Genomic DNA, 72,089 nt, shown 5'->3' with positions numbered 1-72,089 from the left:
GCCATCACGACAGGTTGGGATTTTGAGTCATGACATATTCATAAAGGAGTAGAATAATTGTTCCAACCATAGAAGTCACATATACCGGAGAGGAAAAAAGTGACTCAAGAAGGATCTCAACGCTAGGCTATTTTTCATTGGATATGATACCACATAGGTAAATATTATAGTGATGCATGTATAGGCATAAATGAGCAGATGTTATCCATTTAAATCAAAAGGTTCTATACGAAATTCATCAGGTATTGTCCCTTGTTTAGAATTTAGGGAAGCAGTGGGAAGTATTAACCTCGGGTTATAACGCAATTCAAGGAACCCATTATAGAACTCAATTTCTCAAGAGGTTGTAAATATAAGGAATTGTAATTAAGAGGCTTCACGAATACTGTGCCTCATTGTAAGAGTAGATACAGAAAACGACTCATAAAGTTGTTTCGGTTCTATCCCAACTTCCATAGTAACATAAGAAGTGACATATGACAAAGTGGAATGAGGATCAATAAGAGCATACACATCATGAGATTGGACAGTCAATATACCTGTAACCACATCTGGAGAAACCTCAAACCTTTGACGTCTCCTCATAGCATAAAGCCTGTTGGGCCCTCCCGAGCTCTGAATACCACCAGTAGCTGTTCCACGCACTGCAGGCGTTATAGTGTCTCTAGTTGGGGGAGGCGTTGTGGATGTAGTAGCTACATAACTGGCTGGTTGTGCCATACCCTTGCCCATGCTCTGGCGAGACAAATAACAATCTATTTGAAAGTGGCCCGTCACACTACACTTGTAGTATACCTTTGTACCATAGTGACACACTCCCAGATGGCATCTCCCACACTTCACACAACGGGGATGAGGTCCGCTTAACTGACTCGTCTCACTGACCTGATATTTACCCTTTTTGCATAAATCATAAGCATATTCCTTATCCTTCCTCCAAGCTTCCAATGCGGGATTAACAATTCCAGCACCGGATTGCTGTGCGGGCCTTTGGAATTGCCCAAAGATACCACCTCTAATGCACTGCTGAGCATATCACAACACGACGCCAAATGTTCCTTCCCACATGACTGACATAACTGGATGGGTGTACCCAACATAGGGCATTTGTACTTCTTGTGCCCCCTCTTTCCATAGCCATAACATATTTCAAGGGTCATTCAACATGTTCCCAAGTGTCGCTTGTTCCAAATCACACAATCTGGTTCATTAGCACGAACAACCCTCTTTTGTTTCTTAGATTCTCTCACCACACAATCCGGTGGTGCGGTGACAGTGGTAGGAATAAGGAAACTTCCCTTAGCAACAAGTTCTTCCAACCCCTCCACGGCTTGACGCATTCTCCCAATGAACTCTTGTGTAATCTCCCCCGGATTCAATGGAGCAGTTATTCCCTCCTCATTGTTATGAACTCGTGGATTACTCATCTGAAAAAAATCATGAGACATAACAAGGAAATTAGCTTCATATCTTGAGCTCTATCGCACGATTTGGAGTATCAAATAAGTGTGAAATTCCTAAATGTCCAAGTAGCCTCCTCATTATAGATGTGGTTGACAACACACCGATAAGAAGGACTCTACTAGACACAGCTTTGAGACATCCTAGGACACTTTAAAACCATAGGCTCTGATACCAAGTTTGTCACGCCCCAAACTCGGGGAGCGCGACCGGCGCTCAACCGAGAGAACCCGGCCGAGCAAGCCTATTAGATTTACTTCTTCCCAAACTCATCCATGAATAAAGAGGACATGTACTCCATTAATCATTCACTTAAAAGATTTTATTAACAACTTCCTTTTTTCATTCTCATTAGCAGCTTCATTCATAATTTCCAAAATATTACGAGTTTATAGAATTAATGAAAAACATGATTTCCAAATACCAACATTTCTAGTTCAATTCCCAACTTCAACCACAACCCACAACCTGTCTACGGAGGCTCTTAATAAGATAGAAGAGTAATATGGAAATGCCAGCAACATGGCCCCGACTATATCTCAAAACACAGTACATGAGAAACAAAAGATACATGACCTCGAAATGAAGTGGGGCTCACCAAATCAGCTGAAAAGAGTGCACTGCTATCACTGATCAATGTCGCTTGCTGTAGAACCACCTGCATCCATTAAAGAAGTAGCGCCCCCGGCAAAAGGGACATTAGTACTGTCGAATAGCACTAGTATGCATATCTAGAAGTCCTCTTTCAAAATAGAATGCCCATATAAGAAAAGGAAACACATAGAAATAGCAAGTCATAATCAACAATATCCAAATGTTTAGTTAAAACATATTAATTTTCAAAATACGAACTTCATATACAATTTTGGTTGGGGATCATTAGCACCGATATACCACCGTCTTTGTTAGCATGGTGTCCTATCAGGCCCAATCGGCTAGGCCATCTCCCCACGAACAATGTGGTTTGACAATTTAAGACGTTAAAAATGATGGAACTATTGGTAATGAATTGGTATTGTGAACATGAACACCTTTTTGTCTAATTAATGAAAATATGTATTATCTTCATTCGTGGATGAGTTTGGGTAGAAGAAAATCTAACAGGCTTGCTCGGTTGGGTTCACTCGGTTGAGCGTCGGTCGCGCTCCACGGTTTTGGGGCGTGACACCCTATGGAAACGATAATTTTACTATACTATCTTTGGCTAGCGAATATCAATTTCGTGTTGTGTTTTGCGCTCGTCATGTTCTAATTCAGTGATTATTTTATGTGGCTAGTGAGGTATTTTTTACTGATTTTTGAGTAATATTAATCATGTCAATCATTAAACCAGATAAGTTATTCAGTCAATTTTATTGAAAAACTCAACGAGATTGTTAACTGTGTGATGTATGGCTAAAATACTAAACTTTATACCAGTCTTTACCCTATATTTTGTATATAATATTAATTACTCATGTAACATTTGAACTTAATTGAGTTTATTTTATGTGTAGGAACACTTGAATATGAAGTAGAGAAAAATTTGCATGAAATGGTAACTTGAAACTACAAAATAGAGCACATAAAGAAGACACTGCAGGGCATTGAAAAGTCGACGTCTAGAACAATGCAAGACCATAAAAAGCTCACGGCCTTAGACAACGCAAGGCACTGTCCAGCACGCCAAGATTGGGGCCCCTAATGGCGCAAGGCAGAGTGAAATTGGCGCCTCTAATGGCCCCTGTCACTGAAATATTGGCGCCCCAGACAGTGCCCCGAGCACTAACGAGTATTTCCGAGCAGTTTTGGGTCCCAGACAATTTTGAACTTGGTTATTTTGGCCTGGGCTCTACCCTAGCATATAAATACCTCATAAACTTAGTTTTAGGGGGAGACACTATTTTAGGGTTAGATAGTACTTTTGGAGGCAGGAACACGCTATGAGAGAAGGTGGACAATTCAACAATGAGTATTCTTTCTTCTTCTTCGAATATGTTGGTTCTCCAAGTATACGCAAGTATACGTGGCCGTCAAGTAATAAAGTGACTCGAAAGTCAGATGTCGAACCCACAGAGACTTAGATTAACCGTTAACTAAGCAAACTAAATTCAACTTACTGTCCAAGATGATCAAAAGTTTAACTTTTCTATTACAACTACTATTGCGAAATTCAAACACGTAACCAAAGGAGATATAGATTCCAGGGTTGTGGTTGGTTTATCAATCCTATTGAGTTTGTAATTACACTTGTTAATCCAAATTATCTATGATTGCTAGTTGACCGGATCATTTATATAAATAGCATGTTCCTACAATACTATCCGCCTATCCATAATATATCAACCTTATATTCCTATGGTCTTGAATCTATCATGAACGAATATAATACGGTATTCAACTAAGCAAGACTGTTAGGTATATTCCTATCCTAATCGCGAAATCTTTCCCCGAGCCATGAGTTCAGAAACAAGCTCTCTCCAATTCTACTCTAATCTAAATACGGCTTTCCCAAGCATAGCATAGATAGTAAATAGAACTCAACTGCTGGCCAAACAATTAAGAAATTATGCACAGAATTAGAGAAACAACCAAAGATGATAACTCGAATTAACAGTAATATAATTAATAAACTTCAATATTCATGACAACCACAAGCCTAGAATGTGAAGTTTAGCTCAACATAGATATGGTAGCAAAACAACAAATCATCAAAAAAAAAGTAAAGAATACTAAGTTTGATGGAAGAAATATGGAATCTGATGAATTCCGGCCTCCATGGCGGCTCTGTGCTCTCCCTTCGTCTAAAGTCTGTCCAAAATCCCCTCCAAAAATTGTGTTTACGAACTATTTATATGTGTAGGGAAAAGGCCCAGATGAAATAACCAAGTCCAAAATAAAAAAGGAGACAAAATAAGCTTGAAACCCAGAACACGCGTCGCCTCGCGACAGACCGTGCCTAGCGAGCTCAAACGCCCGGTGAATCTCTTTGTAAGCCTCGCGGCTTTGCAGCTTCGTTTCTCATTTTGATTTGCTGCCTAACTTTTCAATTTCACTTCTTCTCTTTCTTCTTTCTCAATTGTCCTTTCCTTGTTATCTATAAGTACTTTATCATTAGATAATCATAAGCTCATTGTTTTAGTGCATGAATTACACTTTAAATGTTTACTTTGCTCCAATTTTATCTCCAATGTACCTACACATAAAATAAACTCAATTAATGTAACGACCTGACTTGTCATTTTAAGAATTTACGTTCCGTTCGGTGGATTAAGGTCTCGAGAAGCTTTGAAATGTGTATTATGACTTGCGAGGGTGGTCAAGTTTGGTTTTCGAATGATTCAAGATTTAATTGAAAGAACAATTCTTGTTTTGGAAGCTTAAGTTGAAATAATTGACCGGATGGTGAATTATGTGTAAACGACCTCGAAATGGAGTTTTGATGATTCCAATAGCTCAGTATGGTAATTTTGGACTTAGGAGCGTGTTAGGAAAATTTTTTGGAAGTCCGTAGTGAAATTTTGCTTGAAATGGCGAAAGTTAAAATTTTGGGAAGTTTGACCGGAGAGTTGACTTTTTTTGATATCGGAGTCGGAATCCAGTTCTAAAAATTTTCATAGATCCGTTATATCATTGATGACTTGTGTGCAAAATTTTAGGTCCATCGAAATTGATTTAATAGGTTTTAGCATCGAATGTAGAAGTTGGAAATTCTTAAGTTCCTTAAGCTTGATTTGGGGTATGATTCATGGTTTTAGCGTTATTTTATATGATTTGAGGTTTCTACTAAGTTTGTATAATATTTTAGGACTTGTTGGTGTATTGGGTTGAGGTCCTGAGGGCCTCGGGTGAGTTTCGGAGTGGTTTCGGATCATTTTTAACTGCTGGTTTTTTTGACAGCAATGTGTGAAATATCTGATGCGCAGAGCGGACTTTGGAAGCTTATATCTCAATATCTATAAGGAATCTGGAAATTATCAAAATATAAAAGTTGTAGATCTTTGATTCTAATTTTCATAATGATAAACCATTAATTATTCAGTTATTTGTACAAAAAGTTATGATTGATTAACTGAAGCTGGTACTGCAGATTTTTGCTACAACAGTGTGCATCGCCAGAAATTTCTGTTGCACATGGCTGACTTTGGGAGCTTATATCTCGCAATCTATAAGAAGTTGGGCGATGAGAAAAACATAAAAGTTGTAGCCCTTTGTATTTAGTTTGCAGAAATATAAACCATTTGGCAGTTGGGGTTGAGTACAAGAAGTTATGGTTGATACACTACATGCTGTCAGGGAAGAGTTTTGGAAGAGTTTGATATTTTCTACATAAGCATGTAATGATCCAAAGGTCCTTTTTTAGTTCTAGAGATCAAAATTCAATTTCTAGACTTCCTAGATTTTGATAATGAATTATAGGAGTGATCTGAAAAGTTTGGTCTAATTTCATCAAGTCGTGATTGGGTTTTTAGCGCGAAACATGAATTAATTGTTCAACGAGCGAAATTGGTATCGCATTGAGCAAATGAGCCCTGAATTGAGTTTTGATTGAACGCCTAGGTTCGTATTATTATTTGTGACTCATAGGAACAAGAATTATCGAATTTCGGTTCGTATGATGGAGTTAGAGCCTTTTTAGTGAAAAAAATAACTGATGATGCAAGCAAGTTCTGGTGTGGACTTTTAATAACGGAAAATAGACTTTTAGTGATGGATGGGCAGAAACTTAAGGATAAAAAATGGTCATTTCCTTCATTTCATTTTTGGAGTTTTGGAGCACGGTTCTTGGGCGATTTTGAGGATTTCTTCACGACTTCGACTTGGGTAAGTGTCATATATCCAAAAGTGATTATATTTCATAAATCCATGGTTATATTCATCATTTATTTCGGATTTAAATGGAAGAAATCAAGATTTTTGCAAAACCTTTCAAGAACGAAAATTTTAGATTTGGAGGTCGAGTTGTTATCGGAATTTGATAAAATTAGTATGGGGTGGACTCGTAATTGAATGGGTTATCGGATTTTATAAGTTTCATTGGATTCCGATACGTGGACCCCACATGAAATTTTTGAGTTAAATTTTGGATTTTGTTGGAAAATTAGTATTGTCATATAGAATTAATTCCTATAATTAGTATTGACTGAATTGAATTAATTTGGATAGATTTGAGCTGTCCGGAGGTCAATTCAAGCAAGAAGGTAATTTTGGAATATCGTCCTAACTTCAAAAAGGTAAGTATCTTGCCTAATCTTGTGTGGGGGAATTTTTCCTAGGCATTGAGTCTTATGTGGAAATTGTGTGATTGGAAAACCATGTACGCGAGGTGACGAGTACGTACTTGGTTTATATGTGCAAACTATATTGGCTAAAAATTTATAGACACCCTTATTTATTAAATTGGAAAATTTTGGAAATTTAGTAAATCCTTGATTTGTCATGCCTCATTCTTTGTTTGTTGAGTTTGTATTTATATGATAATTTAGTGTGATTGCGACTTGGAATTTTATGAGAATTTCGTGTGTTTGTTGATTTGATATTTCTTGAAAATAATTATATTATTGATTTTTCCGTATGCAAATAATTTATTTAATAAGTTTTAAATTGAGGTACTAATATATTTTTCAAAAATTTGGACTAAAGATGGTGTTGTGTCATGCTGAGTTAATTTTCCTTCCTTGTTGTTGTTTTGAGATTTTATATATATTGTGTGGAGCCTTGGGCTATTTTTGAGAAATTTATTGATTTTACTATATCATTGGAATTGGTTGTGGTTGTTGGGCAAATTGTGATAGGAATTGATTGTGTTGTGTTGTTGTGATAATATTCCGTGTAAATTATTGTGTGATTTGAGTTATTATTATGAGGATATAAGGGTGGCATTTTACTGTTGATATTATGTGGGTATAAGGGCGGCATTTCACTGTGGTTATGTATGTTGGGATATTGTCTGGGCGGAGTGATAAGGGTTGCTATTATACGAAGCGATAAGGGTGGCTATTGATATTCTCAGGGCAGAGGGATAAGGGAGGCTATTATAGGAGTGATAAGGGTGGCTATTGTCAGGGATGATATGTGATGATGTGGAGTTATTGTGTTGGTAATTTTTATGTGATGATGTGGGGTTATTGCGTTGGTAATTTTCATGTGATGTTGTGATTTTACTTGTGCTTATTTTTATATCTTGTACAACTTGTCTTGTTGTTTCGGTAAACTTGATAATAGTCTGATCTATGTTGAAATTGGGAGCCTGTGGCTATTGCCAGGCGGATTATGATATATGGGATCGGGTTGCACACCGCAACTGGGAAAATATGATGATATATTGGCATGTGAGTTGTTCGTGCGATTGTGATAGAGATATTGGCACAAGGTGTCATGGAAATATGAAAGTGGGTTGAGACCCGTATTTTATGATTATGAAATGAGGTGTCACAGGGTGACTTTTATTTGATAGAATTATATTCGAAAGATATTTATTTGAAAGAATTATATTCGAAAGATATTTATTTGAATGAATTATATTCGAAAGATATTTATTTGGAAGAATTATATTTGAAAGATATTTATTCGAAAGAATTATATTGAAAAGATATTTTTTTGAAGGAAGTATATTCGAAATATATTTATTGGAAAGGATTATATTCTAAAGATTTTTATTTGAAAAACTTATAGGTGAAAGATGTATATTTTGAAGGACTTGATTATTGGTTGTACTTGTGTTCATTACCTATTTGAGAAATATTTATGGAGTTTTTGCTGCGTTGTTATTTACATCACTAGTTGATTATTGTTGCTATTACTACTATTTATTTTTCTATTATTTTGTATACTATATTGCACAGGTTATTAGACTAGTGAGTGTCTTGACTATACCTCATCACTACTCTACCGAGGTTAGTTTTGATACGTACTGGGTACCGACTGTGATGTACTCATACTACACTTTTGCACATTTTTGTGCAAAGCCAGGTATTTGAGATATCGGACTCGGACAAAGTTAGAGTGGGATCACAAGGATTCAAGGTAGAGCTGCTTGGTCGCCACAATCCCTTGGAGTCTTTCTATTTTATTGTATTATTAATCATTATTCAAACAGTATTGAGTATTCGATCCCTGAGATAATTTCATGTATTCAGTTAGAGTTCGTGACTCAGTATTACCGGTCTTGGGAGGTTTTCATAATTGTTTCCGCTGTTGGTTTTTGGCACCTGTATTCAATTAAAAAAATAGCTTGAATTGTAATTATAATCGGCTTACCTAGTCTTAGAGACTAAGTTCCATCACGACGCCTGTGGTAGGACTTTGGGTCGTGACAATTAAGCATAAATATAGTATAGTTTAGCATTAAAGCACCTAAATGTAAGGTAAGTAATGCACTAAAAATATATAATTATAGCCAAACATCACTACCCCACATTTAAATGTTGCTCGTCCTTGAATCAACCAACAATTCACACTATCCTTGAGCACTTTATATTTACACAATCGAGGCACACTACACCAATGACCATGGTTGATAGCAACAATTAAGCTAGAGCATATGCAATCACATACATACTTCCCCTTTTCTTATGCCATACTTCACTAATATTCACAACAAAGACAACATGCTCCTAACAATACTAGCCTCAAAAACCAACTCAATGTCATAATGCACTCATGGCTTGAACACCCAACATCATAGAGAGAAGTCTAATAACGTTACCTATCCCTCATGAAACCATGTGCCCTCATAACAAGAACAAGAGAGTAAGTTGAATCCATACATTCAAATCAAATGCTCAAATATATTTTAAGGACTCATATATATCAAAGAAAATCTCTCACTCTCACAAAAGAAGTCGCATGCATGCAACTGGCACCATAGGCTTGCCCTTAATATAAATCTTTACTAATGTAGGCTCACTCAGTCTAAAATCAATTAGGACTTTTTTATGGTTGTAATGTGGGCTAAGAGACGGGAAGGATATATTTAGGAATAGTGGCTAACCCTCCTAAGAACTTTAACACATCACATAATCAACTGTAAGCGCAAATTCTTCAATCGGAATTTTAATTCAACAACTAAAATCATCCCTAACAATGTTCCCTAGTATCTCAGAAATAAAAGGCTCAATCCGTTCACAGTTCCAGAAAAATAGGCATTTCTTTTCAAGTATCTCAGTGAAAATCCAAATCTTTTACCAAAAAAGCCAAATTACGAATAAGTTTGAAAACTGTGATTTCTTCCCAAAAACTCCTTTCGACAAATAGTAAGATGTTTCATTTCCAGATAGCACGAGGAAGGTACTTCTCTATGCCTACATGTCAAGATACAGGTAAAATCATAAATGTCCCCAAAACTAGGTAGCAGAAGGAAATGCACCTCTATGCATGTATCTCAAGTACGCATGTCAAATGCAATGCATCTTGATGATGAACTCATGTACTCACGCTCTCAGAGTACTCAATCTCACTGTCTCGCATTCTTTCTCACTATGCTCAGCACACTCAATCACTCAGCGATGTACAATACCTGCTGCAGCTTGCAGCCCGATCCCTGTTTATAGTCGACTGTGCTCACTGGAGGTGTGTAGACTCCGGTGGGGCTCCTTTCAGCCCAAGCGCTATAATCCGCACGGATAACTCACGTGCTGCACGGACAACTCATGTGCCATAATATCAATAGCTGGAATCGCACGGACAGCTCACGTGCTGGACGGACAACTCTCGTGCTATAATATCAACATCTGGAATCACACGGACAACTCACGTGCTGCAAGGACAACTCACGTGCTATGGTGACAACATCCTCACAAACAGGCTCCCGACCTCACTCAGTCATCAATCTCTGCAATCTCACTCATGGGCTCACAATGTCATGAAACTAGCCCGACAACAATGATATGATGTATCGATAAATAACTGAGATTGAGATATGATATGAATGCATGAATATGGCTGAGTACGAAATATCAATGAAATCAGTGAGATGACAGTAAGCAACGACCACTATGGGTCCAAACAATATCGGCAAAATGCCTAAACATGATATCTAGCATGATTGACAGCTTAACTACTCTATCACATGATAAAAACACGGATATCAACAACGTAGGACCACTATATAGTGCCATGGAAACAACAGAGTACCAATTCACATGGTGCACGCCCACACGCCCGTCACCTAGCACGTGCATCACCTCAATACCAATCACATAACACATATTTCGGGGTTTCATACCCTCAGTACTAAGATTAGAAGAGTTACTTACCTTAAACAAGCCAAATTCCAACACCGAGCAAGCCAAGCGATTCTCCAAAATGCCACCCCGTGCACGTTCTGACCTCCGAATGGCTCAAAACTAACCAAAAACAACCCAAATACATCAACAATGCTAAAGGAACCAATCCCGATCGAAAAGATCAAATCTTGAATCAAAAGCCTAAAATCGGCCAAAAGCCCAACCCGGGCTCGCACCTCGGAACCCGACAAAATTTATAAAATTCAACAACCCATTCAATTACAAATCCAACCATACTAGTTTCACTCAAATCCAACCCCAATTATATGTTCAAAACTCAAAATTCATATTATGAAACTTTAGGCCAAAACCCCCAATTTCTCTTTAAAATTCATCAACCAAAAGCTAAAATCGAAGATAGATTCATGGAATATAACCAAAACCGAGTAGAGAACACTTACCCCAATTCATATGGTAAAAATTCCTTCAAGAATCGCCTCAATTCGAGCTCCATAGCTCCAAAAATGTAAAAATGGCCGAAACCCTCGAAATAGAGTACTTTATAATTTGCCTAGGCCTCCTCTTTCGCGAACGTGGGAAATCCATCGCGTTCGCGATGAATAAAACTCACACTGCCACAAAAGACTCTACGCGTTCGCGATACAACCCACACGAAAGCGATGAACACTGCTGCCAAAGCTACGCGAACGTGACTGACCTTATGCGATCGCATAGAAGAACGCTCAAATTCCCAGCTACCAACCTCAACACTTTCACAAACGCGATCCTCCATACGCGAACGCGAAGAGGACTTACCCCTACTCTACGCGAACACGGGACATACTTCGCGATCGCGAAGAACAATTTATTATTGCCATTAAAATACACTACGTGTTTGCGACCCTAGCCACGCGAACGCGATGAAGAACTGAGACAGCAGAACACAACAGTACCAAAATGAAGAAAAATGATATGAAATCAATCTGAAACACGCCCGATCCCCTCGGGACCACGTTCAAACATGCCAACAAGTCCTATAACATAACACGAACCTACTCGAGGCCTCAAAACACACATAACAATATCAGAACGACGAATCACACCTCAATTTGAATTCAATGAACTTTGAAACTTTAAACTTTCACAACTGATGCCGAAACCTATCAAATCACGTCCGATTGACCTCAAATTTTGTACACAAGTCACATTCGACATTACGGACCTGATCCAACTTTTAGAATCGAAATCCGACCCCGATATAAAAAAGTCCACTCCCGGCCAACCTTTCCAAAATTTTAACTTTCGCCATTTCGAGCCAAATTCAACCACGGACCTCCAAATCACAATCCAGACGCGCTCCTAAGTCCAAAATCATCAACGGAGCTAATGGAACCATCAAAATTCTAATCCGAGGTCAAATGCTAAAAAGACAAACTTGGTCAACTCTTTCAAATTTAAAGCTTCTAGCTGAGAAACATTCTTTCAAATCATTTCCGAATAACCTGAATACCAAAACCGACGATTCATATAAGTCATAATACATTATACGGAGCTACTCATGCCCTCAAAAAACCGATCGAAGTGTAAATGCTCAAAACGACCGGTTGGGTCGTTACAGATTTCCATGTCATCATCCAAACACAATGTTGAAAAATGTATGGAATGAGGACCAATACGCCCTAACTCTAGAATTGCATTACTCTTTACATCCTCATATGTACACACGCTAGAGTCTTCAAATATAATATTATCTACTTTCTCACAGGACTCTAGTGTGCTTTCCTCAACATGGACATCATTAATAAAAGTATGGTCGAATGATTGACTCTCCGCTTTTAGCTCCTCAATTTGGCGTATAAGCTCCTTTTCAGTTTCACACAACTCAGAACTATTTTGTTGGGCGTTAGACGCATCAACCTTTGCAATCAATTGAGCTCCCATGTCGTGAATAGCAGTACCAAAGTTTTCAATCTCTTATCCCAGTTCAGCTTTCCTTTCTATTAAGTCTCTTATCCTATCTGTAATTTTCTCACGTTGAACTTCATATATTTCTAATCGCTCAGCTTGTTCCATTAGCCATGTTTGGCTCAAAATCTCCTCTACTTTAAAAATTTTCTCTTGTTGGAACTCACTCTCTTCTCGAATTTGAAGCTCTTCCTGACTATCAACTAAGGCTGCAACTTGTTGATCATCGAATGTTTCAACCCATTTTTCTATTTTGGCCTTCATTCTCTTATTTATTGCCTTGAGATTTTCCATCTCTTTTCGACGTTCATGAGTTTGCTCCCTTAAAAATTGAGTTTGCTCCATTATTTGCCTCATCATATCCATTATATGAGCATCATATTCCACATTCTCCACTTTGTTCCTATCAAACTCATAAAAATTATCAGAAATATCATAATTAGAGCTCGAAGAAGGATAAAAAGAATTAGGATAGCTATCCCAATGGCCACCTTAACCACCATACATATTACAAATATTCCACTCAAAGGATAGAGATTGTACGCTCAACTCGCTCCCGGGGATATTCTGACAATTTTTCCACCAATGGGGTCCTCCACAATATGGACAAGGATCATCAAAATAAGAATAACCATCATTTAAACAATTTACATTCCAAGATGCCATGTGAAAGTAAGTAAAAGAAAATAAAATACTAACTAAATAAGAAAATTATAAACTTGAACAAAAATCAATTAAAAGCTTAACTTAGATAAACAATCAATAACTAAGTCCCTAAGTACACACAAGTATACGTGGCCGTCAAGTAATAAAGTGACTCGAAAGTCGGATGTCGAACCCACAGAGACTTAGATTAACCGTTAACTAAGCGAACTAAAATTAACTTACTGTCAAGGATGATCAAAAGTTTAACTTTTCTATTACAACTACTATTGCAAAATTCAAACACGTAACCAAGGGAGATATAGATTCCAGGGTTATGGTCGGTTTATCAATCCTATTGAGTTCATAATTACACTTGTTAATCCAAATTATCTATGATTGCTAGTTGACCAGATCGTTTATATAAATAGCATGTTCCCACAATACTATCCATCTATCCATAATATATCAATCATATATTCCTATGGTCTTGAATCTATCATGAACGAATATAATACGGTATTCAACTAAGCAAGACTATTAGGTATATTCCTATCCTAACCGCGAAATCTTTCCTCGAGCCACGGTTTCAGAAACAAGCTCTCTCCAATTCTACTCTAATCTAAACACGGCTTTCCCAAGCATAGCATAGATAGTAAATAGAACTCAACTGTCGGCCAAACAATTAAGCAATTATGCACAGAATTAGAGAAACAACCAAAGATGATAACTCGAATTAACAGTAATATAATTAATAAACTTCAATATTCGTGATAACCACAACCCTAGAACGTGAAGTTTAGCTCCACATAGACATGGTAGCAAAACAACAAATCATCAAGAAAAAGTAAAGAATACTAAGTTTGATGGAAGAAAGATGGAATCTGATGAATTTCGGCCTCCACGGCGGGTCCGTGCTCTCCCTTTGTCTAAAGTCTGTCCAAAATCCCCTCCAAAAATTGTGTTTACGGACTATTTATATGTGTAGGAAAAAGGCCCAGATGAAATAACCAAGTCCAAAACAAAAAAGGAAACAAAATAGACTTGAAACTCGGAACACACGTCGCCTCGCGACAAACTGCGCCTAGCGAACTCAAACGCCCGGTGAATCTCGATGTAAGCCTCGCGGCTTTGTTGATTCGTTTCTCATTATGATTTGCTGCCTAACTTTTCAATTTCACTTCTTATCTTTCTTATTGCTTTTCCATGTCATCTATTATTACTTTATCATTACATAATCATAAGCCCATTGTTTTAGTGCATGAATTACACTTTAAATATTTACTTTGCTCCAATTTCATCTCTAATGTATCTACACATAAAATAAACCCAGTTAAGCACAAATATAATATAGTTTAGCATATAAAGTACCTAAATGTAAGGTAAGTAATGCACTAAAAATATATAATTATAGCCAAACATCAATAGATATCTTTTTTGGTTATGACTTTTAGGGTGTGTTTGGTATAGCGAAAAATATTTTTCGTGGAAAATATTTTCCAATAAAATGTTTTCTTGAAAAATAAGTAATAATCTTACTCATTTTCCGGTATTTGATACGCAAATTAAGGAAATTAACTTTTCAAGAGTATTCATAAATAATTTAGATATAATAAACATGAAGCCATAAACTTTCGAACCAACAATCTTTCGAACCCACAAATTTCATAAACTTCCGAACCACTAAACTTTCGAACCATAAACTCTATAATTTCTAAACCCAAAAACTTCCAAACACATAAACCTCCGAACTCATAACTTTGGAACTCGTAAAATTTTGAACCTGTAAACTGAAAAATGAAAAAATCAGAACTGAAAATAAAAAATAAAAAAAAAATTTGTCGGGGGATGGGGGAGGGGGGAGGTTTAAAAGGTTGGGGTAGATGAACTTCCAAACATATAAACCTCTGAACTCATAACTTTGGTACTTGTAAAATTTCGAATCTGTCGCTGGGGGGTGCTATAGGAAAAACATATTACGAAAAATTGAAAATACAAAAAACAAAATTGAGGGGGTTAGCAGGGTGGGTGGTGACGGAAAAGAAAAAAATTAAAATCTGAAAAAAGCCTATTTGGAGAGAGGGGTGGGAGAGATGGGGTAGGGGAGCGAAGGGGGAGGGGGTTGGGGGTTAGATGTGAGGGTAGGTGGAGTTTTTAGAAAATGCTTTCCTAAATTTTTCTTGGGAAGTCATTTTTCTCCAATTTCAGGAAAATGTGGTATCTAGAAAAATATTTTCCAAACTATTTTGTGCAACCAAACAGTGAAAAATGGAAAAACATTTTCCGTAAAATATTTTTCGTCATACTAAACACACCCTTAGTATTGTAGTTTTACATACTATTATGAGTAGCTAATTTCTTATCTAGAGTTTTGATGGAGCCTTTTGGATGATGAATACTTATTATATTTTAATATAATTTAGCCTTTGGATTTCTCTACTTGTTTAACTACATGCTTATTGCAGTTGATTGAATGACCATCTATTGAGTGTGCCAATTTATTATGTATTGCTTGGAAAAAGGTACATATTTAGGTGGTTTTTGAACAATATCATTCCTAACGTATATGGTGGGTTTAAAGGTGAATTTAGAAATAACAAAGCCTTGACGTGATCATAGTGAGCGGTAAGATAGTGCCAGCTAGCGTAGTTCGGGAGAATATGTCTAGTAAATTATTGTAGTTTCTCGGGAGAGAATTACTACACCTGAAGTGCCCACGATTAGTAGAGAATACTTAGGCAAAATTATAGGAGACGTAGCTGGAAGGATTCCGAAAATTGGAGAAATCATAACTCTAGGCCTTCTTAATCTTGTTTCCAACTTCATCCTTGTTGGTTGATAATTTTACTGCTTTCTAGTATTTGTTAGTCGATTAGTTAGAATAAAAATCTCAATCTTATAATTTAGAAAAATTTTCAAACTTGTCTTCTAAGTGATAGCGAACAACTGTAGCTAAACCTTTGTTTTCTGTTGGATTCGACTCCAGACTCTTAGACTTGATTATATTTGCAGCGACCGCTTATCCTTTTTAGAATTAGAGTTGGGTATAATCACTATCCCAGAACCCTGGAATATTTTCTCCCATTAAATTCGTCTCTAAGCTTGCCAACTTGTTTTCTTTAACTTTTTAGATTACTACTCTAGATTAGTTTAGTTAAATAATCACACTTTAAAAAATTTCTTGAATAGATTAATTCCTTTAGTTTAATTTACTTGATAGTTAATCACAAAGTTCTCTCTATTTATTAATTTATTACTTATCGACCACGTATACTTGCATGTGCGTCTTGGAGCAACACCCAGTATCAAAAATTCAACTATATGAGAAATAAAATAATTTTTCATTTTCGTGCAGTACTACTATCCCGTATCTCACAAACCAAACAAATCCTAAGGATTACACATGATTGTTATGTGGCGAACAATAATGTATTAGTTGTCATGGTGAGTAATATAATACATGGATTGTTATGTAGTACTTTAAAGGAACTTTTACCCGTTGCTAATACAAGTATTTAAATCCATATTTTATCCTTATAAAATAATAAAAAATTCCAACATAAGTTATATATATGTTAGTAACATACAACATTTGATTTTTAGCGTCAAAATTGTATACGGTCGAAATAGATTTCGGCCTTCGTACGTCTGATCGAGTTTGAAAGATAATCGATCGAAGTGAGACGTCGAGATGGGTTCCGAAGATGGTACAAACAAGCTTCGAAGCCGAGGGGTCGATCAATGTCGAGTTCGATATCATTATCAAGCTCGAATCCAAATCGAACTATGATGCAAAGTAAAGCTATCAAGCTTATGATCCAGAGACCGACCAACATTGACCCCGAATCAATTCAAGGGTCCGAGTCAGAATCGAGCTCAAGCCAATGTCACGACCCAAAATCCAACTAGTCTTGATGGCACCTAACCCGGCCCGCTAGGTAAGCCAACTTTTAATTATCCAATTCCAATAACAATTATTAAAGTAATTTAAGTGAATAAACATCTTAATCTTATACATCCCTAAGAACTGGTAGTACAAATTATGAGCTTCTAAGAATAGAGTATACAAAACAAAAATAAAATAAATAAATAGTCTGTTTGAATAATACATAAACAGAGCTTTTATAAATCTAAGGCTACCCTGAACAAGAGGCAGCTACAACAGGAACGCAGGTACATCTTCAAGTCTCGCAACCATCGAGCACAGCAACAACAACAGCCAACATCTGCACTCAATGTGCAGAAGTGTAGTATCAGTACAACCGACCCCATGTACTGAGTAAGTAACAAACCTAGCCGTAGGTTAAAAGTAGTGACGAGCTTCTACCAAGGTCGGGTCCACAACCAATAGTCCATAAAAACATAAAGCAAATAATACCAGATGTAACTCAGAGTTAACATGCTCAGCCAAATCATGATTTCAAAAATAATAGTTCTTCCTTTCAAATACATCAGTGAAAACCCAAATCGTTTGCCGAAGTTGCCAAAAATATGAATAGTTTGAAAATAATAATTTCTCCCAAAATCTTTTCAATAATAACTAAGATGTTTCATTTTCCTACCGGATAACCCGTGTAAAAACAAATGCATCACTATGCCCATCTGTCAAAAATGTGTAAAAAAATAAATCATGAATGATGTGATGCGGTACATCATGAGCAAAAATACATCTCTATGCCTGTATGTCAAGTGTGCATGCCAATGCGATGCAACTCAATAATAAAATCATAAACAGCCCCTCGGGCAGAACATTACTCATATACAACCCCTCGGGCAAACCTCACAGTCACTCGTTCCACTCGGGCATACCTCACAATCACTCTTGCCATTCGGGCATACCTCACAATCACTCATGCCTCCCACTCGGCACTCAGCACTCGGCACTTGGCTCCTTCAGCCCAAGCGCTATAATCTGCACGGACAACTCACGTGCTGCACGGACAACTCACGTGCTATAATAATAAAGTATGCTGCAGGCGGGCAGTCCCGATCCACACTCATCCTCACAATCAGGCCCTCTACCGATATCAAACATGCTGCGGCGTGTAGCCCGATCCCATAAATATGCAACATGCTGCGACGTGCAGCCCGATCCTATAAATATGCAACATGCTGCGGAGCCCGATCCCATAAATATCCTCACAAATCAGGCCCTCGACCTCACACAGTCATCAATCTCTCCAGTCTCTCGGGCTCACCATGTCATGAAAAATAGCCCAAAAATGATGATATGATGTATCAATAAATAACAACAGAGACTGAGGTATGATATGCAATGAAATGAATATGACTGAGTATGAATTTTTAATTTAACATAATAATTCACAGCAATATGACCTATGTGGGTCCCAATAATACTGGCACATAGCCTCAACATGATTTTTAATATGCTTTTCAGCTCAATTTCTTTAACTCATAAAACCGCATGGAAAATGCAAAGATTATTTAACTATAAAATTCTAAAGAAATAATTATGTCACAATTTCTATAGTGCACGCCCACACGCCCGTCACCTAGCATGTGCGTCACCTCCCAACAATTCACAAAATACATATATTCAGGGTTCATACCCTCAACTCCAAGATTAGAAGAGTTACTTACCTCGAACAAGCCGAATCCAAAGTCGAGCAAGCTAAACAATGCTCCAAAAATCCCATTATGCGCGTATCAACTCCCGAACGGCTCGAATCTACCACAATTAATTTGATTCAGTCCACACAATTTATAGGAATTAATTCCATATCAAAATGCTAATATTTTCCACAAAATTCGAAATTACACCCCAAAAATCACCCTTGGGGGCCAGGTCTCGAAATCCGGCGAAACTCACAAAATACGATAACTCATCCAATTACATGTTTAACCATACTAATTTCACTCAAATGCGACTCCAAATCGGTATTCAAACTTGAAAAATTTATTTTGTGACATTATAGAAATTTCATTCTATTTTACTTGAAGATTCAATAATCTTACACCAAAAATGAAGATTAATTCATGGAATATAATCACAAGGGAGTTAAGAACACTTACCCAAGTTGTGTGAAAAATTTCTTGTCCAAAATCGCCCAACCCGAGCTCCAAAATCCGAAAAATGGGTGAAAATGTCGAACCCTCGAATTTAAGGTTCTGCCCCAGCGATTTCCGCATCTGCGGACAAGATTTGCGTACCTGCGCATCCGCTTGTGCGAGATAAACGTCGCATTTGCGAACTCCACTCGCCTGCCCAGTTTCCGCTCCGTCGCACCTGCGACCAATGCCTCATAGCCCTCTGCCCGCATCTGCGCTCCTTCTTGCGCAGGTGCGATTCCGCACCTGCGAAGTACATTCCGCACTTGTGCATCTCGCTTCAGCGCACCCCTACTCGCACTTGCGAGCTCGCACCTACTACTACTTTTCCGCAGGTGCGATTACACCAGAAGGCTTCAGTTCCAGCAGTCTTCCAAATTCAAAAATCAATTCGTTAACCATCCAAAACTCACCCGAGGCCCTCGGGTCCCCGTCCGAACATACCAACAATTTCCATAACATAACACGGACCTACTCAAGGCCTCAAATCATACCTTACAACCTCAAAAATACGAACTAAACACGGATTCAAGCCTAATAAATTTTTAAATTTCCAAATTCTACAAACGACCCCGAAACCTATTAAATCATGTTCGATTGACCTCAAATTTTGAACACAAGTCACATTTCATATTACAGACCTATTAAAATTTCCCGAATCGGAATCCGACCCTGATATCAAATAGTCAAACCCCCGGTCAAACTTCCCAAAAATTTAACTTCCGGTAATTCAGGCCAAATTCCACTACGGACCTCCAAATAATTTTCCGGACACGCTCCAAAGTCCAAAATCACCATACAGATCTATTGGAATCATCAAAATTCGAATCCGAGGTCGTTTACACATAAGTCCGCATCCGGCCACTATTTTAACTTAAGCTTTAACCCTTGGAACTATGTGTTCCAATTCATTCCAAAACCTCACCGGACCCAAACCATTTACCCCGACAAGTCACACAACAACTGTAAAGTACAATTTGAGTAGTAAATGGGGAAACGAGATTGTAATACTCAAAATGACCGGCCGGGTCATTATAGCCAAGATCGAGAGCTCGAGTCAAGATCGAGCTCGCAGACAAAAGCCGTTGCAATCCCACTAGAGGAGAGAATCTTGCTAGGGATTGTAGAAAAGCTGATTTACCATGGATCTCCCACTGAGTATTTTTAATTATATTTAAAGTAAGATCCCTCTACTATAAAGGCGAGGGTCATCTTTTCTGTAAGGGCCGTGTTTGGAGCTCACATTGTAGTTCAAGCGCCATATCCTCTTATATTCAAGAGTTACTCTTTTAAGCCTCATAAACTGATTCATCTTGCTTAGTCCTAAATATTGCCTTCTTTACAACTTTGTTTATTTTGCACTCTTTGCGGTTCATATTTGATATTTCCTTTTATCCTTACCATTTGTATTAAGTTATATCACATATCCTTAGAACTACGAATAAATTCAACTCTATCCATTTTGCGGGTAAACAATTTGGCACCCACCGTGGGGCTAAGGATAACAATGGTTATTTGATACGAATTTGAAAAAACACGCCATTGTGTTTTGCGCTTGTTTTCGAAAATATTTTGAATTTCGGATTAGCTACGACTAACCATCAATCAAATGGATTCACCAATCGACAACGGGGCCGGTCTTCAAGATGAAAACAACAACTTGACACCAAGTACTGAAAGACCACTGGTAAATGCCGTTGGAGCTCGAATCGGAGCGCCAATAGATATCAATTCGCATGTAGCCATTAAGGCGAACCTATATGTTGAACCCGAGAATAGCATCCATGGTGGCACTTGGTCTGCAGCTCGAGATACCCATAACGTCGAGGAAAACGGCGTTAGCTTGCGTATGATTTTCGAAATGTTGCAAGCCCAACAAGCAGCAATAGCTCAGTTGTAGAGCCAAACCCAGCTACAAAGCAGGCCGGAGCCCAATCCACCTCGAGAAATCACCCATAGAACGGAGCCAGCCATAGTGAAGTCAAATGAGCAAGAATCGGGGACTACTCCCGAAATTGCTAAATTGCTCGAGGAACTCACAAAGCGAGTCGAAGCCAACAATAAAAAAGTAGAAACATATAACTCTAGGGTTGATCAGATCCTGGGAACTCCACCAATAATAAAAGGGTTGGATTCAAAAACATTTGTGCAAAAACCTTTTCCCTCAAGTGCAGCCCCGAAACCAATCCCCAAAAAAAAAAATTCGTATGCCCAAAATTCCCAAATATAACAGAACGACCGATCCCAACGAGCACATCACTTCTTACACATGTTCCATCAAGGGCAATGATTTAGAAGACGATGAAATCGAATCTGTGTTGTTAAAATAATTCTGAGAGACCCTCTCGAAGGGGGCAATGATTTGGTATCACAACCTACCACCAAATTCCATCGACTCTTCGCCATGTTAGCAGATTCTTTTGTGAAAGCACATACCGGCGCCATAAAAGTTGCAACAAGGAAATTGGACCTCTTCAATATAAGACAAAAGGATAACGAGATGTTGAGGGAGTTCGTATCTCGTTTTCAAATGGAACGAATGGACTTGCCACCAGTCACAAGCGATTGGGCTGTTCAGGCTTTCACTCAAGGTTTGAACGAACGAAGTTTGATGGCTTCACAGCGATTAAAGCATAACCTGATCGAATACCTAGCCATCACGTGGGCCAACATGCACAATTGGTACCAATCAAAAATTAGGGTCGAAGATGATTAATTGGGGTCTGAACCCGCTGTTCGAAGGGATACTAATCGAGAACGAGGCCCGATTGGGGATCGATACCAACCGTACAATGGAAGCCACATAGTCAGTGAATCGAGACATAACCTCAGGCAAAATAACAAAAAAAGTGATCGAGGTCAAAGGTCCCGGGGGCTGATGAACTGAAGTAGGTTCGATAGGCCTGCCGGATCTAAGAAAGCACCTCAGTTATCGGAATATAACTTCAGCATTGATACATCCGCCATCGTTTCGGCTATCGGACGCATCAAAGACACTAAATGGCCTCGACCCATGCAGAACGATCCTGCCCAGAGGAATCCCAATCAAATGTGCGAATATCATGGCACCCATGGCCACAAAATGGAAGACTGCATGCAACTAAGTGAGGAAGTAGCCTGGTTATTCAACAAAGGGTACCTTTGAGAATTTTTGAGCGATAGGGTGAAGAACCATTATAAAAAAATAGGGATTTCGACAAGCAAAACGAACAAGAAGAACCACAGCACATCATTCACATGATCATCGGCGGCGCCGATACCCCTCAGGGACCAGTGCTTAAACACACTAAGACATCGATTGTGAGAGAAAAGCGATCTCAAACTCAAGATTACACACCCATAGGAACTTTGTCCTTCAATGATGAAGATGCAGAAGGAGTTATACAACCTCGTAACGATGCACTGGTAATATCCGTACTCATGACTAAAGCTAAAGTTAAGAGTGTGTTGATTGATCCAGGTAGCTCAGCCAACATCATCAGATTGAAGGTCGTAGAATAGCTCGGCCTGCAGGACCAGATCGTACCCGCAACCCTAGTTCTAAACGGATTCAATATGGTATGTGAAACCACCAAAGGCGAGATAATTCTACCAATAAATGTGGCCAGAACCATCCAGGAAACGAAGTTCCACGTGATCGAAGGCGACATGAGATACAATGCCCTTTTCGGAGGGCCATGAATCCACAACATGAGAGCAGTACCTTCGACCCTACACCAGGTCCTCAAATTCCCAACATCGCGAGGAGTCAAAACAGTGTACGGAGAACAACCAGCCGCAAGAGAAATGTTCGCCATCGAGGAAGCGAAACCAATATCCTCGCCTTCGCCAGTAAAGGGATCGGGCTCAGAAGGGGAATGAGATACCAAATAACAATCACATACATCGGCTTTGACCCAACCAGATAACCAGAAGATCGAAGAAGATGATGATCAGAGGATCCCTCGATCCTTCGTGATTCCTGATGACTCCGACGCCACCAAATCAACGATTGAGGAACTAGAGAAAGTCACACTAATATAGCACTAGCCCGAACGGAAGGTATACCTAGGAATGCGGTTGAGCCCCGAACTCAGGAAGAAACTTATTCAATTTTTTAATCGATAACATTGATTACTTTTCCTGGTCCCATTTAGATATAACAGGGATCCCACCGGACATAACGACGCATCAGCTAAGCTTGGACCCTAGGTTCAGATCGGTGAAGCAAAAGAGAAGACCCCAGTCCGAGGTAAAGCACGCATTCATAAAGGACGAGGTAATCAAACCTCTTAAGATAGGGTCCATTCGGGAGGTAAAATATCCCGAATGGTTAGCCAATATAGTTGTAGTGCCTAAAAAAGGGAACAAACATAGAATGTGTGTGGACTATAAGGATTTGAACAAAGCATGCCCCAAAGATTCTTTTCCACTGCCCAACATCTATCGCATGATCGATGCCACGACCGGCCACGAGATCCTCACTTTTTTCGATGCCTATTCGGGGTATTATCAAATCCAGATGAACCCGGAGGACCAGGAAAAGACTTCATTTGTCACTAAATATGGAACATATTGTTATAATGTGATGCCCTTCGGGCTAAAAAAATGCAGGGGCTACTTACCAACGCCTAGTAAATAAAATGTTCGAAGAACAAATAGGTAAATCAATGGAAGTTTATATTGATGACATTCTAGTTAAGTCCCCGCGCGTAGAGGACCATTTGACCCATTTGTAGGAAACATTCGAGATTTTGAGGAAATATAACATGAAGCTCAACCCCGAAAATGTGCTTTCGGGGTCGGTTCGGGCAAGTTCCTTGGCTTCATGGTGTCAAATCGGGGAATCGAGATTAACCCCGATAAAATCAAGGCCATCGAAGAAATCACCATCGTGAACAGTGTGAAAGCTGTACAAAGGCTAACGAGGTGGATTGCAGCCTTAGGCCGATTCATTTCGAGATCATCAGATTGAAGTCACAAATTTTTCTCTCTACTCAAAAAGAAGAACGATTTCGCTTGGACCCCGGAATGCCAACAGGCATTAGAGGAACTAAAACGATATCTATCGATCCCACCACTACTTCACACTCCAAAAACAGACGAAAAACTTTGCTTGTACTTGGCAGTATCAGAAATCGTAGTAAGCGGTGTCCTAGTTTGGGAAGAGCAACGTACACAATTTCCCATTTATTATATAAGTCGGACCTTAGGAGAAGCATAAACTAGATACCCGAACCTAGAAAAATTGGCACTTGCACTGATAAGCGCCTCTAGAAAGTTAAAACCGTACTTTCAATGTCACCCCATATGCGTATTAACCATTTAACCGCTTCATAATATTTTGCACAAGCCCGAACTATCAGGCTAATTGGCCAAATGGGCCGTCAAACTCAGTGGGTACGATATCAAATATCAGCCCCGTACGGCTATCAAGTCTCAAATTTTAGCAGACTTCATAGCCGATTTCATGCCAACCCTCGTACCCGAAGTCGAAAAAGAACTCATGTTGAAATCGGGTACGTCATCGGGGGTATGAACCCTTTTTACGGACGGGGCTTCGAACATGAAGGGGTCCGGGCTAGGCATAGTTTTAAAGCCACCTACGGGTAATACTATTAGGCAATCAATTAAAACTACCAGGTTGACTAACAACGAGGCCATGATTGCCGGTCTCGAGCTAGCTAAAAACTTGAGAGCAGAAGTCATTGAAGCCAAATGTGACTCTTTGCTGGTGGTAAGTCAAGTAAACAAAACCTTCAAAGTTCAAGAAGATAGAATGCAAAGGTATTTGGACAAACTACATGTCACTTTGTAGCATTTCAAACAATGGACTTTACAACATGTTCCACGAGAGCAAAACAGTGAGGTTGATACACTTGCGAATTTGGGATCATCGGTCGAGGAAGGTGACTTGAGCTCGGGGACTGTCGTTCAACTCTCGAGATCCATGATCGATGAAGGTCACGCCGAGATAAATTCTACGAGCTTAACCTGGGATTAGAGAAATAAGTATATTAAATATTTAAAGAACGGAAAGCTCCCATCGGACCCTAAAGATTCAAGGGCCCTATGAACTAAAGCTGCTCGATTCACGTTGGCTTCAGATGGAACGCTATACCGAAGGACATTCGATGGACCATTGGCAGTATGCTTGGGTCCAGGAGATACCGATTACATCCTACGTGAGGTGTACGAGGGCACTTGTGGGAATCACTCCGGTGCCGATCCATTAGTCTGAAAAATAATCAGGGCAAGGTATTATTGGATCGATATGGGCAAAGATGCGAAGGAATTTGTTCGAAAATGTGACAAATGTCAAAGGTTTGCACCAATGATCCATCAACCCGGAGAGCAACTTCACTCAGTCCTATCCCCATGGCCATTCATGAAATGGGGAATGGATATCGTCGGCCCTCTGTCATCGACCCCAAGTAAAGCTAAATTCATTTTATTTATGACTGGCTATTTCTCTAAATGGGTTGAAGCACAGGCATTCGAGAAAGTAAGAGATAGCGAAGTTATAGACTTTATCTGGGATCATATCGTATGTCGATTCGGGATACCCGCCGAAATAGTATGTGATAATGGGAAACAATTTGTTGGCAGCAAAGTGACGAAATTCTTCGAAGATCACAAAATAAGAAGGATATTATCAATACCGTATCACCCCAGTGTGAATGGACATGCCGAATCAACGAACAAAACTATCATTCAAAACCTAAAGAAGAGGCTGAACGACGCTAAAGGAAAGTGGAGAGAAATCCTACCCGAAGTCCTTTGGGCATATCGAACAACGTCAAAATCTAGTACGGGGGCAACCCCGTTCTCCTTAGTATATGGGTTCGAAGCCTTGATACCAGTCGAAGTCGGTGAACCCAGTGCCAGATTTTGATACACAATAGAAGAATCAAATAATGAGGCTATGAACACTAGCCTCGAATTATCGGACGAAAAATGAGAAGCTGCTCTTGTCCAATTGGCCGCCCAAAAGCAACGAATCGAAAGATACTATAATTGAAGAACCAAACTCCGCCATTTTAAGCCCGGGGACTTAGTGCTAAGAAAAGTCACCCTCAATACCCGAAATCCAAATGAAGGAAAACTAGGATCAAACTGGGAAGGACCATATCAGGTTCTCGAGAACGTCGGAAAGGGATCATACAAGCTCGGCATTATAAACGGCAAACAACTATCAAGCAATTGGAATGTGTCACATCTAAAACGATACTACTGTTAAGGTATGACCCTCCCATATTCATTTACATTTCAAAACTAACCCCTGCAGAAGTCCGATCAGGAGCTAAGATGGATCCTTCAATACGAAACCTTAGATCTGAAAGCACGCATTGCACTCTTTTTCCCTTAGACCGATTTTATCCCAAATGGGTTTTTCGGCAAGGTTTTTAATGAGGCAACCAATGATCGTGCTGCACTTACAACAATATCCGAGGCCTCTTTACAATCGACCTCGAATACTGGGGGGGGGGGGCATTAGCCCTCAAATATATCAAGTTCTGATGCAAGAAAGTTATTTCGCAACAATGGGGTCCCAATAAGAACAGTTGTAAGAGCCAAATGGTCAAAACGAACCATGCTCATGTAGTTGGCCCGAACCCAGATGCGAAACATGAACACATGTATAATGACTTGCAAAGAAAGTTCTCCTCTTTACCGACATCTTATATCCAAGAAAAATTCCTCTATTTGGAGATTTATTACGCAAACAGAATTAAGATAAACTCGACCACTAAGCCTACGGGCTACTTTTATTTCGAGTTCGAGCTAGCACTCACTCGACTGTTATGCCTACGGGCTACATTACTTCGAGTTTAAATCATCCACTCGACGACTAAGCCTACGGGCTACTTTTATTTCAAGTTTGAGAAAGCACTCACTCGACCATTACGCCTACGGGCTACTTTTATTTCGAGTTCGAGCAAATACTCACTCGACCATTACGCCTACGGGCTACATTACTTCGAGTTCGAATCATTCACTCAACTACTAAGACTACAAGCTACTTTTATTTCGAGTTCGAGCAAACACTCACTCGACTATTATGCCTACGTGCTACATTACTTCGAGTTCGAATCATTCACTTTACTACTAAGCCTACGGGCGACTTTTATTTTGAGTTCGAGCAAACACTCACTCGACCATTACGCCTACGGGCTACATTCCTTCGAGTTCGAATCATTCACTCGACTACTAAGCCTACATGCTACTTTTATTTCGAGTTCGAACAAACAATCATTCGACCATTACGCCTACGGGCTACATTACTTCGAGTTTAAATCATTCACTCGACGACTAAGCCTACGGGCTACTTTTATTTCGAGCAAGCACTCACTCGACCATTACGCCTACGGGCTACATTACTTCGAGTTTGAATCATTCACTTGACGACTAAGCCTACGGGCTACTTTTATTTTGAGTTAAATCAAGCACTCACTCGACCATTACGCCTACGGGCTATATTTCTTCGAGCTCGAATCATTGACTCAACTAAGCCTAAGGGCTACATCACTTCAAGTTTGAATAAGCGCTCGCTCGGTTATAGAGGCTACGGAGTCCAAATTTGATTAAGTTCTTTAATTCCTTGTGAAAACATTCATAAGGCATGAATAAAGTCTTCATAAGACCGGAAACAAAACAGAAGCAAGTCGGCAAAAAAAGGGGATATTTCTATATACAAAATTGTTTACATGATTGATTACAACGTAAAAATTAAGGACTAAGCTTCCTAGTCATCCCCAAGAGCGGTCTCTTCTCTATCGGGCTCCCCCCCATTCTAGGATCCTCTCTTACTCCCATCGCCATCATCATTGTCATCATCATCGTCATCAGAAACCAAGGCTTCAGCATCGACTTCGAGTTCTTTGGCCCTTTTTATCTTTTCAATGAGGTTGAAACCATGAGCATGGAACTCCTCGAGGGTTTCCCTCCGAGATCGGCACTTAGCAAGTTCAGCGACCCAATGTGCTCAAGTATTGGCGGTCTCGGCTGTCTCTCTTGGTTGGACCTGGGCAGCTTCAGCATCAGCCCGATAGACGGCCACGAGTGCATCCACATCGGCCTTTGCCTTTTCGGCATCAGATTCGGCCTTGGCAAGTACAAAGTCCAACCGAGCCTCGAGCTCCTCTATTTTTCTTGCTTGAACCTGGCCTTTTTCCTTCATTCTCTGAAGTTGGGTTTCGGCCGATGATAACAGGGCTCGAGCAGTTTCTTTCTCTGCAGCAAAGCGGTCCATACCTTCTTTCCACTGCAAAGACTTCGCTTTTATCACCCCAACCTCCTCACGAAGCTTCCCGATCATCACAATTCTTTGCTGCAACTATGAGACCGAAACATTAGCCATCGTTCCGGTATCAAGCCCATAGGCTTTAAAAAGTATCATTACCTGCTCAGACAGATCAGTCTGATCTCGGTAAGCCTTGGCCAACTCAGCTCGGAGGTCTTTTATTTCCTCTTCCCTTTGCCCTAAGAGAAGTTTTAGGGAGTTCCTCTCATCAGTAACCCATTGAAGGTCAGCCTCGTATCGACGCAGCTCGTTTTGGGACCAAGAACATGCTTCTCGATGAACTGCCGCTTCCTACAAAGAAACAAGAAACGAAGTTAGAAATGAAAAGTAAACATAAAGGTAGTACCGACAAAATAATTTTAAGGCTTACCTGATTCAAAGCCTGCTGCACCCCGTGAAAAAGATCCAATTCATCACTAGTACCGGTAACGTCCTCGATACCGGTAAATCGGGCCACGAAAGGGATCCTCTCCATCATGAGTCTTGTCTAGATCGAGGGCCCCCAAAGCTTAGGCTTCCCAAATCACCCCTGCGGAAAAAGCGTAAAAGGTGGGCGAATCTTCGATTGCTGCTGCCTCAAATGAATCACTTGGAGAATTCTTTTCGGTTCGAAGGGATTCAAGAGGGGCCCCTTCAGACATATCCCCTATCCGTTGGCTCCGATGGGATGCGTCTTTGATCTCCGATAATTCAGGGATTTCGCCCGAATATTTCTCCGTTATATCCTCAGTTCAAGGCGGAGCCTCATGAAGCATCATCGATCCAGCTGCCGATGGGGCATCGGTGGTTCTCTTCGTTCGGGCCGCCAGCGCGGACCCATCATTTTCTTCATCTTCATCCCTTAGACGCAGAACTGATTCCACGGTCAAAGGAATGGCATTCTTGTTCGGCTTACGAGCCACCCTCTTCTTCAGTTTTTGATCTTCGGGAACAGAGGCTCTTTTCCTTTTATTTTCCTTCACCGACTTTGGGACAGAGGCCAAAGTTTCTTCTTCGTTGGACAAGGGCCTCAAAACCGCATCTTTGCCCAAACCTGCATATGGAAAATTTTATTAAAATATTGGGAAATCATCTCATTCGAATTATCAAAGAGTACGAGAAAGGGGCTTACCATGATGTTTGGCCTCCCACCGACCCTTTGACAAATCACGCCATGAGTGCTCGGCATATGTGGAGGTCGAAATAAGAGCTCGTACCCAGTTCTTGAGATCGGGAACTGCTCCGGGCATCCAGGGAACCACTGCATCACAAAAAAGAAGAGTATCGATGAGAAAAGAAATGAAAGAACAAAATAGAAGGAAGTAACAGCAGGATCACACTTACGTTTCATATTCCACTCCTCGAGAAAGGGCATCTTTTCAGTCGGAATCAAGTCCGAAGTCCTCACTCGAACGATCCTGCCCATCTAGCCCTAATCCTTGTCCTCGTCAATGCTCGAGAACAGAGCCTTGGTAGCCCGACGCTGAAGTTTTATTAATCCTCCTTGAAAAAGTCGAGGACGGTACAATCGGATAAGATGGTCGGGGGTGAACGGCATCCCCTCGATTTTGTTCACAAAGTATCAGATCAAGATAACGATCCACCAAAAAGAAGGATGGACCTGGCCTAGGGTTATTTGGTATTGATGACAGAAGTCAATAATAATGGAATCGAAGGGACCTAACGTGAAAGGGTAAGTATACACATTCAAAAACCCTTTCATGTAAGTGGTGATATCTTCGTCAGAAGTAGAAATTATTATTTCTTTTTTATCCCAATTGCAATCTTTCTTTAGCTGTTTGAGGTACTTCTCGGTTATCGAACACATGTACCTCGATACTGGCTCACAACGGACAGGGACTGATGAGCCTTTATCGACCTTAAAATCAGAAGTAAGAACACATGTCCCGGGAACACACTCCTCAGATCGTGGTTCTGCCGGTGTCTCATCGGCGGCACACTGTGAAGATGAAGCCTTCTCTTTCTGAGGAATGGTTTGTGATGTTTTCGCCATTTTCGAATTCAAAGGTGAGGAATAGAAGAAAGTGACAAAGATTTGGTAAAATTGAAGAGGGGATTTTTGCAAAGAGAAATTACAGATCTGCGGGTAAGTCAGAGAATACGAAAAGGGACTTGGGAAATTTGGAAGATTGAAGATGTAAAAGTGGTAAATGATAAAAGGAAGGGTTATTTATAGGTTTAAGCGATGGCGGTTCAGTATCAGCGGTGGCCGACCACCGTCTGACATGCATTAAATGCCTTGAAAGACTAAATCGACGGGATAGCTATCACGTGCGTCATGATCAAGCCCGATGGAAATGTCAGCTTATAATCCGATCGAGCCGTTGAAAAATCATATCGTTTCTCACCACATTCTTCCTGAGAAACGAGGGAACTATCTGTATACGGTCGAAATAAATTTCGGCCTTCGTACGTCTGATCGAGTTCGAAAGATAATCGATCGAAGTGAGACGTCGAGATGGGTTCCGAAGATGGTACAAACAAGTTTCGAACCCGAAGGGCCGATCAATGTCGAGTCTGATATCATTATCAAGCTCGAATCCAAATCGAACTATGATGCAAAGTAAAGCTATCAAGCTTATGATCCAGAGATCGACCAACATTGACCCCAAATCAATTTAAGGGTCCGAGTCAGAATCGAGCTTAAGCCAAGATCGAGAGCTCGAGTCAGAATTGAGCTCAAGCCAAGATTGAGAGATCGAGTCAGAATCGAGCTCAAGCCAAGATTGAGAACTCGAGTCAAGATCGAGCTCACAGACAAAAGTTGTTGCAATCCCACTATAGGAGAGAATCTTGGCAGAAATTGTGGAAAAGCTGATTTATCATGGATCTCCCATTGAGTATTTTTAATTATATTTAAAGTAAGATCCCTCTACTATAAAGGCGAGGGTCATCATTTCTGTAAGGGCGGTTTTTGGAGCTCACATTGTAGTTCAAGCACCATATCCTCTTATATTCAAGAGTTACTCTTTTAAGCCTCATAAACTGATTCATCTTGCTTAGTCCTAAAAATCGCATTCTTTACAACTTTGTTTATTTTGCCCTCTTTGCGGTCCATATTTGATATTTTCTTTTATCCTTACGATTTATATTAAGCTATATCACATATCCTTAGAACTACGAATAAATTCAACTCTATTTGTTTTTCGGGTAAACAAAAATCTGCATAGGTTTTGCTGGGTTTAATACCGAAAATTTAGCAAACATTAGTTTACTAAGATTATATTAGTAATACACAGAATAATAATGAATTATACAGACGAATATAAGTAATCCAATACAAAGGTATTGGCCAAACGATGCATTAAGCATACTAAGATTATACTAGTAGGTAATACATAGTTCTCGATCTAAAACCAAACAACCGTATAAGTAATAATAGTACAAATTTTTATACCAAAATTAAATTTTCTTATCCTCTATCAAACCAAACGATACCCCATAACCCATATATGCAAACCAAAACATTTTTAAAAAGTTGTAGATGTATACACATTTCCAAACTGTAGCGTTAAATTATGGAATGAAAGACATATTGTTGCGACCAAACACACTCACGCAAGTATACGTGGTCGTCAAGTAATATAGTAGTGAGTAGAGTATCGTTCCCACGAATACTTATGATTAACTTTTGACTAACTCAAACTCAAATAACTTATCGATTCAAGCGATTTCTCACAAAATAGATAATTTTCTAATTTACCACCTAAAAACTATCAAGTAATGAAATACTAGAGATCAACCACAACACTTAAATGATTTCGAATAACAATCCATAGGAGATAATATTCCAGGGTCACGGGTTATCTAACAATCATGTTGCATTCTTAGCTTAAAATAACTAATTGATTTATCTAGATTGTTGATTGACAGGGTTGATATTACTCATAAGAATCTGTCGAGTTCTTACTCGCCTATTCAAGCTAACTTAATGCCTATTGTCTATGGAATTAATATTAACAAGAATGCATTTACACTTCCTGTATTTTAATCGAGCAAGACAATTAGGTATATTTCTATCCTAATTGCGAATTCGTTCCCCGATGCCCGGGATCAAGAACTTGCTTTATTTAATTCTATATGCAATCTAGAATTCCCACTTTCGAGTTCAACTCTAGATTCGTAGATAGTAATTCACTGTTAGCTACTCAGCAAATTAATTAAAAACAAAATTAAATAAACAACCCAATATGATAAAATCAACTTTGTCAAATTAAACTTCAAACGTCAACATTCATGTATACCCATGATCCTAGAATAATAGGGTTCTTAGCCACTCATGTTCATGCAATCATCAAATAATTTACAAGAGTGCATAATAATCAATAAAAGAAGGAAATATAAGAACTCTAGATGAATTCCGTGGTTCCCCAGCTTTGTCGTGGCTTTTTCCCCCTTCCCAATATGTTAGATGCCCTAAAAAAGGCATTTTTGGCTTATATATTGCGTACAAAAGTCGTGGGCCAAAGTTTTCCTATTCCTAATCCGACTCAGCTTCAGGGATTGATGCTTGGGTGGATGCGTCGCATCCACCTCGTCCTCCACTTCTCAGCTTCGCATGCTAGGGTGGATGCTTTGCTGCATCCACCCTTTGTTCCTCCATCTCAGCTTTGCCTAGGTGCAGATGCTAAGGCGGATGCTATGGGCCGACTTCATTGCTAAGGGTGCACGAAATCTGATTTTTTTCTAGATTGGATGCGACGCATCCAACCCCTCTTCCTCTACCTAGAGCACCTTTTCTTCATATTTTTGCACTCCAAACACACTAAATCATCACACACAACTCAATTAGTCATAAAACCAATAATTAAACCATGTTGGGTATTTTAAAGATCAAATAGCATCAAAAAGCGGTTAAAACATGGGTAAAGTAACATCAACACATATCAAAATATGCCCAATATCACCACCCCACACTTAAACCTTTGTTCGTCCTCGAACAAACCATCACTATAGTAGACGAAATAAAATTAAGCTCTTATTATTCAAAGCACATTTCACATATGACCATAGTTATTTGTAACAATTAGGCTCTAGAATATACATCACATACACTTCCCTTTACTTATGCCATTCTTTAAAAATATTCAAACATAGACAACATGCTCACAATAATCCTAACCTCAAAAACCGACTCAATGTCACAATGCACTCATGGCTTGAACACCCAACATCATAGAGAAGTCTAATAACGTTACCTATCCCTCGTGAAACCATGTGCCCTCACAACAAGAACAAGAGAGCGAGTTCAATCCACACATTCGAATCTCATGATCAAATATATTTTAATGACTCACATATATCAAAGAAAATCGCTCACTCTCACAAAGAAGTCACATGCATGCAATTGGTACCATAGGCTTGCCCTTAATGTAAATCTCTACTAATGTAAGCTCGCTCGATCTAAAATCAATTAGGACTTTTTCATGGTTGTAATGTGGGCTAAGGGATGGGTAGGATATATTTAAGGAATAGCGACTCACCCTCCTAAGCACTTTAATACATCACAAAATTACTTTAAGCGTATTTTCTTCAATACCACTTCAATTTCACAAACAATATCACCCCCAAAAACAGTCCCTTCTTCTTTAAGCACTACTTTAGTTCATACCCACTAGCAAGAACAAGACAACAATTTATTCATTTCTATTTTTCCTTTTTTTTTGTTTTCAATTTCCGCTAGTGGTGTAGTATTTTACAAAACAAGTGCACCTATCTTCCTTTCATTGGTTTCACTCAAAAGTCACCCACACTTAGTCCCTTCTTACTTCTTTTAGCGCTCATCTAACAATTAAAGTGCTTTAAGAGGTAAAAGGATCAAAACAATGTCAATTAAGAATAAAAAGGGTATAGGCTTGTAATGTGGGTACCAAATAACAGGTCTACAGGCTCAAAAGGGTTAACTAGGGATATATTTTATTTGTGATAAGCAATTAAGCTCAAAAAGATCAAAGAAAGCCTAAAATCAATTCTCAAACCGAGCATCACCTAAAATTTCGCTTCAACTCATATACCGGGCAAGTTCTAGACACAAGTACAATGACATGGACTACACAAAAAATCTCACCACACATGGCACATGACTCACTAAGGCACGGTCCCATTCCGACTCTCAAATAATGCAAGTATTCACGGAGCCACGAGATATTAAGCATTAAGCGCAAAGTGAACACAAGTCAAGAAAACGAGAAATAATCATCACAAAACATGCTATCCAATATATAAAGGCATCAAGATTAATATCAAAATATAGGGGAGATACTACACATGCCAAAGCATAAATATGCTACTATGAAACAAGTCAAGGGCGCTTAGGTTCATCATTCTTCCTCCTTTTATTTCCTAAATTCCTAATCTACTCGGAAAGAAAAAAGCTACCCGGTTCAAACTACATCCCATGGAAAAGAACCGAGGCATAAAGAAAAAATACAGGGGATTATTACTACCTAAAGAAAGCTAAAAGACATATTTTTGGATTTTTTTTAGACTTTAATCCCTCAAGAAAAATGTCTAGGAGATCAATCGTCGGGAAAAGTCCAATTTTTCTACTTTTTTCGTTTTTTCTTTCCCACAAAAGCTACTACACTTAAGAATGAGTACTACAACTAAGCTAAAATAGCACAAAAACTCATCCAAACGATCTCCTCACCCCACACTTAAAATTTTGCAATGTCCTCAATGCACACTATAAATAATAAGAGGGTAAACGAGACTCCCTGGTAGGCCAAAGGCCGAAGCAATAGCGGCTCACGAGGTACTCAGACTTCCCCCAGGCATCGTCCTTTGTGTGGGCACCCCACACTTAGTCCTCACCATCTAGCTCGCTTTTGCACTCTTCTAATGGCTTTGCTTCCTATGCTCATAATCCTACAAAACAAAAATAAATACTACAAAATAATAAAAATAAAATAAAATAAAAAGTAAACAAAAATAAAAGAAAGCAGTAACGCTGGGTTGCCTCCCAACAAGCGCCTGATTTAACGTAGCGGCACGACGTGAACCACTTTTTGCCTCCACCTCGAACTTATGAATTGAGCCCCTAACATGGCATCCAGTCTGCGGCTATGCTCCAGTGGTGGGGATACAAAAATAAATAGGCCAAGTAACAAATATTTCACTCTATACTTCTCGTCCTTTATATGAGAAATATAATTTTTTCTCTCTGGCACGACAAATCCAAGAATGTAAGCATCATGTTCCTCTTCCATTGACTCCTCCAAAGACTCAGATGACTCGATTTTCATGTCATCATCCAAATACAATGTCGAAAAATATTTAGAATGAGGACCAACACGCCCTAACTTTGGAATTGTATTACTATTTATATCCTCATATGTGCACACACTAGAGTCTTCAAATATTACATTATCTACTACCTCGCATGGCTCTAGTGTACTTTTCTCAACATGGGCATCATCAACAGAGTCCTCAATTTGGCGTATAAGCTCCTTTTTAGCTTCTAACAACTCATTACTATTTTGTTGGGCGTTAGACGCAATAACCTTTGCATTTAATTGATCTTGCAAGTCGTGAATAGTAGTGCTAAATTTATCGATCTCTTGTCCCAGTTTAGATCTTCCCTCTATAAAGTGTCTCATCCCATCAATAAGTTCCTCACGTTGAGCCTCATATATTTCTAACTTTTCAGCCTGTTCTACCAACCAAGTTTGGCTCAAAATCTCCTCTTTTTCAAAATTTTTCTCTTGCTGGTTCTCGCTTTCTTCATTCAATTCTTCCATATTGGCCTTCATTCTTGTGATTGCTGCCCTCATTCTTTTCATATCTTTTTTGAGTTCATCCTGTTGCTCTGCTACTTGCCTCAGAATATCCCTAATATATGCATCAGGTTCCATATCCTGCACTTTATTGCCCCTATCACACTCAGAAACATCATTAGAAAGATCATAATAAGGGCTCAGAGAAGGATGAACAAGATTAGGACAACCATCCCAATGGCCATCTTGACCACCACACATATTACAAATATGCCACTCAAAGGATTGAGATTGTGCGCACAAATCGGTCCCGGGAATATTCTGATAATTTTTCCACCAGTGGGGTCCTCCACAATATGGACAAGGATCATCAAAATAAGAATAACCATCATTCGAATAATTTTCATTCCAAGATGCCATGTTAAAGTAAATAACAAATACTAACTAAACTAAAACAAAAAAAATGAATAGATAAAAAAAAATGTCTAATCTAGAAAAATAGCTAATTTCTAAGTCCCTGGCAACGGCGCTAAAAACTTGTTGCGACCAAACACACTCACGCAAGTATACGTGGTCCTCAAGTAATATAGTAGTGAGTAGAGTATCGTTCCCACAAAGCCTTATAATTAACTTTTGACTAACTCAAACTCAAATAACTTATTGATTCAAGCGATTTCTCACAAAATAGATAATTTTCTAATTTACCAACTAAAATCTATCAAGTAATGAAATACTAGAGATCAACCACAACACTTAAATGATTTCGAATAACAATCAATAGGAGATAATATTCCAGGGTCATGGGTTATCTAACAATCATGTTGCATTCTTAGCTTAAAATAACTAATTGATTTATCTGGATTGTTGATTGACAGGGTTGATATTACTCATAAGAATCTGTCAAGTTCTTACTCGCCTATTCAAGCTAACTTAATGCCTATATGTCTATGGAATTAATATTAACAAGAATGCATTTACACTTCATGTATTTCAACCGAGCAAGACAATTAGGTATATTTCTATCCTAATTGCGAATCCGTTCTCCGATGCACGGGTTCAAGAACTTGATTTATTTAATTCTATATGCAATCTAGAATTCCCACTTTCGAGTTCAACTCTAGATTCGTAGATAGTAATTCACTATTAGCTACTCAGCAAATTAATTAAAAATAGAATTAAATAAATAACCCAATATGATAAAATCAACTTTGTCAAATTAAACTTCAAACGTCAACATTCATGTATACCCATGACCCTAGAATAATAGGGTTCTTAGCCACTCATGTTCATGCAATCATCAAATAATTCACAAGAGTGCATAATAATCAATAAAAGAAGGAAAAATAAGAACTCTAGATGAATTCCGTGGTTCCCCAGCTTTGTCGTGGCTTTTTCCCCCTTCCCAATATGTTAGATGCCCTAAAAGAGTTTTTGGCTTATATATTGCGTACAAAAGTCGTGGGCCAAAGTTCTCATATTCCTAATCCGACTCAGCTTCAGGGATTGATGCTGGGGTGGATGCGTCGCATCCACCTCGTCCTCCACTTCTCAGCTTCGCATGCTAGGAGCATCCACCCTTTGTTCCTCCATCTCAGCTTTGCCCAGGTGCGGATGCTAAGGCGGATGCTATGGGCCGACTTCACTGCTAAGGTTGCACGAAATCTGATTTTTTTCTAGATTGGATGCGACGCATCCAACCCCTCTTCCTCTACCTAGAGCACCTTTTCTTCATATTTTTGCACTCCAAACACACTAAATCATCACACACAACTCAATTAGTCATAAAACCAATAATTAAACCATGTTGGGTATTTTAAAGATCAAATAGCATCAAAAAGCGGTTAAAACATGGGTAAAGTAACATCAACACATATCAAAATATGCCCAATATCACCACCCCACACTTAAACCTTTGTTCGTCCTCGAACAAACCATCACTATAGTAGACGAAATAAAATTAAGCTCTTATTATTCAAAGCACATTTCACATATGACCATAGTTATTTGTAACAATTAGGCTCTAGAATATACATCACATACACTTCCCTTTACTTATGCCATTCTTTAAAAATATTCAAACATAGACAACATGCTCACAATAATCCTAACCTCAAAAACCGACTCAATGTCACAATGCACTCATGGCTTGAACACCCAACATCATAGAGAAGTCTAATAACGTTACCTATCCCTCGTGAAACCATGTGCCCTCACAACAAGAACAAGAGAGCGAGTTCAATCCACACATTCGAATCTCATGATCAAATATATTTTAATGACTCACATATATCAAAGAAAATCGCTCACTCTCACAAAGAAGTCACATGCATGCAATTGGTACCATAGGCTTGCCCTTAATGTAAATCTCTACTAATGTAAGCTCGCTTGATCTAAAATCAATTAGGACTTTTTCATGGTTGTAATGTGGGCTAAGGGATGGGTAGAATATATTTAAGGAATAGCGACTCACCCTCCTAAGCACTTTAATACATCACAAAATTACTTTAAGCGTATTTTCTTCAATACCACTTCAATTTCACAAACAATATCACCCCCAAAAACAGTCCCTTCTTCTTTAAGCACTACTTTAGTTCATACCCACTAGCAAGAACAAGACAACAATTTATTCATTTCTATTTTTCCTTTTTTTTTGTTTTCAATTTCCGCTAGTGGTGTAGTATTTTACAAAACAAGTGCACCTATCTTCCTTTCATTGGTTTCACTCAAAAGTCACCCACACTTAGTCCCTTCTTACTTCTTTTAGCGCTCATCTAACAATTAAAGTGCTTTAAGAGGTAAAAGGATCAAAACAATGTCAATTAAGAATAAAAAGGGTGTAGGCTTGTAATGTGGGTACCAAATAACAGGTCTACAGGCTCAAAAGGGTTAACTAGGGATATATTTTATTTGTGATAAGCAATTAAGCTCAAAAAGATCAAAGAAAGCCTAAAATCAATTCTCAAACCGAGCATCACCTAAAATTTCGCTTCAACTCATATACCGGGCAAGTTCTAGACACAAGTACAATGACATGGACTACACAAAAAATCTCACCACACATGGCACATGACTCACTAAGGCACGGTCCCATTCCGACTCTCAAATAATGCAAGTATTCACGGAGCCACGAGATATTAAGCATTTAAGCGCAAAGTGAACACAAGTCAAGAAAACGAGAAATAATCGTCACAAAACATGCTATCCAATATATAAAGGCATCAAGATTAATATCAAAATATAGGGGAGATACTACACATGCCAAAGCATAAATATGCTACTATGAAACAAGTCAAGGGCGCTTAGGTTCATCATTCTTCCTCCTTTTATTTCCTAAATTCCTAATCTACTCGGAAAGAAAAAAACTACCCGGTTCAAACTACATCCCATGGAAAAGAACCGAGGCATAAAGAAAAAACACAGGGGATTATTACTACCTAAAGAAAGCTAAAAGACATATTTTTGGATTTTTTTTAGACTTTAATCCCTCAAGAAAAATGTCTAGGAGATCAGTCGTCGGGAAAAGTCCAATTTTTTTACTTTTTTCGTTTTTTCTTTCCCACAAAAGCTACTACACTTAAGAATGAGTACTACAACTAAGCTAAAATAGCACAAAAACTCATCCAAACGATCTCCTCACCCCACACTTAAAATTTTGCAATGTCCTCAATGCACACTATAAATAATAAGAGGGTAAACGAGACTCCCTGGTAGGCCAAAGGCCGAAGCAATAGCGGCTCACGAGGTACTCAGACTTCCCCAGGCATCGTCCTTTGTGTGGGCACCCCACACTTAGTCCTCACCATCTAGCTCGCTTTTGCACTCTTCTAATGGCTTTGCTTCCTATGCTCATAATCCTACAAAACAAAAATAAATACTACAAAATAATAAAAATAAAATAAAATAAAAAGTAAACAAAAATAAAAGAAAGCAGTAACGCTGGGTTGCCTCCCAACAAGCGCCTGATTTAACGTAGCGGCACGACGTGAACCACTTTTTGCCTCCACCTCGAACTTATGAATTGAGCCCCTAACATGGCATCCAGTCTGCGGCTATGCTCCAGTGGTGGGGATACAAAAATAAATAGGCCAAGTAACAAATATTTCACTCTATACTTCTCGTCCTTTATATGAGAAATATAATTTTTTCTCTCTGGCACGACAAATCCAAGAATGTAAGCATCATGTTCCTCTTCCATTGACTCCTCCAAAGACTCAGATGACTCGATTTTCATGTCATCATCCAAATACAATGTCGAAAAATATTTAGAATGAGGACCAACACGCCCTAACTTTGGAATTGTATTACTATTTATATCCTCATATGTGCACACACTAGAGTCTTCAAATATTACATTATCTACTACCTCGCATGGCTCTAGTGTACTTTTCTCAACATGGGCATCATCAACAGAGTCCTCAATTTGGCGTATAAGCTCCTTTTTAGCTTCTAACAACTCATTACTATTTTGTTGGGCGTTAGACGCAATAACCTTTGCATTTAATTGATCTTGCAAGTCGTGAATAGTAGTGCTAAATTTATCGATCTCTTGTCCCAGTTTAGATCTTCCCTCTATAAAGTGTCTCATCCCATCAATAAGTTCCTCACGTTGAGCCTCATATATTTCTAACTTTTCAGCCTGTTCTACCAACCAAGTTTGGCTCAAAATCTCCTCTTTTTCAAAATTTTTCTCTTGTTGGTTCTCGCTTTCTTCATTCAATTCTTCCATATTGGCCTTCATTCTTGTGATTGCTGCCCTCATTCTTTTCATATCTTTTTTGAGTTCATCCTGTTGCTCTGCTACTTGCCTCAGAATATCCCTAATATATGCATCAGGTTCCATATCCTGCACTTTATTGCCCCTATCACACTCAGAAACATCATTAGAAAGATCATAATAAGGGCTCAGAGAAGGATGAACAAGATTAGGACAACCATCCCAATGGCCATCTTGACCACCACACATATTACAAATATGCCACTCAAAGGATTGAGATTGTGCGCACAAATCGGTCCCGGGAATATTCTGATAATTTTTCCACCAGTGGGGTCCTCCACAATATGGACAAGGATCATCAAAATAAGAATAACCATCATTCGAATAATTTTCATTCCAAGATGCCATGTTAAAGTAAATAACAAATACTAACTAAACTAAAACAAAAAAAATGAATAGATAAAAAAAAATGTCTAATCTAGAAAAATAGCTAATTTCTAAGTCCCCGGCAACGGCGCTAAAAACTTGTTGCGACCAAACACACTCACGCAAGTATACGTGGTCCTCAAGTAATATAGTAGTGAGTAGAGTATCGTTCCCACGAAGCCTTATAATTAACTTTTGACTAACTCAAACTCAAATAACTTATCGATTCAAGCGATTTCTCACAAAATAGATAATTTTCTAATTTACCAACTAAAAACTATCAAGTAATGAAATACTAGAGATCAACCACAACACTTAAATGATTTCGAATAACAATCAATAGGAGATAATATTCCAGGGTCACGGGTTATCTAACAATCATGTTGCATTCTTAGCTTAAAATAACTAATTGATTTATTTGGATTGTTGATTGACAGGGTTGATATTACTCATAAGAATCTGTCAAATTCTTACTCGCCTATTCAAGCTAACTTAATGCCTATATGTCTATGGAATTAATATTAACAAGAATACATTTACACTTCATGTATTTCAACCGAGCAAGACAATTAGGTATATTTCTATCCTAATTGCGAATCCGTTCTCCGATGTCCGGGTTCAAGAACTTGCTTTATTTAATTCTATATGCAATTTAGAATTCTCACTTTTGAGTTCAACTCTAGATTCGTAGATAGTAATTCACTGTTAGCTACTTAGCAAATTAATTAAAAACAAAATTAAATAAACAACCCAATATGATAAAATCAACTTTGTCAAATTAAACTTCAAACGTCAACATTCATGTATACCCATGACCCTAGAATAGTAGGGTTCTTAGCCACTCATGTTCATGCAATCATCAAATAATTCACAAGAGTGCATAATAATCAATAAAAGAAGGAAAAATAAGAACTCTAGATGAATTCCGTAGTTCCCCAGCTTTGTCGTGGCTTTTTACCCCTTCCCAATATGTTAGATGCCCTAAAAGAGGCATTTTTGGCTTATATATTGCGTACAAAAGTCCTGGGCCAAAGTTCTCCTATTCCTAATCCGACTCAGCTTCAGGGATTGATGCTGGGGTGGATGCGTCGCATCCACCTCGTCCTCCACTTCTCAGCTTCGCATGCTAGGGTGGATGCTTCGTATCCACCCTTTATTCCTCCATCTCAGCTTTGCCCAGGTGCGGATGCTAAGGCGGATGCTATAGGCCGACTTCACTGCTAAGGGTGCACGAAATTTGATTTTTTTCTAGATTGGATGCGACGCATTCAACCCCTCTTCCTCTACCTAGAGCACCTTTTCTTCATATTTTTGCACTCCAAACACCCTAAATCATCACACACAACTCAATTACTTATAAAACCAATAATTAAACCATGTTGGGTATTTTAAAGATCAAATAGCATCAAAAAGTGATTAAAATATGGGTAAAGTAACATCAACACATATCGAAATATGCCCAACATCACATATATTGGCAGGTTTATTTTGGCATCAGTAATTTAGTGAAGTATACAATGAAAATGTGTACAAACATGATATGTAATGCACTGGGATCCATGAGTACATCATGTATTTTTAAATATATAGGGAATGGAGTTGATATAGTTGGACGAGGTCAAACTCCAACATCAATTTGATCGCTGTTGCCGTCGGCGTCGTTCTTCTCATTTAAGCCTTGTATACTTTCAACAGCTTCCTTCAGATCCCACCTTGTATCCAAATCTTCTTGACAACAAGCCACTCCGATGTTGAAGAGCTTTCGGATCTGTTCTTGGCTATCCTCTGTACTGTCCATCTCTTTATCAAAAGCTAACTCATTATCTTTAATAATGGAGTCGACCCAAGTAGCCAATTCGGTACCATAGCCAGTGCTGAGAGCGAGGTAGTTTGTGGGGAACTTGCCTGTCAGGGTTTCTAGTATTAGAATCCCAAGGCTCCAAACATCAGTCTTCCTTGTGACGCGGCCTTGTTGTGCGTACTCCGGCGCTTTGTAAGCCACTAGAAGATGTTGTACTTGCGCAAGATTCACCAGAGGCACTAATGTGTAATCCATCAACACGGGATTAAAACATTTGTCCAAAAGCACATTCGATGACTTGAGGTGACCATGCGGAAGTGCTAGGCTTGGCAGCTCATTGTGAAGGTAGGCCAAGGCCTTTGCAACTCCTTTTATGATTTTCAAGCGGCTTGACCACTCCAGCCTAGATTGATTGCCTATACAGATCATACAGCTAGATTAGTGAAGCAGCAAGCTAGTACGTACGTAGGTGTAACTAATTAGGGGATATTTACTCATTCATGCATGTACAACATATATATATATATATATAGAGATAAAGAGAGAAATTGAATGTAGTAATTAACTCCATACCATGAAGGTGACTGGCCAAGCTACCATTGGAGGCATAGTCATACACAAGCAGCTTCTCTTCTTTTCTGTAATAATAGGCCACAAGGGGGAGTAGGTTGGGGTGGCTTAGTCTACCTAACCTCCTCATGTGCTCATGGAAATCTTCTTTCGCGACATGGTTCATTTGCTTAAACCTCTTCACCACCACGGCCTGGCCATCCATAAGTAGAGCCTTATAAGAGGACCCCAGGTTCCCACTCCCAAGCACCTCCGCTGATGCTCTTAGCAAATCCTGTAGATCAAATCGTGGCCTGTCATCTCTAACGAATGACAACTTACCTACTACCGCTGCTGCTGCTGGTGCCTCTGATGCCTTGTTGTTGTTAATAGTACTATTTGAATAGTTATTATCGTGTCTTGGGTAAGTTGGCGGGTTGCCGCTCATTATCACATCAGGAGCTGACGATGATGATGTAAAGGCACTTTGATCCCCATCAATATTCGAGTAATCAACAGCCCGGCCTACTTGTGGATTTCTTTGGCTGCTGCTATGGCTACGGCGGCAAATAATAAGAATTAGCACAATCATGAGACATAAGACCACCAAACAAACTGCAACGATCAACATCACTCTACTCAGAAGAGAGGGCGACTTCCTAATTATATCACCAGATTGGCCGCTGACCGTAGAGTCGAGACTGTTGGGAGTATTTGCTTCTGGACTTGGGGAGTTGCAAGCTGCAGATTCCAATGGCTTCCCACACAGACCTTTGTTCCCTGTTAATTACGATCTCTCTGTGTCAAATTACTTATTACAACAACAACGGGAAAAAAAATATGGATCGGACTAATGGAAATGATAAAATTACACGTTCAATTATATATTTATATTAGGGGAAAAAAGACCAAAGATAGGATATCGCGCTATTATATCTTTTCATGCATATGCCTAATTCCAAATTAAGATTGTTGCGCATAGGCAAAACCAATCGTTAGACTAATACTTATTTGAATATATTTTCAGATGGTTAGGAAGAATATTACCAAAGCAATACTTCCTTCTTCTATATATAGTCCATCTTTTTCCCAATCAAAATATTCATCTTGTATATAGTTATTGTGGTATATCTTGGATCTTGCTTCCCAGTAGTATACAAGTTAGAATAAATTATAAGAGCCACCACAAGAAAGACAACATCAATCAAAGAATCTTCTAGATACTTATTATTAACTAAGAGACCTTAAGTATGCACACCAAATTAATCCATCGGCACAACCTCTTTATGGTCCTCTCTTTTCTTTTTCTTTTTAAATATATCTTTCTATGTTGATTGGAATGCCGAGGGGAATGTATCTGCCAGATGAAGAAGTTGCCCCTTTTGGCACTCGCTCTCTCCGTCCATGGTTGTTCATAAAAACATTGACGTGGTAACAATATTTCCCACCTACGTGTAGAACATGCAATAATTAATGACGCGCAGTCATGGGGAGCATGTTCGTATACCTGAGAATGTTGTTGGATCCATTAAAGAAAGAGAGGGAGGGATTGGTCCCTCGAGTTGGTTGTTGGATACGTTGAGGAGTTTGAGAACGTCCTGGGGAAAATCAGGTATAGAGCCACTGAATCTATTATTTTCTAGCCTCAACTCGAAGAGCCTGGGGCAGGAGGTAGCCAGGGAGGTGGGAATGTTGCCTGTGAATTGGTTGTCGGCTAAATACAATTTCTTGAGATAAGTCATACCCTTGAAAGCATCATCCGGGATCTGACCGGAAAAGCTATTATTGGACAAGTACAACGACTTGAGCGCACCGAGTTTATTCCAATCAGGCATTGCTCCCTTGAAGCTGTTGTTCATAAAGCTCAGGGTCCGTAGGAAATGCAACGGAAGCAGGGAATCTATATCAATCACCCCGGACAAGTCCAAGTCCTCAAGTCTCAAACCCCATACGTCCCCTTCAAAGCAAATCACTCCTGACCAATTCTCAATGTTCCCATTACACGGACTTACGGATGGAACCCAAGACCCAAGTACTTCCTGTCCTTTAGCTGAAGATATAGATAGCGAACTTTTGAAGTTGAGGAGAGCCTCGGAAGAGCTCTTTGCATCTGGAAGATGATCTGTTTTATCTGTGGGGTCGTCGTCCACATCTACTGCAGGTTGAGCCGATACAAATGTGAACGACGCAAGAAGAAGGAAAATGATCATGTGACGAAACCATGATCTTGATCTTGATCTTGATGATGAAGAACATGCAAACGAGGTAATGGGTGCTTCTGCTTCTCGCTGCGGATCTCCGTAAACAAGTACTGGTGGCCGGCCGGCATCTTGCACCTCCGTCATCATCCTTCCTTTGGCTACCCACAACAAACCACAATTTGAGGCATAAGCACTGCACACCTCTCTAACCATAGATTTTTACGGCATTTCTTTTGGTTTTTATTACATTACTTTTTTCAACGTCTTCCGTACGTCCCTTTTTTTTTCTTTTTTTTTTTTTTGAAAATTCTCTTTGTGTTCTCTCCTCAATGTTGGGTAAGGAAGAGAGAGCTAGTGCCAAGCAATGAAAATTGCCACGTAAAAGCCCGAACTAATATGAGGGCATTTATTCACTCTATACTTATATATATAGGTGTTTATTCAAGATTATATTCCAAAACAATGAAGTTGGCCTCGAAATTTGATCTGGAAAGATCCTACAAAGATATTTTTTGCACCAATAATTTAATTTATTAAATTCTGAAAGGAGTATTAGTCACGAATTCAGGTGATAATAATTTACAAAAAGAAAGAAGTATTTTTTTTTAATTAGTTCTGTCCATAATAAATAAGATAATAATAAGGCTTAATAGGAGAAAAGACAAACGTCCGTACTTGTACAGAATTTTATTCTCATCCCCCGGCTCCGCGGGTTCTTATACTGATGTTTCAACTTGATCAAAATATTTTTAAAGCCTCTAAACATTGATCAAACTTATATGGCGCAGAGATTTATATTAATGCAAGACTCCACAGAAGTAATAGTTCTATCATCTGTAAATGCAGGTTATTGATGCAAATGCTAGGAAATTCGGTCATATAGCATAACTATCGAGAATAGAATAAAGTAGCGGATCTCCACGCAAAGGGTCATAAACTAACTTGTGCAACTCAAATTTATAATTTTATTTAACTTTAAATTTGCGTAATCACCAACCAAATAAAAAGTTACTACTTTTACGGGGAGGAGAAAGTATCTATATATAAATATAAAGGAGGGGAAAAGAAAAGTGACGTGGCATCATTCTTAGCCCCGAAATGCCATTTATCTTTTTTGTAGTTTTTTTTGCCATTTTCTTCTTTCTTCACGGTTAAAACCTTGATTCTCCAACTTTAAAATCCAAGAAGAGATGCAATGGTTGCTATAGTGGCGGATCCCAAAAGGTTGTAGCGCTTCATATCTTAACTTGGGAAATGAATCGCATTTATAAACATTCAATTCAAAATGTCTCTGTAAACATTTTCATACTTGAATCACAAACACTGGTTCACATAACAATTTCTCGATCTCCTCTTCGACAATCTTCGCCGACATCTCTGTCCAAACAAGTATTCAGTCAAACCAGATACCTTTTCGCAGGTGCGAATTTCCGGTCAAACATAAATTCTGACAGTGAAAAGAAGTCTCCATGTATTCGTTTTCTTTTTGAGTTTTCTCTTTTGCTATAGAAATTTTTCATCACTTAATTTTGCTCGTGGATTTGGTGATTTATTTTAGCATATATGAGTTGGGAAAGCATACAAAGGTAAACCGGGTGAAATTTATTTCTCGTACCTGAATTTTTAAATTCAATATGCTTTGGATAAAATGAGTTGGCAGAGGAAATGTATTGTTTATGCCAATAACAATGTAATCCATTGTGCACTTGAGAATAAAAACGACGTTTGAATATTGAGAAATATGCAGAATTGTTAATGTAGTTTTTCTTAATTTTTTGCTTTGTCATTTCTAAGTATTTTCAAGCTTGAGAGTAGAACTGATTTTAGAACATTGAGAATTGTATAAAATTATAATACTATATATATATATATAAAGCTGAGAATTGGAAAGATGATGTGGCACCTTCCAATGCCCAGCAATTCTATTTATCTTTTTTGTCATTTTTTTGGGATTTACCTTATTTTACTAATAATAATGTAATATAAACTCACACATTAATGGAATAAACAGTGGTAACGTAACTCCCATGAAATATGCCTGTTACCGTTACAACACTTTGTATTCTGTATTTATATGGCGTTGCAGCCTTTCATGTTTCGTAGTATTTATTGAGGATAAAAAAACGCCTATAGTCTTGACTCTTACATATATATATATATATATACCACAAATATATTCTCTACCGGTCACTAGCTAGACTCTTACATATATACCACAAATATAGATGTGCAACAATGCAAAACGTAAAAGAAGCTTGTTTTAGTAAATGTTAAAACGGCAATGGCTTTTCCTGCCAGATTTCTTCCCTTTTTAATCATCACATTGCTTCTCCACTTCTCCTTTTCATTAGGAAGATGTAGAGTTTAAGCTTTGGGTGGGGTTTGGTTTAACGAAACCTTTGCTCCTCTTTTTGTGGGAATTACTGAATGTTCACCACCCAAACATTTGTCTTTTCATAACACACAAGTATTCCTCTTTGTTGTTCTACCTATATTGATTACCTCTTTCCACTCGCCCGTTTTTTGCCATTTCACTTGCCATTGTCTTAACTTAAAAAATTACATCTCAATTTCTTCTCCTGATTTTTCTGAAAGGATAACAATATTTCTTCTTAGGCTTTTAGCTTTTGATGGCTACTGTTGCCATCGTTATTGTCATATAATAGCTTTTGTGTGTTTGTGGGGAAGGATAGTAGGGAAAGCAAGGATAGCAGTTTCATCTATTACTTATGGGAGATCAATATAATGTGCCTGTCATTCTAAAACTGTAATCGATGTCCTCTAGGCTCTAGGGATCGGTAAATGTCATTAAATAATATATTAAGTAAGTCATTTTCTTAGTAGCCTGCACTCATCTTGAACTTTCTTAGTCCAGACCTTAGGTGGCTGTAGTTGTATGGTAAATGTTTTTGACTTGTATGATTCATCAGCTTCTAAATTTTCTATGTTTTCTTTGTCAAGTTCAGATATGTTAACTTTATTTTATAGTCTCATATTTAAACTGAAGTGGTTTTTATAGACCCGTCAAATAATTTTGTATAGCATGTTAGAAGAAGAATCATGAAGATACTTCTGTTTTTCAACCAATCTGATTAAAATCTGTGTGAACTATTTTAATATTTGATATTTTTAAAAAGGAAATTGATTAGCTTTTACGTCTCTGTATATGGCTAATTGAAAGCACCATAAGTGCTTATTAAATTACGGTTTTGAGAATGACATTAGAATCAGTGGTGCTACTGTTGCTAGATGTATGAAGTTTGGTAAAATAACTTCAAATTCAATGACTTGCTCAAGAATAACGAGCAATTTTGCGTGGATACACTGTCTTATAAAGATTTTTTGCTGTACACATTAAAATCCAAAAATGAGGTATAATTATTTGAGAAAGGATAATCAACCTTGAGAAAAGGTTTATTTTAAGGCACCATAAAGTCTTTTGTATTATTCAAACGAATTAAATACTTTCATATGCGTGCATAGATTTATATATTTTTGTGCTTTATTGAAGTTTACTTTTAGCAATTTAGATGATCTGAGCGATTAACATATAATGTAGTATGAATTTATACCGCGCGAAGCGCGGAAAATTTTACTAGTATTAATATATATAGAGAGAAAAATAGACACTAAATCCGGACTTTTCTGGACCGATTTAGGCTAACTAATGGTTGCCCAAATCGACCAAAATATTAGTTAAACACTTAGACTAGCCTAGACTCTGCCTAAATTGACACAATATAACGTTGTGCGGGTTGTTGAGTTCATAATTTTTGTATGTATGACGTTATTCTCAACACTTTTATATACTATATGTGTGCTATTACATAAGCTATTCGGCGTATCAAAGTTTTTCAGTAGCATAACAGACATATTTTTCTTCAAAATCAAACTATATACAATGGAATATCAATTTTAACTTAGTCTATTGTATAAACAGTGGCACTAACATACGTAAGAAATAATAAACTTGACAACAAACATGTATGGTAGAATACCATTTGGAATTAAAGTATTTAAGTATTCTTTTTGGTAGTAATTATTAGTATCATTTTCTGTCGAATCAGAAACACAATAACATTTTATTTTTACTATAAAATTTTACAATCAAACTTTTATTTAGTTGATCAACATATTCATTTCTGCTAGCTAAGATATCTTTTTAATTCTATCATACAATTTGCACAAATTGCGTTTTAATCTAATGATAGAAATATTTCTCTTATTAGATGTTCTACTATTGCCATTGAGATTGATAACCAAGTGTTCACGAAGAACCAAATCATCTTTTAATGGATGCTCTTCTTCGTTTCTGACACGAAGCAAGAAGACACTGAATACTGAATCTGTTCTTACTTTATATTTCTTGTCAGTTGAATCTTTTTCATTTGAGGCTAGAAGTATAATTTTCGCAAGCTAGCTTTTACAGTCTCTGCTTGTCACGACCCAAAATCCGTTAAGGGTCGTGATGGCGCCGGACACCATTGTCAGGCAAGCCAACACTAAATAATTGATTAAATTCTCATTTTAGTATTTTGAAATCGTAAATCTTACTTCAATTTATCTAGTAAAAGATAAATTTACAGAATAAATAACAGTGTTTTTTCAATTCCAATACTGAACATCCTATAATCATCCCAGAACCCGATGTCACAAGTGCATGAGCATTTTCTAAGAGTTTAAAATAAAACACAATAACTGTCCGGAATACTAATTTGGACAAGAAAGAAAATACAATACTCTGAAGGAGACTCTGCTGGCTGCGGGTCGTACATAAGATACCGCTCACCTAAGTCCCCGTAATAACCGCTCTTCTGCACCCACAAGGTCACTAGTCATATATGTACCTGCACAAAATATGCAGCAAGTATAGTATGAGTACGTAAATCAACGTGTACCCAGTAAGTGTCCCGCCTAACCTCGAAGAAGTAGTGACGAGAGGTCGACTCCGATACTTACTGTGGCCATCAATAATATAAAGTACAGTAAAGAAGTGAATGAATATGAGACAGAGTAAATGTATGAAACAAACAAGTATAAAATACGTGGTACAATTTCCCTCTTTACAATTTACTCAAGCTCTCAACTAGCGAGTTCCCTCCGTAACCGGAGCGCATATATATATATATATATCTCTCAACTAGCGAGTTCCCTCTGTAACCGGAGCATATATATATAGATGTAGTGGATCTCATCAAAGAGGTGGTTTTCATAATTCAATTCAGGGAAGAACCCTCAGATACACTGGCTTTTTGCCAAATGTTACGCACGATTCCACATATATATATATATATATATATAGGAAATGCTAGGCGTACGACCCGATCCAGCATAAAAGTAAAATGTGCACTGCCGAGGGTCAAACGACGCAAACCATAGATGCATCTATTAACCTACCGAGGCGAACGGGCCGCTCCCATGAGAGTGTGGTACATAATTCTTGCCGAGGTGAACGACCCGATCCCATAAGAGTGGTAGAAGGAAATACCCCGCTCGCGAATCATACGTGTGACGCGGTCAAATATAAATTTAACATTAAAAATCATATCTTTTTCTTGATTCTTTTCAAAATAAGAGAAATTCAACTTGTAGCTTTTTAAGAAAATTACCCCGCTCGCGAAACATACATGCGACACGGTTACACATAGATTTCTTAAGTTATTAAGGTGTTCCTCAATTCTTTTCAAAAATACGAAGTTCAAATAAAAACCTTTAAGTTCCAAACTTTTCCTCAATTTCAACTCCTTTCGAAACATTTAATAAGCTAACTCAATCTTGCTTTCTTTCAAGACAAACAATAAACATAAATTCAACAACAATAGAAACAAGGCATGGTGTAAGCCTAAAACTACTCGTACATAGACATAATTAGTAGCTATGTACGGACTCTCATCACCTCATGCATACGTAGCCCCCACAAATAGAAGCACATAATAATTTAGTTCACCTATGGGGTTAATTCCCTCTTACAAGGTTAGAAAGGAGACTTACCTCGCTCCGTAGTTCCATAACCGGCTTCCGAGCCCTTCAAACAACATGAATCGATGCACAACGCTCCAAAACTAGCCAATAATTATGCAAACCCATTAATATATACTCTAATACTCATTATAATCCTATTTACAATAATTCCAAATTCCGTTCGAAAAGTCGATAAAATTATTCTCGGGCCCACGTGCCCGGATTCCTAAATTTTTCGAAGATAAAGTTTACCCATAGCCTCACGAACTTAAATATATAATTTATTCTCAATTCCATGCCCAATTTCATGGTCAAAATCCAAAATACCCAATTCTAGGTCTTCTACCAAATATCTCACAATTTATACTAATTTCTATGTTCCAATCCATGCATAATTCATGTATTTAACTCTCAATGGGAAGAAACCACTTACCTAGAATTGCTTGATGAAAATTTTCCCTTGAAACTCTCCAAAATCGTCCAAACCAAATGAAAATGGGAGAAAATGGGCCAAGTCCCATTTATAAAAACCCTTCTGCCCAGCGACATTTTCGCACCTGCGGAACAGTAGCCGCACCTGCGGCTTTGCAGGTGCAGCCAAAACCTCGCACCTGAGCATTCCTCTCTGCCTAGCGTGACTCCGCACCTGCGCCTTCCCTTCCGCATCTGCACCTTCGCAGGTGCGGACATACCCTCGCACCTGCGCTCCTAGACTCTTCTCTCACTCTCGCACTTGCGACGCACCTTCGCATCTGTGACCTCGCAGGTGCGGACAAACCTTCGCACATGCTATCACTGCCCAGCTTCGCCTAAACTGCACATGTGACCACTGGCTCGTACCTACGACCTCACACCTGCGACCCTTATTGCGCAGGTGCGATCACACCAGATATCAGCTGCCTCATCTTTTCTTCCAAGTCCAAACTCGATCCGTTAACCATCCGAAATCCACCCAAGGCCCTCGGGACCTCAACCAATTATACCAACACGTCCCGAAACACATTACGAACTTAGTCGAGCCCTCAAATCACATCACACAATGTCGAATTCATGAATCGCACCCCATTCCAAGCTTAATAAAAATTTAGAATTTCAACTTCAACATTCGATGCCGAAACCTATCAAATCATGTCCGATTTACCTCACATTTTGCACACAAGTCATAATTGACATTACGGATACTCCAACTTCCGGAATCAGATTCCTACCCCGATATCAAAAAGTCCACTTCCGGTCAAACTTCTCAAAAAACTTTAAATTTCTAGCTTTAGCCAAATGACTCCAAAATGACATACGGGCCTCCGAATCCACTTCCGGACGCGCTCCCAATACCAGAATCACCATACAGAGCTATTCCCAGACTCGGAATCCCAAACGGATATTGATAACATTGAAATGCACTTTAACCCAAATTTATGAAATTCTTCCAAAATGCCAACTTCCACGGTAGGCGCTGAAACGCTCCCTGGTCATCCAAAACCCGATCCGGACATACGAACCTGTTGGAACCTTCAAATCCCAATTCCGAGATCGTTTACCCAAAAATCCAACCTTAGTCAATTCTTCCAACTTAAAGCTTCCGAAATGAGAATTTTCTTTTCAAATCAACTCTGAACTTTCAAAATTTCAATTCCGACCACGCGTACTATTCATAATACCTGAAGTGAAGTTTCTCATGGCCTTAAACTGTTGAACGACGCGCTAGAGCTCAAAACGACCGGTCGGGTCGTTATACTGCTTTTGTCGATTTTGAATTTACTGGTAGTACTTGACATAAATCATATCCCAAATCATTAATTTTCTACCAAACGGTTCATTAAATATCCAATATATCTCTAGAACTCTGGGCAATTATTTCGATCGTTTGATGCTTATCCATAAGTGCTTCATCCCATATTATCAATTTTGCTTTCCTTATAAATTTAGCACCATTGCTCTTCTTTGATATATATGTGATGGTTATTTAAGTTGTTTGAAGAGGTATATCAAATCTAAAGTGGGTGGCCTCACAATAAAATTATTGTTGGTATACCAATTGCTATTATTGCTAACAATGTCATGCCTCTTGATATGATATTTGCAAGTAATACATGACATAGAAATATTATTTTGACTCCGCCGGAGGCATCTACAAAGAATAGTTCCGTTATAGCAGTGTCGACTCTTTATAATATAGTCTTGAAAGGTTGTTCTTGTTTAAGATTTAGCTTTGATTGTGCTTCCTCAGACACTTGTATATCATTTTGATTCTTAATAATATACTAACCTTTTTAACTTTGTGTTCAAACGCTTTTTTATGGAATACATTTATGTACCCTAAGATTTCTTTTAACTTGAATAAGAATTTTACTCATATGATTAATTTAAAAATTAATTGAATTGGATTCTCTTGCTAAATAATTAATTAAAAGATTTAATTATTTGGTTTTAAAATAAAATATTATTTATTTTATGTTGATTCAGATATTAATATTAGTTCATCTCTTATTTTGAATATTTAATCTTAATTATAAGTTTATCCACCATAAATTTTATTTTCAAAGAGTAAAATATTGATATGACATTTCACTTTTAGATCTTTATGTTTGTAGAATCATTAGTGGTATTGACTCTTACCAACCATTATTTTTCTCTTTCTCACACAATTATATTCTTAAATATTTTCTTAGTTGTTGTTTAGTAATTGGGTATTTTTTAATATTACACGAAAAATGATTAAAAAAATATTATTTGAGTAAAAAAAATAGTTCAAATATAATATAAAAATATATTATCATGGGGTATTTTCTTTTCTCAATTTCAACTCTTTATGCAATCCATTTAATATTACTTTTAGTTTTTCTTGGTATTGAACATTATGGAGTGGTAATGTATTGCCAATACAAAGGATTTTTATAAAATTGATTTTATTAAACCTTCCTACATATTTTAAATAAGAATTTAATCTACAAAATTTTATTAATTTTAAAATCTTAAATATTAAAAATTAGCATAAAATGTATTGTAATCCAAAAAATAGGTTATTGCAGTTATGTCCTCTTCCTATGAGTTATTTCGTTTAATATTTTAGGTCTATTTTGGTATATTAATATTATATTTATGGTTTTATAATAATACATGCTCTCCTTTTTCTAAATAAATTTGGACAATATAATACATTCTCAAATTAAATTAGTAATAAGATATTATAATACGTTTTCAAATTATATTAGTAATAGAAACTTTTAAGAAGTATATCCTGAAAGTAATAGGATTATATGACTAAAGATATTTACTTGTTCAATTTTGTATGAATTAGACAACCCAAAAATAATTATAGTAATATGATTCCTAAAGGTAATCATGTAGGATTCCTAACGTGTAGTATTATGTTCTAAAACTAATAAAATTATAAGGATAATATCTAAAATTCCAGTTATGTCCTTTTATTATGAATTATTATGCTTAATATTATAAGATTATTTTTGTAAACCGATATTATATTCATGATTTTATAATAATATAAATTAGTAACCTATTTGGCGAAGCTTTTTTGGGTAAAAGGTGTTTTTTTTTGCCAAAAGTATTTTTTTTAAAAGTTAAGGTGTTTAGCCAAGCTTTTAGAAGGAAAATATATGCTTTTGAGTAGAAGTAGAAGCAGTTTTTGAGAAGCAGAAAAAATAGTTTCTCCAGAAAAATACTTTCTCGAAAAGCACTTTTGTAAAAAAATACACTTAAAAATATTTTTTAAAAGCTTGACCAAATATTAATTACTGCTCAAAAGTAATTTTCAAATTAATTAGTCAAACACAAACTACTTCACACCAAAAGTACTTTTCAAAATAAGCTGATTTTAAAAGCTTATCCAAACATGCTAGCTATAAATTTAGCACAGCTAGCCGCATGTAACCAATCTATATCTATATTATTTTAAAAGTGGAAAGTTCATGGGACGACCCGGTCGGTCGTCTTGAGAGTTATAGCCCCGATCCCATATTAACTGTTTTTCCCGTATCCTTTTCTGCTATTGAGACTTGCCTGGAGGTTTCGTTTTGGTTTTTGGAGTGTTTTGGGACACTTAGTCCCTAAACGGAAGCTTAAGTCTTTGGATTTGGTTGCAGTCGGAACTATGGGAAGACGACTCTGGAATGGAGTTCTGTCGGTTCCGTTAGCTCCATTAGGTGATTTTGGACTTAAGGACGTGTCTAGATTGTGCTTAGGAGGTCTGTAACTCATTTAGGCTTAAAATGGCGAAAGTCAAAGTTTTGGAGATTTTGACCGGTTGTGGAATTTTTTATATCAGGGTCGGATTCCAATTCCGGAAGTTGGAGTAGGTCCGTAGGATTGAATATGACCTGTGTGCAAAATGTGCGGTCAATCGGACATGGTTTGATTGGTTTCGGCATCGGTTGTCAAATTTAGAAGTTTTAAGTTCTTTAAGTTTGAATCGGAGGATGATAAGTGATTTTAGCGTTGTTTGATGTGGTTTGAGGGCTCGACTAAGTCTGTATGGTGTTTTAGGACTGGTAGGTATGTTTGGTTTAGGTTCCGGGGGCCTCGGGTGTGTGTCGAATGCTTAACGGATTGAGTTTGGGACTTATGCAATTGCTGAACCTGCTGCACCTGGTGAAATCGCACCTGCACACTTTGGGCCGCAGGTGTGGCACCGCAGAAGCGGCCATGGAGCTGCATAAGTGGTTTTGGCTCTATCAAGCCGGGGCCACAGGTGCGGCGATAGATCCACAGAAGCGGACATGCAGAAGCGGAAGAGGAGCACAGGTGCGGGCCCGCAGATGCGGCCTTTGTTCGCAAATGCGGACCCAGTTCCCCTTAAGTGATTTTTGCACCTGCGATGGTATTTCTGCAGGTGCGGTACGGTAGATGCGGTTGAAGTCTCGCAGAAGCGATATCTCTAGCAAAAAAAGGGCTAAGTACGAGGGTTTGATTTCATTCTTCATTTTTGGACTTGAGAGCTCGAGATTTGGCAATTATTTGAGGGATTTTCAGAGGAAACTTTGGGGTAATGATTCCTAACTCATTTCTGGTTGTATCCCGTTAATCTACAGTTGTCTTCTCCATTTAGTTTCAGATTTGGGGTTGAAAATTTAGGGAAAAGTTGAGAAAGGTTCTTAGGCCGAATTTTGGGATTTTGATCGAGATTTTGGTATCGGATTTGAGTAATTTTGGTATGAGTGAATTGGTGTTCATATTTTGTGACTTTTCTTTTTGGGCAATTTTCTAATTTCTCACTTTAGCTTTGATTTCATTAATTAGATTGATTTCCTAAAGTTGTATTTGTGGTATGCAATTGATTTTGGCTAGATTTGGGCCATTCAGAGCCGGATATCCGTAGAAAAGGCATTGTTACCGATTGATTGAGCTTGGTTCGAGGTAAGTGCCTTGTCTAACCTTGTGTGGGGGAAATACCCTTAGGATTTGGTACTGATTTTACTATGTGAGCACCGTGTATGCGAGGTGACATGTGTGTACACGGGCTATTTGTTGAAAAACCTGATTTTTACGGAGAAATTACCTGTTTCCACCTTAATTTAATATACTAGCATGCGTAGTTACCATGTTAGCTTAGAATAACATGTCTACGTGTCTTATTTGCTTAATTGAACTCTTTGCAGCATGCCTATTGAATTCCCGCTTCATCCCGACTTGTACTTAGTCTAGACTGTAGATTCTCTTGTTGTACTTATCGTTTGTAATTGATTGCGCTGTGTATTTACTTTGGGACTACGGGACGGTATCGCGGGAGATCCCCCTATATATTTACTTTTGGGACTTCGGGACGGTATTCCGGGAGATCCCCCTGCATATTTACTTTTGGGACTACGGGACGGTATCGCGGGAGATCCCCCTATATATTTACTTTTGGGACTTCGGGACGGTATTCCGGGAGATCCCCCTGCATATTTACTTTTGGGACTACGAGACGGTATCTTGGGAGATCCCCTATCGCTTAATTCCGTGCACTGTTATGTTATTTCACTATGCTTTCCTTTGTTGAACTTTAGTCTTTTATTATCCTGTTTATTCTCCTATTTTTATTTATTATATACCAGTAGAGCCTTGACCTGACCTCGTTACTACTCGGCTGATTTTAGGCTTGGCACTTACTTTGTACCGTTGTGGTGTACTCACGCCCTTTCCTGCACATGTATTTTGTGTGCAGATCCAGGTTCCTTTTACCAGCCTCGTCCTTAGTTGCAGTCGCTGCTATTTTTCGGAGAACTTCAAGGTACATCTGCCCGCGCCCGCAGATCCTCGGAGTCCCCCTCTATTCCCCTATGTGAATGTTTATCTTATTTCTATAGACACAGATCTATAGAACAGTTAGAACTTCGTAGAAGCTTGTGACTTACGGTGTTCCGGGTCTTGGGAGTGTCATGTATATTTCGAGAGTTGATTATTGTATATACCGAGCAACATCTCAATTGCTTATTAAAATATCTGTTACTGTTAGTTATTAATTTTCATGTTTTTCCTTTCATTTCCGCAAGTGTTAGGCTTACCTAGTCGTAGAGATTAGGTGCCGTCACGACGATTCACGGAGGGAGAATTTAGGTCGTGACAAGTTGGTATCCGAGCTCTAGGTTCATATGTGTCGTGAGTCACAAGCCGGTTAATTAGAGTCTCGTGGATCGGTATGGAGACGTCTGTACTTATCTTCGGGAGGCTATGGAACTGTTAGGAAAAATTATACTTCTTTGATTCCTTGTCATGCGAAATTTGTTGGCATAACAAATTCTAAACTTCTGTAATACATTCTTTCTCACAAATGGTGAGGACCCGTACCGGAGGATCTGATGACCAGGCACCTGCGCCCCCTGCTAGAGCCGCCAGATACTGGGGTCGGGGTAGAGGACGACTACGCGGTGCAGCCAGAGCACCCGCGCGAGCTGCGACAGAGGAGCCCCCAGTAGCTCCAGCTAGAGGGTAGGCACCGGAGGTTCCTATTGTTGCACTAGCCCTCCAAGAGACTCTAACTAAGTTCATGAGCATGTTCAGCACCTTAGCTCAGGCTAGATTGATTCCATTAGCTCCCGCCACATCTCAGGTCGGGGGAGGGGCACAGACTCCCGCAACCCGTACTCTTGAGCAGAGGGTCCAGGTTGATCAGGACCCAGAGTTCATTCCTATGCCGCCGGTAGCTCCGGTTCAGCACGAGACTAGGAAATCCGCTTTTGAGGTGGAACAGCTCAGACTTGAGAGGTACAAGAAGTACCACCGACCTACCTTTCATGGAGTTTGAACAGCTGTTCCAGGGTGCTATGACTGTGTCAGAGTATGCAGTCCGCTTCAGTGATTTGGCCCGACATGCACCGGCCTTGGTTTCCACAGTTCGAGAGAGGGTTCGACGGTTTATTGAGGGACTCCACCCCAGTATCCGGATTAGTATGGCCAGGGAGTTGGAGATGGATATCCCTTATCAGCAGGTTGTGAGTATTGCCAGGAGATTGGAGGGCATGCTTGCTCGGGACCGAGAGGAAAGAGAGGCCAAGACATCTCGAAAGACTGGTTCTTATTCTAGAGCTCGTATCCCAGCAGCTCGCCATGGTAGGGGTTATGTGAGTTGCCCCGTTCATTCCGCTCTTCCAGTGGCCAGTGGTGTTCCAGCCCCTTCTATGCCCCAGGAGCCTTATTATGCACTGCCAATATCTAGTGTGCCTCCTGCTCGGGGTGCTTTTAGCGGCCAGTCTAGCAGATCTGGCCCGAGTCAGTCACAACAGCCACGCCCTCCAAGGGGTTATTTTGAGTGTGGCAACACCCGCCATATGGTGAGGGATTGCCCTAGACTTAGGAGGGTTTCACCTCTACAGACTTCTCAGCCACCACATGCTCCACCGGGTCCTCAGGCCAAGATTCCAGCACCAGCTACCACCCCACCTGCTTAGTGATCTCAAGGTGGAGTTCAGGGAGGTCGAGGTCACCCTAGAGGGGGAGGCCAGGCCAGGTATTGTGCTCTTCCGGGTCATACAGAGGTAGTTGCTTCCGACTCTGTCATTACAGGTATTGTTCTAGTCTGTCATAGAGATGCGTCAGTATTATTTGACCCAGGCTCTATGTATTCATATGTGTCCTCTTATTTTGCCCCACACGTGGGCGTATCTCAGGATTCTTTGAGTTTCCATGTTTATGTGTCTACTCTTGTGGGAGATTCTCTTGTTGTGGACCACGTGTATCTGTCGTGTTTGATTTCTTTTAGTGGTTTTGAGACCAGAGCCGATTTATTATTACTCAGCATGGTAGATTTTGATGTTATCTTGGGCATGAACTGGTTGTCGCCCCATTATGCTATTCTTGATTGTCACGCTAAGACCGTGACGCTGGCTATGCCAGGCTTACCGCGATTTGAGTGGAGAGGTACCTTAGAGTATACTCCCAGTAGAGTTATTTCCTTTGTTAAAGCTCAACGAATGGTTGAGAAGGGGTGTGACGCATATCTAGCTTATGTGAGAGATGTCAGTATTGATACCCCTACAGTTGAGTCAATTCCAGTAGTGAGGGACTTTCTAGATGTGTTTCCAGCTGATCTTCCGGGTATGCCGCCCGACATAGATATTGATTTTGGCATTGATTTGTTGCCAGGCACTCAGCCCATCTCTATTCCTCCATATCGTATGGCTCCTCCTGAATTGAAGGACTTGAAGGAGCAGTTATAGGAGTTGCTTGATAAGGGCTTCATTCAACCCAGTGTGTCACCTTGGGGTGCTCCTGTCTTGTTTGTGAAGAAAAAGGATGGTTCTATGCGTATGTGTATTGATTATCACCAGCTGAACAAAGTTACAGTGAAGAACAAGTATCCATTACCTCGTATTGATGAGTTATTTGATCAGTTACAGGGTGCCAGAGTGTTCTCCAAGATTGAGTTACGTTCAGGCTATCATCAGTTAAATATTCGGGAGCCAGTTATCCTGAAGACTACTTTTAGGACCCGATATGGTCACTATGAGTTTCTTGTTATATCTTTTGGGCTGACCAATGCCCTAACAACCTTTATGCATTTTATGCATAGTGTGTTCCGGCCTTATCTTGAATCCTTCGTCATTGTGTTTATTGACGACATTCTGGTGTACTCTCGGACTCGGGAGGATCACGAGCAACACTTGAGGACTGTACTTCAGACTTTGAGAGAAAAGAAGTTGTATGCAAAAGTTTCTAAGTGTGAGTTTTGGCTAGACTCAGTGGCATTCTTGGTCCATGTAGTATCGAGTGATGGGATCAAGGTGGATCCGAAGAAGGTAGAAGCAGTGCAGAATTGGCCTAGACCATCATCGGCTATGAAGATCCGTAGTTTTCTTGGTTTGATGGGGTATTACCGTCGCTTTGTAAAGGGATTCTCATCTATTGCAATGCCTATGACCAGGCTGACCCAGAAGGGTGCTCTGTTCAGGTGGACAGAGGAGTGTGAATAGAGCTTTCAGAAGCTCAAGACAACTTTGACTACAGAGAGACCCTTAGCATTGGATGTTCAGGCCTTAGCCAGCCAGTTTGTAAGATTGGATATTTCTGAGCCGAGTCGAGTGTTGTCTTGTATGGTCTCTAGGTCTTCTCTTTATGATCGTATCAGGGAGCGTTAATATGATGACCCCCACCTGCTTGTCCTTAAGGACACAGTTCAGCACAGTGATGCTAAAGAGGTCACTATAGGGGATGATGGCGTATTGCGGATGCAGGGCAGGCTATGTGTGCCTAATGTAGATGGTTTGCATGAGTTGATTCTTCAGAAGGCTCAAAGCTCGCGGTACTCCATTCATCCCGGTACCGCGAAGATGTATCAGGACTTGAGGAAGCACTACTGGTGGAGGAGGATGAAGAAGGACATAGTGGAGTATGTGGCTCGGTGCCTAAATTGCCATCAGGTGAAGTATGAGCATCAACGACCAAGTGGGTTGCTTCAAAAGCTAGAGATTCCGAACTGAAAATAGGAGCGAATCACTATGAATTTCGTTGTTGGGCTCCTACAGACTCAGTGGAGGTTTGATGCGGTTTGGGTGATTGTGGATAGGCTAACCAAGTCAGCTCATTTCCTTCATGTGATCACTACCTATTCTTCCGAGAAGCTAACTCAAATTTATATCCGCGAGATTGTCAGGCTTCATGGCGTACCGGTATATATCATCTCTGACCGGGGTTCGCAGTTTACATCACGGTTCTAGAGGGCTGTACAATATGAGTTGGGTACTCGGGTTGAGTTGAGCATATAATTTCACCCTCAGACGGACGGACAATCCGAACGCACTATTCAAATACTAGAGGATATGCTCTACACTTGTGTGATAGATTTTGGGGGTGCTTGGGATCAATTCTTACTACTTGCGGAGTTTTCCTACAACAACAGTTATCAGTCGAGCATCCAGATGACACCGTGTGAGGCTATGTATGGCAGGTGGTGTCGGTCCCCTGTGGGTTTGTTCGAGCTGGGCGAGGCTAGATTATTGGGTACAGACTTGGTCCAGGATGCCCTGGATAAGGTGAAGGTGATTCAGGATCGACTTCGCATAGCCTAGTCTAAACAAAAGGGTTTTGCGGACCGGAGGGTTCGCGATGTAGCATTCATGGTTAGAGAGCAGGTCTTGCTTCGGGTATCGCCTTTGAAGGGTGTTATGAGGTTCAGAAAGAAGAGCAAGCTGAGCCCAAGGTACATTGGTCCTATTGAGGTGTTGAGGCGTGTTGGGGAGGTTGCTTATGAGATTGCCTTACCTCCCAGCCTAGCAAGAGTCCATCCGGTATTGCACATTTCTATGCTCCGGAAGTATCACGGTGATCCGGCTCATGTATTGGATTTCAGCTCAGTCCAATTGGACAAAGATCTATCTTATGTTGAGGAGCCAGTAGCTATTTTGGACAGGCAGGTCAGAAAGCTAAGGTCAAAGAACATCTCTTCAATAAAGGTTCAGTGGAAGCGTCAGTCGGTCAAGGAGGCGACTTGGGAGACCGAGCAGGATATGCGCAGCCATTTTCCCCATCTTTTTACAGCTTCAAGTATGTCTCTATACTCGCTCGAGGACGAACGATTATTTTAAGAGGGGGAGGATGTGACGACCCGGCCGGTCGTCTTGAGAGTTGTAGCCCCGATCCCCTATTAACTGTTTTCCATGTATCCTTTTTTGCTATTATGACTTGCCAGGAGGTTTTATTTTGATTTTTGGAGTGTTTTGGGACACTTAGTCCCTAAACGGAAGCTTAAGTCTTAGGATTTGGACGCAGTCGGAACTGTGTGAAGACGACTCCGGAATAGAGTTTTGTCAGTTCCGTTAGCTCCGTTAGGTGATTTTTGACTTAGGGACGTGTCCGGATTATGTTTTGGAGGTCTGTAGCTCATTTAGGCTTGAAATGATAAAAGTCGAAGTTTTGGAGATTTTGACTGGTAGTGGAATTTTTTATATCGGGATCGGATCTGAATTCAGGAAGTTGGAGTAGGTCCGTAGGGTTGAATATGACCTGTGTACAAAGTTTGGCGTCAATCAGACATGGTTTAGTTGGTTTCGGCATCGGTTATCGAATTTGGAAGCTTCAAGTTCTTTAAGTTTGAATCGGAGGATGATAAGTGATTTTAGCATTGTTTGATGTGGTTTGAGGGCACGACTAAGTTCGTATGGTATTTTAGTACTAGTTGGTATGTTTGGTTGAGGTCCTGGGGGACTAGGGTGTGTTTCGAATGCTTAACAGATTGAGTTTTGGACTTATGCAATTGTTTAAGCTGTTGCACCTGGTGAAATAGCACCTGCGCATTTTGGGCCGCATGTACGTCGCCGTAGAAGCGGCCATGGAGCTGCCGAAGCAGTTTTGGCCGTGTCAAGCTGGGGCCGCAGGTGCGGCGATAGATCCGTAGAAGCGGAAACGTAGAAACAGAAGAGGAGCGCATGTGCGGGCTCACAGATGTGGCCCTTGTTCGCAGATGCGGACCCGGTTCCCCTTAAGTGATTTTCGCACCTGCGATGATATTTCCGCAGGTGCGCTACCACAGGTGCGTTTGAAGGCTCGCAGAAGCGAGATCTCTGGCAGAAAAAGGGCTAAGTGCGAGGGTTTGATTCATTCTTCAGTTTTGGACTTGAAAGCTCGGGATTTGGAAATTGTTCGAGGGATTTTCATAGGAAGCTTTTGGGTAATGATTCCTAACTCGTTTTTGGTTGTATCCCGTTAATCTACAGTTGTCTTCTCCATTTAATTTCGGATTTGGGGTTGAAAAATTGGGGAAAAGTTGAGAAAAGTTCTTAAGCCGAATTTTGGGATTTTGATCGAGATTTTGGTATCATATTTGAGTAATTTTGGTATGAGTGAACTCATGAGTGAATGAGTGTTCATATTTTGTGACTTTTACCCGATTTTGAGACATGGCCCCGGGGAGACGTTTTCGGACGATTTTCTAATTTCTTGCTTTAACTTTGATTTTATTAATTAGATTGATTTCTTAAAGTTGTATTTTTGGTATGTAATTGATTTTGGCTAGATTTGGGCCATTCAGAGCCGGATATTCATGGGAAAGGCATTGTTACCGATTGATTGAGCTTGGTTCGAGGTAAGTGGCTTGCCTAACCTTGTGTGGGAGAAATTCCCTTAGGCAATAAGGCATATCTAAGCTTGCCTTTCTTGCGAATCTCAGTAACGCCTTTTGTAGGCAAAATTTTCAAGAATACCCGATCATCAATGCGAAATGCTAAGTCTTGTCATCACACATCTGAATATGACTTTTGATAGCTCTAGGCTGTTAATAATTGCTCCTGAATGAGCTTTACTTTCTCTAAAGCTTAATCAATTTAATTAGGTCTAAGTAACTGTAATTCACCTATCTCGAACCACACCAATATGGGATGTGAATTTGGCCTCATAAGGAGTACTCTAGTTATGATGGTAGTGATGATGATAATAATTACAATGCAAGTAGTGTTTGGATTAAGCACCAAAGTTTAAGTTCTGTAAAATAGTGCACTTCACAGGCCGTTTAGAATATTGATTCGTTGAATAGAAGTAAAATCTAAGGACACAACGCTTACTTTTATTCTTCCTTATTATTGTTTTTGCATGTGATTGTTGATTATTCAATTTTATGTTGTTGTAATATACTTCAAAATAAAATAGGATTGAGTTTGTAACTGATGATTGACAAAACACACTGAAACAAATTATTTTAGTTGGTGTTTGATTGAAAATCATACTTTACTAGGAATAAAATAAAAAAGAAAATTTTCTTCAACATTTTTAACAAAAAATACAAACATGACCATAAGTTTATGGTTGTCTTTATATATTAGTGGTAGGCACGTACATTAGGCGAAATACATAAGTAGGCACTTAAAGTTGTCTCCTACTGCCAAATAGACATCTTAACTATACCAGTAACCTGATAGACAACTCTTCTAAAATATCCCTTAAATCCATCGGTCACAATCACCTCATGCGTTAAATGCTAGTTCTACTGATTTGTCAAGCTAAGAAATTAAACAATGACATATATATACAATAGTTTTTAATAAAAAAAAGACCCTCTAATTTGTTGAAAACAAAATGTAAAACTTCCCTTTACCCCCTTTCTTCTTCTTCCCCTAAACCCCTCACATGTTGTTCCTTCTTCCCTCTACGCTTTTGAATTTGAAAACATAATGAAATAAGTTTAACAGTGAAATTCTCATAAATAATCGATAAGAAATATCGCGACTCAATACAAAATTTCCAAAATTCGGGTGTAACTAAGTACATGAGCTACTAAAATGTCAACACAGTCAAACTGCTAATACAACTGTCTAGAAAGATAGAACAGTGTTATGTAAATAGAAAAGAAGGAGAGTCGAGGTCTGCGGACGCCAAAGCAGCTACCTCAAAAGTCTCCAAGCAGATGAAGCTCCAAATCTAGCAACTGTCGTGTCTGATACACCTGGATCTGCACACGAAGTGTAGTATCAGTACAACCGACCCAATGTACTCAATAAGTAACAAGACTAACCTTGGGCTGAAAGCAGTGACGAGCTCATATAGGTACACAGTAATAACTCAGAGATAAATCCTATGATCAGTTTGTAGACAGTACAGAAATGTAGGCATGCTTTCTAGTTTTATGAGGTTTGAGCACAACACAGATAAAATATGCCAAGTATGACTAATATAATGTTTGCCACATCTCGATATCTACATGTCAAGTATGCATGTCAACTGTAATGCAACATAGTGATAAAGTCATATACTCATACTCTCAGAGTATTCATCCTCACCTAACACACTCAATCACTCGGCACTCCCAATCACGCAGCACTCTCAATCACTCAGTACTCTGAATCGCTCGGCACTCGCACTAAGCACTCATCGGTACCTGCGCTCACTGTTGGTATGTCAGACTCCGGAGGGGCGGATCCTGCCTAAGCGCTAATATAGGCTAATCATGGCATGTTGCGGCGTGCATCCCGATACCAACGTGAATCAATAAAGCCTTCTACGACGTGCAACCCGGTCCCATAAATATCACTCACAATCAAGTCCTCGGCCTCACTCAGTCATCAATCTCTCCAGTCTCTCGGGCTCACAAAAACTCATGCCAATCAACCCAAAACAATGATATATGATGTAACAATAAATGGTAACAGAGACCGAGATATGATATGAAAATGATGAATGCGACTGAGTACGTAACTGCAATTTAAGCAAATAATTCAACAACAAAAACGACTTCTGTGGGTCCCAACGGTATCAACATATAGCCTAAACATGATTTCTAATATGAATCACAACTCAATTTATCTAACACATGTAGAATACATGAATAATAATAAGATTAGATAACTACACAGTTTCACGGAATAAATGAGTCACAAATACCACGATACATACCCACACGCCCATCACCTAGCATGTGCGTTACCTCAACACCAACTACATAACACGTAGTTTAGGAATTCATACCCTCAGAGCCAAGTTTAGAAGTGACTTACCTCAAACCGCACAAATTCCTACTCCAACAAGAACTTGCCTCGCGAATCGGCCTCCGAACGACTCGAATCTAGCCATAAATAACTTAATACAATCATTACAAGCTATAGGAATCAATTCCATATGATAAAGCAAGGTTCTTTAAGAAAAGTCAACCCAAAAGTCAACTCCGGGCTCACGTTTCGTAATCCAATAAAATTTATCAAATCCGAACACCCATTCAATAATGAGTCCAACCACACCAAAAATACCCAATTCCAACCTCGAATCATTACTCAAATCCCCAAATTTTACTCTCCAATACATGGGTCAAAAATCCCCAAATTTCACCTCACAAACATCAAATCTATGGGGGAAAATCAATGGGTATTTAATATTAATAGATAAAAATGACCAAAAGTTTCTTACCTCTTTAAATCTAGTGAAACCCCTCTAAAGAAACGCCTCTAACCGAGCTTGCAAAGTCCATAAATGAAGAAATCTCAGAACCCTTTGAATTAATACAATGTCAGTGCCTTCGCACCTGCGGTTCACTTAACCGCTTCTGCGGTCCCGCAGGTGCAACCAAAATTTTATTTCTACGGATTCCATGAAGGGCCCCCTACCTTCGCTTCTGCAGACAAGGTTCCGCTTCTGCGGAGTCTCACCTGCAACCTCCTCTCCGCTTCTGCGGAAGTTCCCGCCCCTTGCCATATTCGCACCTGCGCTCTACTTCCCGCATCTGTGATTCCGCAGATGCGGAAAAAACCTCGCAAATGCGTATCCCCTCAGCCCCAATGAAATCCGCATGTGCGATTCAAATTCTCTTATGCGGCCGCGCACATGCGACCAAATCCCTCGCAAGTGCGATCACACCAGACTTGAAACACTTCAGCAATCTTCTAAGTCCAAATTCCAATCCGTTAATCATCCGAAATCCACCTGAGGCCCCCGGTACCTCAACCCAACATACCAACAAGTCCTAAAGTACGATACGAACTTAGTCGAGTCCTCAAATCACATCAAAAACACGAATCATATGGCAATTCAAGCCTAAGGAAACTAATGGATTTTCAACTTCTATAATCGATGCCGAAACCTATCAAACCAACTCCGATTGACCTAAAATTTTTCACACAAGTCATAAATGACACAATAGACCTATTCCAACTTTCAGAGCTAAAATCCGAGATTGATAACCACAAAGTCAACTCTGGATCAAACTTCTCAACTCTCCAAACTTTTATTTTTCTAACTTTTGCCGATTCAAGACAAAATCATCTGCGGACCTCCAAATCAATATTCGGACACACTTCTAAGTCAAAAATTAACATACGGAGCTATCAGAACCATCCAAACTCCATTCTGGAGCCATTTACACATAAGTTAATATCCAGTCAACTCTTTCAACTCAGGCTTCCAACCTTGGGACTAAGTGTCCCAATTCATTCCGAAATATCCCCGGAACCAAACCAACCACCCCGGTAAGCCACATAATAACAAGAAAACATAGAATGAGCAATAAATAGGAGAACATGGCTATAATACTGTAATAACCTGACTTGTCGTTTTGAACATTTACGCTCTTTTCAACTATTTGAAGTTTTGAGTAGCTTTATATGTTGTATTATGACCAAGTTTGAGTTTTCTTTGTATTAGACCTCATAACGGAGTTTTGATGATTCCGTTAGGTCCGGATGGTGATTTTAGACTCGGGCATATGCCCGAAATTTAATTTGGATATTTTTGGGATGTTTCGACATCGTTTCATCGAGTCTAAGTGGTATCACCTTAATAAAATGAGCTCCAAATTCAGTTTTTAGTGAAATATTAGATCCGTATTGAAATTACGGAGCCATAGAAAAAAAGAATCATCGAATTCAGACATCGTATGAGAGAGTTATGCCCATTTTCGGGCGAAATAGAAAAGATCTCTCGTCGCCAGCACCCAGGGTAGCGTGGGGCGCTAGCCCTGGCGCTGGGAGTTCTTTTAGGTACTGGAAAAAATGCCACATGCAGTGCCCCACGCCACCTGTGGCGCCCGGAATACTATATACTCATTTCGGGGTTCATTTTTTCCCATTTCTCTTGGCCGAACTTTGGGGTTTTCCTTCACTCTCTCAAGACCTTCAACTCCCCACATCTTCAAGGTGAGTAATCCCTGTTAATTTGGTATTTCATTCCATCAATTCCACCCTAAAACTAACTCAATCCTCCATAAAATACATAGATCTTCAAGTAATTTCTTCAAGAACTCAAATGAGGGTTTTGCAAGATTTCTTCCAAAAGGTAATCCTACACCCTTAGACTTACATGTATGGATATATTATGGGAATATGAGTATGAATTAGGTATTTGAACTTATGGTATAGTGATTGGAAGCCACAAGTTCCCAATTTAAATACATAACCATTGTAGAGATTGAAAGGTGATTATTTGATGGAATTTTATTGGTTGGGTGTGGATGGATGGTCATGTATGTGATGTTGGAAGTTATGAATTGTTTAAGAATGATGGTGGGATAAATTATTGGTAAATGGTAGTAGTTGGATGAACTAATTCTATGGGTAAGAGATGTAGAGATTCATGCCTACTAGGTGTTTGATAAAATGCCTAAATGGCCTAAACTATGGAATTTGTTACTAACATTGGTTCCATTGGATGTTATTATTGTAGATTGAAGTTGCTTAGTGTAGTGGATCGTTGTAGTATCATTAAGGGACGAATTTGAGGTATGTTGGCCAAACTTCTCTCTTAGAATTGAATTCCATAATGTTCTCATAAGTTTCAAGTATGGTTGGCTCACGTTCCTAATTCCTATGTTCCGGGTTATCCCTTATAAACTTTAACTATTCTGAATGAGCCTTATGTCAAAAGATATATGTTCAAAGCATGGGTTGCGTATTAAAATATTATGGCTTTGAGTCGTGTTTCAAATGAAAGCTAGTATGCCAAATTGTGTGAGAAGAACTTAATATGCTTAAGACTCTTAATTGCTCATATATGTACCTAAAGTCTTGATTGAAAATGTATTATAATTGATAATCAATAAAGATGGTTGGAAGTGAAATAAGTGAATTGGGGATATAAAGTGTGGCCAACGTGCCAAGAGTGAAAGTTATACTTGTGGATAGTGGTGACAATGAAATGAAATGATGTGAGAAAGATTATGAAATGAGCTTTGATTCAATTGTTCCAAATTGACTTCAAAAATAGAATTCCCTAAAAGCTTATGTACTCAAGTGATGCCCATATATGGTTGTTTTAACTAATGCTATGCTTTGTAAATATTTTCGATATGTTTTGCGTTCTTACATATTCTTGAGTGAAAATTGTGTATTGCCCTTTTTGGGGGAAAAGTATTTCAAGAATAAATGGTGTGCTACTTGTTTATGATTTTAACTTGCGCTTCGATTGCTAATCATTTTACTCCATTTCTTGGAAAGAAATCTATTGTGTTTAAAGCCTTCATTACTAATGAACTTAATGTTGTGATTTCTGGAATATTATAAACATTGATATTTATGATGATCCATGGAAGGGAAGATATGAAAGTTTGGAATATGAAATACAGCCACCGTGCCATGAATAAAGAATCTTGTGAATGGCCAAATGAGCCAAGGAAATATTGTTGTTGTGAGTGACTAGAAATACTAATGAGAATTTATACAATGTGAAAGAGGTTGAGGCGAGTACAATTGTACTTATGTTACCTTTGTGTGCAAATCAAATAATAAAAATATTTTTGGGAGTATCATTAGCAAAACCGAGGAAGGGTGGGTCATAAGGCCACACCTGAAACTACACGTGCCGGTGTAGGGGTGGATTATGATTATTCCCCTTATTTGGGATGAAATTGAAATATTGGTGAAATTGTGATTATTTCCCTTAATTGGAATGAAACTTGTAATAGTTGTGAATTAGAAAAGTCAACCCACACGGCATATGTGGGAAGGCAGCCTAGCTGATCGGGTGGAGATCGGACGACATGTTGCGCACATGGTGGTACTACTCTTGGTAACAACTTTATTTCGCATCACATGTCAAAGCACATTGTTCGTGGGGAGATAGCCTAGCCGACCGGGCGTGATCGGACTCCGTGCTAACAAAGACGGTGGCATATCAGTGCTAATGATCTCCCAACCAAATATATATATTACTTTCGTATTTTGAAAATTGTTATGTTTTAATTGAGCATTTGGATATAGTTGATTGTGACTTGCTGTTTCTATGGTTTTTCTTTTTTTATATGGTCATTCTATTTTTAAAAGAGGACAATTAGCCTTACATACTAGTACTATTCCATATGTACTAATATCCCTTTTTCCAGGAGCGCTGCATCTTCAATGGATACATGTGGTTCATCAGCGAGCAACTTTGGTCCTCGTTAGTAGTTACTCCCTATTCAGCAGGTTTTGGTGAGCCTTACTCTATTCCGGGCCTAATATCATTTGATATTGTACTTTGTTTTTTGAGGTATAGCTGGGTCCTTGTTGCCGGCATTTCCATATTACTCTTTTGTTGTACTTAGAGGCTCCACAGATAGGTTGTGGGTGGTGTTTGATATGGGGAATTGAACTAGAAATATTGGTATTTGGCAAACATATTTTTTATTATATCTATAAACTTGTAATATTTTGGAAATTATGAATGAAGATGCTAATGAAAATGAAATGGGAGTTGTTAATGAATTCTTTTCAGTGTTTGATTAATGGAGTATATCTCCTCTTTATTCATGGATGAGCTTGGGTAGAAGAAAATCTAACAGGCTTGCTCAGCCGGGTTTACTTGGTTGAGCGTCGGTCGCGCTTTCCGAGTTCGGGGCATGACAAATATCCAAAATGACCGACCGAGTCATTACATTCTCCCTCTCTTAAACAAACGTTCGTCTTCGAACGGGTCTAGAATCATACCCGGAGTCTCAAACAGGTGTGGATATCTGCTCCGCATCTCCCGTTTGGTCTCCCAAGTAGCCTCCTTGACTGGCTGACCTCTCCGCTGCACCTTCACTGAAGCTTTATTATTTGACCTCAACTTTCGAACCTGCCAATCCAAAATGGCCACTCGCTCCATTTCATAAGTCAAATCCCCATCTAAGTAAACCGTGTTGAAGTCCAAAACATGAAACGGATCGCCGAAATACTTTAGGAGCATGGAAACATGAAACACTGGATGAACACTCGATAGACTAGGCGGCAATGCAAGCT

General features: G+C 39.0%; 3 protein-coding genes across 3 annotated transcripts; 1 reads left to right on the top strand and 2 right to left on the bottom strand.

The window, feature by feature from the left end:
- Window positions 1-12,641: 12,641 nt before the first annotated feature.
- On the bottom strand, window positions 12,642-41,304 carry LOC138903856 (uncharacterized). The gene is made up of 7 exons (XM_070192428.1): window positions 40,970-41,304; window positions 36,268-36,498; window positions 29,823-29,866; window positions 29,481-29,659; window positions 28,726-28,917; window positions 28,134-28,218; window positions 12,642-13,123 (listed from the first exon to the last, which is right to left on the bottom strand). The coding sequence occupies exons 1-7, from the start codon at window positions 41,302-41,304 to the stop codon at window positions 12,642-12,644; spliced, it is 1,548 nt and encodes a 515-aa protein (XP_070048529.1).
- A 1,623-nt stretch (window positions 41,305-42,927) lies between these two features.
- On the bottom strand, window positions 42,928-46,430 carry LOC104110358 (pollen receptor-like kinase 1). The gene is made up of 3 exons (XM_018775660.3): window positions 45,339-46,430; window positions 43,856-44,611; window positions 42,928-43,698 (listed from the first exon to the last, which is right to left on the bottom strand). Exons 1-3 carry the CDS (start codon window positions 46,243-46,245, stop codon window positions 43,100-43,102), a joined length of 2,262 nt encoding a protein of 753 aa, XP_018631176.1. The 5' UTR covers window positions 46,246-46,430; the 3' UTR covers window positions 42,928-43,099.
- A 16,110-nt stretch (window positions 46,431-62,540) lies between these two features.
- On the top strand, window positions 62,541-63,008 carry LOC138903855 (uncharacterized). Its single transcript, XM_070192427.1, has one exon. It carries the CDS (start codon window positions 62,541-62,543, stop codon window positions 63,006-63,008), a length of 468 nt encoding a protein of 155 aa, XP_070048528.1.
- The last annotated feature ends 9,081 nt before the right edge of the window (window positions 63,009-72,089 follow it).

This window comes from Nicotiana tomentosiformis, unplaced genomic scaffold, assembly GCF_000390325.3.
Source record: "Nicotiana tomentosiformis unplaced genomic scaffold, ASM39032v3 Un00047, whole genome shotgun sequence".
In the NCBI taxonomy this organism is placed as follows: Eukaryota; Viridiplantae; Streptophyta; class Magnoliopsida; order Solanales; family Solanaceae; genus Nicotiana; species Nicotiana tomentosiformis.
This window is presented reverse-complemented; position numbering and strand designations above follow the sequence as displayed.

What these genes read in the sequence shown, in the direction of transcription:
- LOC138903856 (XM_070192428.1), bottom strand. Translation starts at nt 41,304, where the DNA reads ATGTGTGGTGGTCAAGATGGCCATTGGGATGGTTGTCCTAATCTTGTT. An exon ending in TTGGTAGAACAGGCTGAAAA is followed by an intron (nt 36,499 to 40,969) that starts GTTAGAAATATA and finishes TGAGTGTGATAG; the next exon opens with GGGCAATAAAGTGCAGGATA. An exon ending in AGACTGATCTGTCTGAGCAG is followed by an intron (nt 28,219 to 28,725) that starts GTAATGATACTT and finishes CTCATTGAAAAG; the next exon opens with ATAAAAAGGGCCAAAGAACT.
- LOC138903855 (XM_070192427.1), top strand. Translation starts at nt 62,541, where the DNA reads ATGGTTAGAGAGCAGGTCTTGCTTCGGGTATCGCCTTTGAAGGGTGTT.
- LOC104110358 (XM_018775660.3), bottom strand. Translation starts at nt 46,245, where the DNA reads ATGGTTAGAGAGGTGTGCAGTGCTTATGCCTCAAATTGTGGTTTGTTG. An exon ending in GGATCCAACAACATTCTCAG is followed by an intron (nt 44,612 to 45,338) that starts GTATACGAACAT and finishes CGTAATTAACAG; the next exon opens with GGAACAAAGGTCTGTGTGGG. An exon ending in CTTGGCCAGTCACCTTCATG is followed by an intron (nt 43,699 to 43,855) that starts GTATGGAGTTAA and finishes TGATCTGTATAG; the next exon opens with GCAATCAATCTAGGCTGGAG.